A 72089-nucleotide genomic window follows, 5' to 3' on the forward strand; every position below is an offset into this window, starting at 1 on the left:
CTTGCAGTAGTAGGAGAATATTAAAAGCTGGAAATACAGAAGGATTTGGCAACTATAACATCCTTTTTTCTGAGTACATTTTACAAAAGCTGCTATGGCAATGCAACTAATATGTTTCTTTTTATTTAGACAATAACTTCTTTCGTGAGGATAGTAACAGTAGATTGGTGGGCAAGTAACTTGAGACCTGCTAATAATTAATATTCATGCCTAGATCATGTATTAAATATGCATATGTGCTATTATCATTTTGTCCTCCTTTTCTGAAATGTATCAGTATGAGAGAATCCTTTTGTCTGCAGGATTTCCTCCTATTATATTCTGGAGGGAAATTCCTCGAGTGTCCAATGAATAAAGAATAACTGCAGTGAGCCTTGATTATTGGGGGGAGATTGTGGTATTTGTTTCTATATAAACTTGTGTCAGCAGTGAGGTTCACAATCTTCATGCTGCTCCCAGGGACAACAGGTGGGGTGTCCTGTAGGGTGGTTGTTTTGAGATTGATCCCATGATCCTTCCCATTTCCAAATAATGGCATCATTTAGGAGGCTGTGTAAGGCAACAATATCTATGTAAAACTCCATTTTTCTACTAAGGTTTGTGTATCATTTATGGTTTCATGCTCACATCCCATCTCAGTAATGACTGGAGATGTCCAGAAATCAAGGCAGAATTTAGCTTAGGAGGGGTGAGAGTGACCTTTCTATGTCAAGCAAAGACTGACTCCGAGGCTCTGTTTAAACTGCCTTTTTCCTATTTCTTAAGGTATGAATTTCCTAAGCAGATACTTTGCAGGGAGGGAACTGCAAAACAGAGCCCAGGCAGACTGTGATTAGTGAATGAATGTTTTTCAAATGAACAGATAAGCCTGCTGTGGGCCAAGGCTGGGAGTTGGCCTACTGCCTCCACTCCTGCCTCCAGAGGCTGTGAAAGAAAGGCAGTGTGTGAAATTGAAAGGAATCCTAAATAGCTGTTCCTTCTCCATTGGAAGAGAAACATCCTAAGACATGAATCCAAGGACTACAGTAATCAACACAGGGAAGGAAAGGGGAAGGCCAGCCATAAATACCTTCCAATTCCACATGTGGACAGAGATCATACAGATAAGTAAATCTGAACAAGAAATGTTAGAATCTCTGGGACGAAGGCAAATGGGAAATTTGTAAACTTAAGGAATCTTGAAGAAGAATCCACAAGAGGTTCCTGCTGGTTTATGAAACACTGGTGTAGACCAGGTGTGATTACATATATGAAGCAATTGAAATAATAAAACTCAATGGTCATCCCGTGCACTGGGAAATTGACAAATATATGAGAGGACTTTCACGGGAAGAGAGGTGGTCATATTGGAACTCCTTTTGACTTGAGTTTGTTGGGTAGTCTGAATGCAGATTAAGGTTTTGAAAAAAGCCTCTGTCCTTCACCCCTTAATCTGCATGCCTGATCCTTCTTCCAAAGAGATGTGGGTGACCTGGTTAAAGTCTTTTGGCCTCTGAGTAGTATCCAGCAGAGAATGGAGGGGAAGTGTTCATGCAACTGATAATTGAGGTCCTCCAGGAGCATCTATATAAGGGTGTTAAGGTGTATTTGGTTGATATCCTGATTTACGCCAAAAACAAGGCAGAACACGTGAAATTAGTCAGGGCCGTTTTGAAAAAGTCTGTGCTGCTAAACTGTACACCAAGCTCTTGAAATGTGAATTCCATAAAAATAGAATTGACTATCTGGGCTACTGCGTTTCTCATGAGGGGGTAGAGATGGACCCAGAGAAGTTTGACAACTTTTACAGGCAATTTATCCTTGCGTTTGCTCAGGTCACATTCCCTATCACGAACTTATTGAAAACTAAGGAAGGGAGTAAACTGAAACCTGGCCAGCCACTGAAATGGACAGCTGAATCCAAGCCACATTTGAGAAACTTAAGAGACTTTTTTCCACGGAACTGGTATTGAAACACCCAGACCCGGAAAAAGCCGTTTGAGATTCAGGTAGACACTAGTGATGTAGCAGTGGGGGCGATGCTATTGCAGAAAACCCAGCAGGACCAATTACAGCCCTGTGCTTACACACCCAAAAAACTGTCAGAGACCGAACAACAGTGGGCTGCTTGGGAAAAGGAAGCATACCCAGTGAGATGGGCCCTCTTAACCTGGAGACATTTCTTAGAAGGAAGCAAAATCCCTTTCCAGGTTTGGGACAGATCATAAGAACCTGGAAGCTCTGAAAACCCCCAAGAGGTTGTCTCCTAAGCAAGTGGGCCAGGCTCAGCACTTTCATCATTTTAATTTCTCCATTCACTATCTGCCTGGGGGGAAGAACGTCCTAGCAGATGCACTGTCACGAATGCCACAATATAATAGTATGAAGGCAGAAGTGGTTTAACCTCTACTTTTCCCACGGCAATTGGCTGTCCCAGATGTTACAAGAGCACACATTAAAAGAGTTCCTTTTGAGACAGTGCCTGTTTCAAGAGTTCTGCTTTCTTGGGAGATTTATTTATTTATTTATTTATTTATTTATTTATTTATTTATGAGACTTATATACTGCTTTAAGTGCAAGCACTCTCTAAGCGGTGTACACCAGTAAGCAATGTGTGTGTATATATATATATATATATATATATATATATATATATATATATATATATTTACATTGCCCCCAACAATCTGGGTCCTCATTTTACCTACCCCGGAAGGATGGAAGGCTGAGTCAACCTTGAGCCGGTGAGATTTGAACCGCTGACCTGCTGAACACAGTCAGCTAAAGTGGCCTGCAGTACTGCACTCTAACTGCTGCGCCACCTCGGCTCATAATCTAGTAGAGGCAGGTCCTTACAGAAGGAATGGAAGAAGAGAGAGACAACTACATTCACCTCTTTAACTGCTACAAGGTGGGATTTCTCCAGCAGTTCATAGTCTTCAATTCCCATGATTTTTGCTGCTTCTGGGAGAGAGGGAGTGCTGTTTTTGCCCCTTTCCCCAGGTGAGGGGGATTCAATCTTTTAATTCAACTCCCTGGAAAAACATTCTTTAACTTGCAGCAGCACCATTGCAAAATCCTAACCCAGCAGTCCATCCTTACATGCACAACGTCATTGCTCCAACAAGAGAACATTTTCAATGCTAAAACTGCTACAAAAAATAATAATCTTTCTCATTCACTTTCATTTTAACCAGAGACTTGGAGAGAGGAGACAGGAATTGTTCTGTCTTTCCTCCTTTTCTGAATCACCGGCGTCCATTGCCATCCATGGGATTTCTCCCTTCCTTGAAAAACATTCCTCACAAGGATCTTCAAGTTCCCTCCTTTAAACCACTTCCAATTTCTTCCCTCAAAAATTCTTTCCCAATTTTCCCTGTTACTGTCACAAGCAGAGAGACCTTAACTGTCTCTTCCAAATGCTGCTATCTCCATCAAAGGTTCCATCCCAGAAAAAGTAAATTGGCACAACAAAATGGAGATCTGAGTAGTAGTGGGGATGGTAGGCTGCCCTGCATGCCATATAACTTTCTCTTCTCTTCTGGGGTAAAATACTTCTTTTTGGGAGAGTCAAAAAAACCCCATTCATCAAACCTAACACTGTTGGGCAAATTAGGCTGGTGAGACTGTCCTGGTTAAAATCTCCATCCCGGGAGGGAAGCCAAAGGCAGCACGTCTATTTCCTGGTTCCAGCCTCTCATGCCAGAAGTGGGGAGATGAGAACACATCATCAATAGTCCTCCTCATTCCCCACTCTACCCCCTTCCTTTTAAACACCCAACAGCAAGGAACTCACCATGCTGGAGGTTGCACAGAAGTTGCAGACAGAGAAACTTGCTAACTAAAAAAAGTGAAGCAGCTGAAGACACTGCTTGTTAAGAAAGAAGCCGAGGTGGCGCAGCAGTTAGAGTGCAGTACTGCAGGCCACTTTAGCTGACTGTGTTCAGCAGGTCAGCGGTTCAAATCTCACCGGCTCAAGGTTGACTCAGACTTCCATCCTTCCAGGGTAGGTAAAATGAGGACCAGATTGTTGGGGGCAATGTAAATATATATTTATACATTGCTTACTGGTGTACACCGCTTAGAGAGTGCTTGCACTTAAAGCAGTATATAAGTCTCATAAATAAATAAATAAATAAATAATAAAGTGGAGGAGCTTTGGAACATCTTACCCTCTAAAGTAAGATCTGACCCATCCTCCTATCCTTCCACAAGAGCCGAACACCTGGCTGTGCTGGTTGGCCTGGGTCATGCTGGAGGTAGCTTCTGGATTCATGGCAGACTCCACAGCCACCCCCTTATTCTTTGCTCTCCAGCTCTCCATCTTTTTTGGTGATCATATTAATGTATTCTTGCTGTGTTCTTTTTCATTGTTTATTTTATGGTTCTGTTATCTTCTATTCTGTTTACACTCTTTTTATTCCTTCCTTTTCATCACTGTTAAGCTGTTTAGAGCAGTTCCACCATAGCGATATAAGTGGCAAATAAATAATCATAATGTTAATTATTAAATCATTTATTTTACTGTTTGATTATTCTTTTGGATTTTGATTAGTCTTACACTTTTCATATTTTTCCTTTAGTTTTAAATAATCTTAATTGTGAAAGAGATTTAAAAAAGGAAGAATGGAAACCCAATAATAAATGCAATAAATAATTAACAGTTAGGAGCTTAAGAAACCACAAATACACATCTAGGACGTTACCTTTATTTGAAGCCTATATAAGGAATGTGTTTAATGAAAAATTAATGGTCTAATACAAAAATATGGTGAAAATACAAATTTGATTTGAAATCTTCCCCTCTGAACATGGAACACAATCATAACAACAGAACACTCTCCCTTCAGCCCTTTTGTTCCAGTAACCAGGGGAACAAGGGTCATTACACAGAGAAACAGGCAAAACCTAGAGATATAGATAGGAAAGAATCTGGATTAGACAATGAAAATTATCAAAATTGGATTATATGAATGACCTTTGACTTTATTAATGTTTGGTAGGGGGTGCAGAAATTCCTGAAATCATAGAGACAAGAACAACAAGCAAAAGAAATTGCAACTCTGAATAATAACAACTACTCCTAATATAAATAAGGGTCATCTGATGAAATAAAATATGATATGATCTCTTCTTTCTTTCTTTCTTTCTTTCTTTCTTTCTTTCTTTCTTTCTTTCTTTCTTTCTTTCTTCCTTTCTTTCTTCCTTCCTCCCTCCCTCCCTCCCTTCCTTCCTTCCTTCCTTTCTTTCTTTCTCTCTCTCTCTCTCTCTCCCTCTCTCCCTCTCTCTCTTTCCCTTATCTCTGTCTGTCTGTCTATCTATCTATCTATCTATCTATCTATCTATCTATCTATCTATCTATCTATCTATCTATCTACCTATCTACCTATCTACCTATCTATCATATATCTATATATCATGCCCTGCAACATTGTTATATAATATAAATTTTCTCTAGACCATCGTAGAAATTCAGGGCTGTAGTATGTTTGAAAAAGATGATGGGAGACCTATACTAAAAATAATAAAACTTCATGAGGACATTTAAAAAAAAAAAGAAACCACTTTTCTGTCACTTTCCTACTTTTATGATTAGATGTTCTTTAGTGTTTAGATCTGGCCTCAGGATGATAATGTAGCACTTGGGGAAGAAGATGCAGCCCAGTAAACCAGCACTGGAAGCCAAAATGGAGAAAACCTGCACAACTACCATGGACTTTCCTTTGGTACTCAGGTAAGTGGGCAAGAAGGTGACCCAGACACTGCAGAAGACCAGCATGCTGAAGGTGATCAGCTTGGCTTCATTGAAGGCCCCAGGCAGGTTTCTGGCCAGGAAAGCTACAATGAAGCAAATGGCTGCTAGGAAACCCATATAGCTGAGAACAATATAAAACATAGCGACAGACCCTTCATTGCATTGAAGGATGATCTCTCCAGGCTGAGAGTGCAGGTCAGAGTCAGGAAATGGGGGAGAAACTCCCAGCCAGATGGAGCAGATGAAAATTTGGACACCAGAACAAGAAAGGATGATGGAGTTGGCCAAACTTTTCCCCAACCATCTCTTCACTCTATTCCCTGGTTTCGTGACCAGGAAGGCCAGCACCACCATGACTGATTTGGCCAACACAGAAGACACAGCTACTGAGAAGACAATGCTGAACACGGTTTGTTGGAGAAGACAGGTGACTTTGCTTGGTTGTCCAATGAAGAAAAAGGAAGACAAGAAGCAAAGCAGGAGGGAAACCAGGAGGATGAAGGAGAGGTCCCGGTTGTTGGCTTTGACAATGGAAGTTTCTAAGTATTGAAAGAATATAATTAAAACAAAGCCGGTGGTTAGGAACAAGAGTAGGGCAAAAGAGACCAGGATGATGCCAAGGTGTTCATCATAGGACAGAAAGGTTATTCTTTTGGGAATACAATGGACTCGATTCTCATTTGGATATTGATCATCTGGGCACTTGGTGCATTTTTCAGTATCTGAGAAAACAGACAGTAATATTTATTTTATAGCCTTTCCTTTTACATTTTTGAGAGACAAGAATGCCATAGGAAATGGTAAATATGGATGAACTTATTTCTCACCAGCCATGATAAACCAAACCTTGGGAAGTTTAAAACACAACCCCAGCCCCAATGTATATAATTTTAAAAACAATAATAACAGCAAAAAGGGAAAAAAATGAAATACCTAGAGCCACAACCAACTTTCATGATGCAACCCACCACATTCTTATTCTGTACCAACCTCACCTTATCCCAACATTTAGGATGAGAATCAGAAGTTAAGGAGGATGGGGTTGCTGTTGGATATCAAATAGGAGTGTGGTCCATAGGGCATGAGTTGCAACATAAAAGGAAGGCTTCCAAGGACCCATAAGATGGCAAGGTTTTAGAGAACAGACCTGGAGTGTGGCTGTTATATCAGCTTTGGTTAGATAAGCAGATATCATCAAGCAACAGAAGTGCTAGTCCTATACTATATATGGCATTAAAGGTGAACTAATTGCATTTGGAAAGAAAATGGGGAGGCCTGTGCAGCTTCTATAATAGGAGTATAATATGGTAGAATGCAGCAGCAGCCAACAATGTTGTTGCATTCTGGACTATTTATATATTTCAGGTGGTCTTCAAAAGGAACTTCATGTAGAGGACTTTGCAGTAGGAAAGAGTACAGTTGGTACATAAGAGGAATGTGTGTGAAGCCCCCTCTAGCCATGGCTGCCACCTGCTCATTCAACAATAACTGTGACCTTAGGAAGACTCCAACTTGTGATCCACCTCCATCCGGGTAAGTAACATCCCACCCAAAGTCAGGGATAATTTTTCATAGTCTTTTGGGGGCCAAAAAACAAAAAGCCACTTCATCTTGCTAGGTTAGGTTGAAATCAGATCCTCCCCTCAAGATCCATCTAACCTCCAGGTATTTTGCCAGGTCCACTTAAGGCAGTGTTTCTCAACCTTGACAATTTTAAGGCATGTGGACTTCAACCCCCAGAATTCCACAGCCAGCATTGCTGGCTGTGGTATTCTGGGAATTGAAGTCCACATGCCTTAAAATTGTCAAGGTTGAGAAACACTGACTTAAGGGATTGCTGCTCAGCCCTGGGTGGGTTACTGATAATACCACACCATGTGGCAGCAAATGTCCTCACCTTGCAGTTTCATGTAAATTTTAAGAAGAAAAGGAGAGAACCTCCAATAACACTAACTGAAACCTTCTGAGAAAGGAAAAATATTGCCTTCCACTACCACAAGTTGACCCAGAAGGATACCATGTTTGATAGTACCAATCTAGAAGGGCCAGGAAAGTTACACCACACCTATCCAGAGGTCACGTGCAACAGAAACATGTTCTGTCTCACTACTATACCTCAACTATCTGCCTTGGTACTGTACCTGAATAACAAAGAGAAGGACGAGGGGGGACATGATAGCTGTGTTCCAATATCTCAGGGGCTACCACAAAGAAGAGGGAGTCAAACTATTTTCCAAAGTGCCTGAAGGCAGGACAAGAAGCAATGGATGGAAACTAACCAAAGAGAGAAGCAACCTAGAACTAAGGAGAAACTTCCTGACAGTTAGAACAATTAACCAGTGGAAAATCTGCCTCCAGAAGCGGTAAGTGCACCAACACTGGAAGTTTTTAAGAAGAAACTGGACAGCCATTTGTCCAAAATGGTATAGGGTTTCCTGGCTGAGCAGGGGGTTGGACTAGATGACCTCCAAGGTCCCTTCCAACTTTATTATTATTATTATTATAATCATGCTTTCAACAAACTTCCCTAAAAATGTTGAATACTGAATGAAAGTTGTCTAACACAGCTGAATCCACATGCTTGAGAAAAGGACACACTACTGCCCTCTTCAGGATAGTTGGTGATAACACCCATTTCTGGAAAAAGGCATTAATTGCCCACAAATTGAGATTAGCTCCAACCCTTAGGCCTGCTGGAAATCCCTTAAAATGTTGCTCTTTCAATAGGCCTGGGGATCCCCCGGTAACAGGAACTCTTGAGCTGGTTGCATCATGTTTCATTATTTTAACCTTGTTTTGCAAAATATTTTATTGTTGGTTTTATTGTATGCTGCACAGAGTAAGCTTGTATGAGATGGGCAGCAATGTAAATTTAGGAAATAAATGGATAAAATAATTTTATGTAAACGCAAAAGAAGCTTAATTCATGAAATATTTCAAGAAGACAAATTCAGTCTTTAATTTGTTTTGGCAGTCTTTAAATGATTCTAAAAATGGGAAGATGAAACAAAGTACCGTAAATGCCGGCGTATAAGACGACTTCCGCGAGCGCTGAAATCGGCGCCAAAGACAGGGGTCGTCTTATACGCCGAGTCATCTTATACGCCAGAAATACTGGTAGTTTCCGGCGTATAAGGCAACGTTCTAGGAATGCGGCCCGGCTATAAAGACGGGGGTCGTCTTATACGCCGGGTCGCCTAATACGGCGGCATATACAGTATTTCCATTCTAGATTGAATAGCAAACGTAAAGACTGAATGAGCTCCACAGTGGTATAAATGGATATTATGTGCATTATTTTTTTTTTAATTAATCTCTTTTCCCCCTCTTTTCTCTTAGGTCTGATTCCTTTTAATCCTGACACTGTATGTAAGGCTTTTATTCCTTTTGGAACCACTACTATATTCCTTTCTTGTTGGTATTGTAGTTGTTTGTATTTCACTATTTAATAACCAAGAAAATTCGAAAAAGAACTACCGCAATCCTACTAGGTAACAATCCATGGTGGTAGTTATGCTGAATCTAAAACTGTTGAACTAGTCTAAAACTATATTTGTGTTTTACCTCTTAATCCATAACATGGACAATTAAAGCTTTGGAGAGAAAAGAAGCAGATTTTAGTACTTATAATGATAGTTTATATCTCTTCTCTCATACTAATTCTCTCTTGATGGATTTTATTGTGAGCAATCCAGTTGCTTTTCTCTTGTTCCGCAATTTCATTGGCTCTGATTTGGTCTTCCAAATCAAATTTTTATATCATCTTAGTAAAAGTTGACTGTTTGACTGATATAGAGCTGTTCACCGAAACCATTGCTGAAAGGTCAAAGAATTCAGCGTTCTTAAAAAAGGCAAACATGAAAGTACAGTATTAAACTGAAAAGCAGAAGAGAGATTTCCTCTGACAGAACTCACATTGCCCAATCTACCAGGTCCTTCTATCTCTTCCAAGCTCATCCTTCAAGATCCTTTCTTATTTCTCCCATTATGTAAGAAATTGTTTGTGTTGAAAAGAAAGAACCAGAACAAAATAGTCAAGCTTAGATTTGTCTTTTTAAATGCACATTGATCAAAATGCAATGAACGAATCCAGTACAAAATGCAATGAATGAATCCTCTGGTGTCACCCACCTTCCTGAGTGGAGATAGTCCCCTGCAGACAAGGGACACAATCATAGCAGCAAACTGGCTCTCCTTCCCGAGCCCACTTGACAAATCCAGGATGACAACTTTCCACACATTTGGATTGAGGCAGAGACTAAGCAGAAAAACAAAGAATGCCAAAGTATGTATTTTAGGACTCACCATACATGGAAAATTAGGGTAATAATAATAATGATAAAGTTGGAAGGGACCTTGAAGGTCATCTAATCTAACCCCCTACTCAGGCAGGAAACCCTATACCATTTCGGACAAATGGCTGTCCAGTTTCTTCTTAAAAACTTCCAGTATTGGCGCATTCATCACTTCTAGAGGCAGTTTGTTCCACTGCTTAATTGTTCTAACTGTCAGGAAGTTTCTCCTTAGTTCTAGGTTGCTTCTCTCCTTGATTAGTTTCCATCCGTTGCTTCTTGTCCTGCCTTCAGGTGCTTTGGAAAATAGCTTGACTCCCTCTTCTTTCTGGCAGCCCCTGAGATATTGGAACACTGCTATCATGTCCCCCCTTGTCCTTCTCTTTGTTAAACTAGACATACCCAATTCCAGAAACCGTTCCTTATTTGTTTTAGCCTCTAGTCTCCTGATCATCTTTGTTGCTCTTCTCTTTGTACTCTTTCTAGAGTCTCAAAATATTTTTTACATCACGGTGATCAAAACTGGATGCGGTATTCCAAGTGTGGCCTTACTAAGGCATTGTAAAGTGGTATTAATACTTCACGTGATCTTGATTCTATCCCTCTGTTAATGCAGTTTAGCACTATGTTGGCTTTTTTGGCACCTGAAGCACACTGCTGGCTCATATTTAAATGATTGTCCACTAGGACTCTGAGATCCCTCTCACAGTTACTACTATTGAGCAAGGTACCCCCTATATTATACCTGTACATTTGTTTTTTCTTGCCTAAGTGTAGAATCGTACTTTTTTCACCATTGAATTTCATTTTGTTAGATAGCACCCAGTGTTCAAGTCTGTCTAGATCCTCCTGTATCCTAAGCCGTCTTCTGAGTATTGGCTATTCCTGCCAGCTTGGTGTCGTCTGCAAATTTGATGAGTTCCCCATCTATCCCCTCGTCCAGATCATTGATGAAGATATTGAAGAGCACTAGGCCCAGAACAGAGCCCTGGGGCACCCCACTACACACTTCCCTCCATGTAGATGCGGTTCCATTGAGGATCACATGCTGATTATGGCCGGTGAGCCAGCTATGGATCCATCTGGTGGTGATGCTGTCTAACCCACATTTTTCTCTCTTCTCAAGTAGTAGGTTGTGGTCTACTTTGTCAAATGCCTTACTGAAGTCCAAGTAAATTATATCCACAGCATTCCTCTGGTCCACTAATTTTGTCACTTGGTCAAAGAATGCAATAAGATTTGTCTGGCATGAACATGAACACTGCAGTCTCTGGACTTCACTTAGGAAGATATAAAATCTCTAACTAGCTCCAAAGAATTGTCAGACATACAATTAACTGGAAGATTGTACATTAAGCTTTGGCTACTGCCATATCAAATTGTAATAAAGGGTTTTTCTAAATAACGTCTGGAGGGAGATTTAAAGATTTAAACATTAAGCAAAAACCAGTGGATTACTCCGCATGGCTGTATCCTCCATTCTTTATATAGCCATGATTTTAAAAAGTGATGATCTATTCATATTTAGGATAAAATTTATTCTAAAAGATTTATTATTTTTTTCCTATTAGGTTTAATAAAATCAAATGAAACTGTGAGAAAAAAGTAATGTCTGACCAGCAGTATTTGAAAGCGTTTCTTGTGAACTACTCAAATAATTGCAAAGCCACTTGCCTTTGAAAGTAATGCAAAACAATCTCCTATTTAAGATACAAAGAAAGAATTCTTTAAAAATTAGGGCTGTCATCTTTAAAGGAGATGTTATTTGTTCATTGCTGCATTTCTTCAATTTAGATAGCTGCCATCTTAGTTAAATAGAACTAAAATTGATTGGTTACTTTCTCAAACTGTAGTGAGATGACAAGGCTAGTCTAGAAAAAAGAACTAGGGGTGACATGATAGCAGTGTTCCAGTATTTGAGGGGCAGCCACAAAGAAGCCAACTTACCAGTGTATAAGGTATAAGGAGCAAAACGGAAAAGGCCAGCGCATAGCACAATTCAATATATGGCTAAAGGAGTGGTGTAAAGGGGAAGGCTTCGGATATATTAGTCACGATGTCAGTAGCTGGTCCAATCAAAAGATGTACAAAAGAGATGGTTTGCATCCATCAAAAAAAGGGACTGAGTTACTCAGCTATAAATTCACAGATTTTCTGGAGGGAAATTTAAACTAAACAGCGGGGACAGGGAGTTAATTGATACGGAACAACCCTGTCCCCGGAAATTTAAAAACTATAGGGCTATCAGTGCATGTAGCATAGATGTGTGTGTGGACAAGAATACCAACCTTGCTACCGATCAAAATGAAGCCTCTAATAGCGAGTGCCACATAAAGTGCACTAACCAAATAGGTGGTAAGACAATAGGGGAACTCAGGCACCACACAGGTTATGTAGAAAGGAAACACAGGGCCACCCACAAAGGACTCAAATGTTTATACACCAATGCACAGAGTATGAACAGCAAACAGGGTGAACTAGAAATTCAGGTTAATGAGGGCAGATACGATATTGTTGCCATTACGGAAACATGGTGGGATGAAACCCACACATGGAACACACAGCTAGAGGGATTTAAATTATTTAAAAGAAACAGACCAAATAAAAGAGGAGGTGGAGTTGCTCTCTATATAAGAAATAACTACATCTCCACAGAAATAGAGTACAACAATGATAAAAACTGTCTTGAATGCATTTGGGTCAATATAAAAGGGGGGGGGAAATGACATTGCCATAGGTGTATACTACAGACCACCCAACCAAACAGAGGAAATAGATGAACTTTTTGCTAGTCAGCTAACTAAGGTATGTAGGAAGCACACCACAATAGTAATGGGGGACTTTAACTACCCTGACATCAACTGGGAGACAAACTCCGCACCAAGTGGAAGATCAACAGGTTCCTGGCAAACCTAGCAGACAACTTTGTCTCCCAAAAAGTAGAGAAGGGAACTAGGGGATTAGCCATTTTGGATCTAATTCTCACTAACAGAGATGAAATGATAGACGGTGTTGAAGCCATAGGAACCCTGGGAGGAAGTGATCATGCAATATTAGAATTCAACATTATAGAAGCACAACCAATAGAACACAGTCAAACTAGAGTCTTGGACTTCAAGAGAGCTAATTTCAATAAACTTAGAGAGGGCTTGGGAAGGATTCCATGGATGAGAATCCTCAAGGGGAAAACAACTCAAGAAGCTTGGGAAATTTTGAAAAATGAGATAATAAAAGCACAGTCTAGCACAATACCAACAAAGAGGAAAAATAACAGCTCTCAAAAGAAACCAGCATGGCTGCATAAAGAACTCTCTGACAAATTGAAAGATAAAAAGGACAAGTACAGAAAGTGGAAAGAGGGGAACATAACTAAGTCAGAATATCAGCAAATAGCCCGAGCCTGCAAAGATGAAGTGAAGAAAGCCAAGGCTCAAAATGAACTAAGGCTTGCGACCAAAGTCAAAAATAACAAAAAAAGCTTCTTTCAACATGTAAAAAACAAGAAAAAAGTGAAGGAAATGATTGGTCCATTAGTGGGTGGAAGTGGCAAGAAGGTGACAAGCAACAGGGAGAAAGCAGAACTATTTAACTCATTTTTTGCATCTGTCTTTACACAAAGGGAAAAAACAGACCAACCTATCAAAAATAGTGCCATAAAAAACAAAACAGAAACACAAGTTAAGATAGGCAAGAAAATGGTTAGGGAGCACCTGTCCAGCCTAGATGAGTTCAAATCGCCAGGACCAGATGGATTACACCCCAGAGTTCTCAAGGAACTGGCAGATGTGATATCGGAGCCACTGAACTATATTTTTCAAAGATCCTGGAACACAGGGGAACTACCAGAGGACTGGAAAAGAGCTGATGTAGTTCCCATCCTCAAAAAAGGAAAAAAAATGGATCCAGGAAATTACAGACCTATCAGCCTGACCTCAATACCTGGGAAGATCCTGGAAAAGATAATCAAACAACGAATCAACGAACACCTAGAGGCAAACAAAGTCATTACTAAAAGCCAACATGGGTTTGTCAAAAATAGATCATGCCAGACAAATCTTATTGCATTCTTTGACCAAGTGACAAAATTAGTGGATCAGAGGAATGCTGTGGACATAATTTACTTGGACTTCAGTAAGGCATTTGATAAAGTAGATCACAACCTACTACTTGACAAGATAGAAAAATGTGGGGTAGACAGAACCACCACCAGATGGATCCGTAGCTGGCTGACCGGCCGTACTCAGCGAGTGGTCCTCAATGGAACTGCATCTATATGGAGGGAAGTGTGTAGTGGGGTGCCCCAGGGCTCTGTTCTGGGCCCAGTACTCTTCAACATCTTCATCAACGATTTGGATGAAGGGATAGATGGGGAACTCATCAAATTTGCAGCTGACACCAAGCTGGCAGGAATAGCCAACACTCCAGAAGACAGGCTTCAGATACAGAAGGATCTGGACAGACTTGAACACTGGGCACTAACTAACAAAATGAAATTCAATGGTGAAAAAAGCAAGGTTCTACATTTAGGCAAGAAAAACCAAATGCAGAAGTACAGCATAGGTGGCACCATGCTCAATAGTAGTAACTGTGAGAGGGACCTCGGAGTCCTAGTAGACAATCAGTTAAATATGAGCCAGCAGTGTGCGGCAACTGCCAAAAAGGCCAACACAGTACTAGGCTGCATTAACAGAGGGATAGAATCAAGATCACGCGAAGTATTAATACCACTCTTCAATGCCTTGGTAAGGCCACACTTTGAATACTGCATCCAGTTTTGGTCACCACGATGTAAAAAAGATGTTGAGACTCTAGAAAGAGTACAGAGAAGAGCAACAAAGATGATTAGGGGACTGGAGGCTAAAACATATAAGGAACGGTTGCGAGAATTGGGTATGTCTAGTTTAACGAAGAGAAGGACAAGGGGGGACATGATAGCAGTATTCCAATATCTCAGGGCTGCCATAAAGAAGAGGGAATCAAGCTATTTTCCAAAGCACCTGAAGGCAGGACAAGAAGCAACGGGTGGAAACTAATCAAGGAGAGAAGCAACCTAGAACTAAGGAGAAACTTCCTGACAGTGAGAACAATTAATCAGTGGAACAGCTTGCCTCCAGAAGCAGTAAATGCTCCAACACTGGAAGTTTTTAAGAAGAGACTGGACAGCCATTTGTCCGAAATGGTGTAGGGTTTCCTGCCCGAGCAGGGGGTTGGACTAGATGACCTCCAAGGTCCCTTCCAACTTTACTATTATTATTATTATTATTATTATTATTATTATTATTATTATTATTATTATTATTATTATTATTATTATTATTATTATTTTCCAAACCACCAGAAGGCAAAACGAGAAACAATGGATGGAAACTGATTAAGGAGAGAAGAACTTGGAATTAAGGAGAAACTTCTTAACAGCGAGAATAATTGACCAGTGGAACAGCTTGCCTTCAGAAGTTGTGGGTGCTCCATCACTGGAGGCTTTTAAGAAGAGACTAGACAGCCACTTGTCTGGAATGATATAGGGTCTCCTTTTTGAGCAGGGGGTAGACTAGAAGACCTCCAAAATCCCTTCCAGGTCTGTTCTGATTGAGATAGACTTGAGGTAATGAGAAACTGTCCCTAAAAGAGGATCAGACATCTTTTGCTTCAGTGTGTTGGACATCCATCTGAACCCTGTGTCGGAAAGGGATGTTTCTAAGAACCGGCTATTTATCCAGACAAGATGCTTATTGTTTAAGAACTGCAATTAGGTGACACCAACTGGCATTAAAAAGTAGATCCACATTTATTATTAGTTAAATTTGGGGCTCCTTTTTGCCTAGAGACTCTTAATGTAGTTAACAATCATGACAAACACGTGTTTTCAAGGAGTTTTTAGATAAACTGCTCTCTTCCAAGCCAAAGGCCAAATCTAACCAGCATTTCCTTTCAGATTGATCCTCATTACACATTATTTATCAAAAAGGCCTTTCCTTCAGATCAAAGTCAGGTTTCAGAAATTCAGTATTCTGGATGAGGGCAAGGATAACTCTGGCCAGCTGTGGATTGCTTAGTTGATTGTCCCCAGTCAGGAAAAGATAATGCTTATTTCCCACTGGAACCAACAGGACCTCCATTCAGTCTTGTTTGGAATTTATCAGATTCAGTCCAAACGTGAATTTGGGCAGAGAATAGCCTGCTGTTTTGCTCTTTGAGAACAAGGAACAAGTAAACACAATCCCCAGCATTTGAAAGCCTCTCTCACCACTTTTACAGAAATACTAAATTGTAGAAGGAACACAAAAGGGCCATGATCTGGACCCTAAAAAAATAATAACATTCATGTTGACGTGACTAAATGAGCATGAAACTATGTTCCATATTTTAGCATCTAAAGGGCACCATGGCCAATAGTCCTAAAGTAATCAGAGAAAATTGTAAGAATTCTAGTCCCCACACCGAATTCTCAGTAAAGATCATCCACCATGTCGATTAGACTTAGCCCGCTTGAAATGGATCCTAAGACTTTGGAAAACAGAAGAAAATACTGCAATATTTCACCCACGTTGTTGAGCAAATTTAGTCGTGATAGAACATCTTGGTTGATAAAAAGTCTCTGTCTTTCAAAATTCCCCAGTAATTCTTTGATGGTATTCTTCCTTGGGACAACCACCCAGCTTATGATGTTCAGATCTGCTGCTACATCTCCATTTTGGTCCAAGTACAGTTTCATCTTGGAAATATTGCAAAACTCATTCTTCTCCAGAAAGGGATGGAACTAGAATGAAGATATCCAGTTATTTTAAAAGAAGAAGACTTGATTTCTTCATCCATAATGGTCTTTTCATATTTGAATCTTTCTTCTATATTTTTTAAAACTAGTAAATATTCTTCTTAGGGAGAACAAATGTTATCACTATCCTCAAAAGTGAAAAACAAAGTTCAGCAATATTTGTCGATTGTATAGTGACAAAATATATATTGACAAAATACAACTGACCAATTTTTTCACTCATAGGGAACAATGTAGAGCAGTGATGGCGAACCTTTTAGAGACCGAGTGCCCAAACTGCAACCCCAAACCCAGTTATTTATTGCCGGGTGCCAGGTGGGCGTGGGCCACTGGGTGGGCATGGCTTTGGTGGTCATGACAGACTGGGTGGGTGTGGCCAAGGTGGGCATGGTCACCTCGATGTTGCTCATGAGGAGGGATGCCTGTGGGGGGGCGGGCAGGGTTGGGGGAGATCCAGGGAGTCTCTGGTAGGTGGGATGGGGGGTAGGAGGCTCGTCCTGTGGGGTGAGGCGAGGCAGGGCAAGGGTACCATTATCTCAGGGCAAGGCAAGGCAGGGGCCGGGGCGGCTGCTGCCTGACACCACCGGCCCCTGCACACAGAGGCCAGCAAGTGCATGGGGGCCAACAGTGTCCGTCAGCAGCCACAGCCTGCTGGCCCCTCAACCGGTGCACTCTGGGGCTCCGCAGCCCACCACCAGCAATTCAGAGAAGTGCCCACAGAGAGGGCTCTGAGTGCCGCCTCTGGCACACGTGCCATAGGTTCACCACCACTGTTGTAGAGCAAGTCATGAATACATTCAACCAACAAATATTGAGATTATTTATAAACTCTTCAGGACAACATTGTGATTGCCAGAAAGCATGGATTTGTCAAGGAGAAAATTCCCAGGCTAATCTTCTCCCAAGTAACAGGATGGGAAATATGACCAGGTGAGCTAATTTTACTTTATTGTAAGGCTCCCCCACTCATCATTTCTAGGCAGTATGTCTCTCCCCCCCACAACCTCCATATTGCCACGTGGACCTTTCTTAGCACTGGTAGGTTGAGGTGGTTCTCCTCCTTACACTTTGGAATCCTTTTCAAAAGGAATTACATTGGATGGATCTATAATGGTTCCGACTAATGAAACACTTCAAAGAACTTCCAGGCATTTTATCCTTAAAAAGTATTTTTATTTATGTGACAAAATGTCGGCACAGGCATGGTGAATGGAATGCTAAGATCTGAAATCCCCACCCACCCAGCAGTTATTTTGCTAGCATTTCCCTCCCCTTATTTTGCTGTCATGATTTATGTTCTCCAATTAGTTTGAAGGGCAAAGATTCCCTTCCATCTTCTTTCGCGGGTTTTTCCCTCCTCCCTCACTCGCCTCTGAATTAACTCTAAAAGTACCAGACAGTTCAGCATATTTTATCAAAGCAAGAATGTACAATACTAGCAGCATTGGCATCATCCTTGTCAAGACTCCATACCTGCCATGGCTGCAGCCTTGGATCTGCTAACCTATATTTGCCATCCTTCCTCTTCCTGGATCTGGAGGAATATGCAGCATTCAAGACATAGACCAGAGTCTTAATGACAGTGTAAACCTCATGGTCATTTGAGATCCATTTACTATTCTTTTTCTTTTGGGTCTCCAGGGGCGTTTTTTGGGTGCATCTTCTCCTGTCTTTCACAGAAAAGACGTGCTTTGAAAAAGAACAGTGAAAGGACTGATCTGCAAATTGGTGTTGCACAAAAATATTGGGTTCAAAGTTGTCATCTTTATCCTTTTTTTTCTTCTGAAAAGCAAAGGTCCAAATACTATGGACAAATTTGAAAAGAGAGTAGTATTGAATTTCTGAATGCCAAAAGAGTGTCATGATCCAGACTTTCCTTTGAACAGGTCCTGGCAAACTTTCCAATGGTAAATGAAAATAAAGAAGTCTATCCAAAAAAGAAGGATGTTCTATGAAGTGAACAAAGACATTGACTTGTCTCCACTTAGAAAGGGCATCCTTGAGGGGTGCTGTATCTCCAGTTGTTGAGAACTGTTGTGATAGAACAACACAAATTCCATTCCTGACAAGCACAGGAGTCAAAGTCCTGATGAAATTCTCTCCATTTTCTGTATCTGCAGCAAAGAGACCAATCATGGTCCATCTGAAATGGAGGAGCAGTGGGACAATTGCTGGGTACTGGATCCCTTGTTTTGGGTGCATTCGGTGGAAAAAAGGGAATTGACCTTTATCACTCAGTGCCTCAGAAACAAAACCATAACTAATCTGAAAAAGCAATGAAAAAAATTGTGTTATATATGAGAACAGATCAAATCCAAAATATTGTTTTTTTAAAATAAATCCTAATACTGTAGGTTCTCATGAACATATTACAATTATTTATATCTAATTAGTTATTAGGCAGTATTAAAATACAGAATATAAAGCACAGAACATTAACAAGCATCTGTATAAGGTATAAATAAATAAATAAAAAAACAAATGAAAAAGGAAAATGAACAAAGAATGCAAATCATATTTCTGTATCATTCTTACTATTTACCAGAATGATACCCATACACAGATCTCAGCTGAACTATTTTGTTGAAATAAGGGACCATATTGTATGCATTTTTTTGAGTTCTGACTACACAGGATATATGTTTTTTTATTATAAGAATCCCAATACATTGTATATCTAATGTGCAGTCTAAGATATCATTCTCTCTCTTTCTTATACAATATTAAATAATAAATCTGTTACATTTGTTACAATTGATATTCAACTAATAGATTAGTTATGTCTTCTTTTGAACTTCACAAATTCAATTCTATTCATTATAAGAGACTTCATTAAATCTGCCAAAATTAGCCATTGTGTCTAGCTGCTCAAATCTTGCTCGAGTAAACACTACCCAAAGATATTCAGGCATTATTGATTTAAATATATATGACAATTGGGAAGATACATTTATAGCACTCATCCATTTAATTGTGCCAACCATACTGAAGATGGCAATATCTTTTTCTGCTTCGATATTTCAATTTTTTTGTGCAGAAATCCTTTTAGCTTCTTCTCCAGTTGTACAGGAGACAGGGAGACCACAGCTCCTTTAGATAATAATGTCAGTTGTGCAATTCAATAGATCTGTAATTGAAATTTTGTTCAAAACAGATACTATATGGGAAGTTTGTCAGTTGCAATAGTTTAATTTTACAACAATTATATGCCATGATTTTAGAAAAAAACAAATTGTATAAATTCCCAAATCATGTTTGAGAGCAGAAACCTAAGTTGTTTTATCCATTCCCGAGATAATTGTGAGATGTTGTACTTGGGATTGTTCTAGTTGTGATATATATCTTAAATCCCAAACATCAGCTTGATATAAGAGCTTGGGGATAATTTTAACATTAAAATTAGTTTCTTCTCTTCTTTATCTCAGGGGCTGCCATAAAGAAGAGAGAATCAAGCTATTCTCCAAAGCGCCTGAGGGCAGGACAAGAAGCAACGGATGGAAACTAGTCAAGGAGAGAAGCAACCTAGAACTAAAGAGAAACTTCCTGACGGTTAAAACAATTAACCAGTGGAACAACCTGCCTCCAGAAGCAGTGAATGCTCCAGTACTGGAAGTTTTTAAGAAGAGACTGGACAGCTATTTGTCCGAAATGGTGTAGGGTTTCCTGTCTGAGCAGGGGGTTGGACTAGATGACCTCCAAGGTCCCTTCCAACTTTACTAGTACTACTACTACTACTACTACTACTACTACTACTACTACTACTACTACTACTATTATTATAAATACATTAATATATGGAAGCTGAATAAATCTGATTTTTTTTTAAAAAAATAGTAGTAAATTAATTCATGTCCTTTCTTTAAATGAGCTACTTTGATAAGGAAGCCAAGATCCAGTCTAAGACATAAAGTACCTCAGGTAAGGAAATGTGTTAACTTGCTTTTCAATCTCACAATAACCATTTAGACCAGAACTCTTAATTTTGATTTATTAATACAGACAATTATTATGAGGATAGGAGCCAAGTCTTCTTAACAGCCTATACAACCCAACATGCAAATAGGATAATAATATATTGTTGGCATATAACAGGGTGTTACAATGTGCCTTAGACATCTGTATGTCAGAATGTTTCATCAATCCTGGTAAGTTATTAATATCTAGACTTAATAAAAAATTGTCATTGTTAAGGATTGATCCTTCTTCTCATGGCTCCGTTGAGCTCAAACCACAATCTCAAACAGGTAACAAGCTTTGATCAGTACCAACAGTCTGTGTTTCATTGTAAGGGCAATCAATTTACTCCATAATATTTCTATTTATTATATCAAATGCTGCACTAACATTTATAAAGGCAGCAAAAGTTTTTTTTTTTTTTTGGCTCTGTAACTTCTAGTTCCTTTTTATTTTCTTTTTATAGATAAATAGAAGCTACCACTGCCATCTTCCACCCAACTGGATGTAGCAGTTATATTTTATATCTATAAATGAATTGCCAATAAAGGGTCCCACTAACTGGGATATGCTTTGAATAGTTCAGACAGTAGTCAGTACTCTGCAGGGGCCTTATTGATCTTCGAACCTTTTATGATTAATTTGATAATGAACATATGGGGGGGGGGAATTGACATGTTGACTAATATTTTTTTTTTAATAAGGTGGTTAGTTAATTCTCTGGTCCCTATAATTCCATAAGACATATACTGTATGTATTATCAGTTGTAGGTAAGATAAATCTATTGGGATTCTTTTCATGAATCTGAGATTTGTACACCATTGTAAATATCATTCTTTTGGCTGATATCATGTACCAAATATCAGGTTCCCATCACTACTGCAGCATAGTTTTTAGAGAAGACTTTTTGATGGAACACAAAGCCTTTCTTCACCATCACAGGTATATAGAAGAAGCCCCTAAAGCAATGATGATGGTGTCATGAGAGGATATGTCTGTTCTGATCCTTGCTTCCTCTCTACTGAGCATCCCAATCTCCAGCTATGACACTCCCAATGCCCACGGTAAGAATCAGCTCTTGAATTCCATAGATAAGATATCTATTGCTCACAGACACCACCATCACACTCACATTACCACATGGAGAAACACATAAAAACCTGTGAGACTTTGTAAGGGCCTACTAATGTTGACATCTGGGTGGAGATGTCCCTTTTAGCTGCATCAAGAAGAGACAAAAGATTGTCTTTCCTTCCACAACTGTAGTTGGGAACATTGGCTTCTCCAGTAGAGAGTATGTCCAGCAAGGCTTCTGAAGTGCCAAATGTATTAAAATATTTGTCATGGATATTATAACCCAATGTGAGATTGTGGAGGAGTTGGGGATTCCTGTTGACTACTTCAAAGTTGAAAATGAAGCATGGAATTTTTGATGCATCGTAAGATAAAGTACTGTAAAAAAAAGTGCTCATGTTATTACCATCATCAACAATAGAAATACCAAAATATTTTTTTTCAATATAATCCCCTTTGTTTCCATAAGCCTACTGAGTCAATACTGATCCAAAATCAGGCACTAAAGATAGTCACTCATCATAACTTAATATTTATTAGTGTTAAGAATATGGGATGGAAATAGTCCTCCACCAGGGTTAAAAATCACAAATAAACCATTAGTTAGAGCAGTACTAATTTTCATTTGCCCAATAACCAATCAACATAATTCAATCACTAAAGTAGAACCATCACAAAAAGAAGAGGCTGTTTCATAAATGACCCAAAAAAGCAACTCTAAAACAAGTCATTCTTTATTCTTATAAAGATTAGGAATTGATTATCAATGAGCAGTTTGAACTATATGAAAATGGGCTGTTCCAGGTTAATTACAACCATTTCAATCACATCTTTAAACAAAAGTCACTATTCAATTGATTGATTTAGGATTGGATGGAGAGAGGGAAATAATCTAAACTTCTTTCAAGTATTTTCTGTCCCATCTTGGGATTTGAGTCTCTTCCACATAATAAGACATGGAAATTAAATCAATTCAAGAAATTTGATCAATTCTGTAACATAAGAGCAAGCAAAATAAGAAAAGAAAAAAAAGTCAGAATTGCAAATAGAGGGAATGCAACTACTTCATAAATAATGACTTACGATTGAGACTGATGACATGGAGCCACGTTGAAAGGCAACATTATATCTGATAATTTTGATGCAGTGACAACTATACTAATGAGATGGTCTCCTGGCCTGTAATAGCTCCATGGTTTTTTTTCACCTTGGTTCTTGAAAGACAGGAGGCACTTCCTTCTAAGCTTCCCAGAGACTGGTTGGGGCACCAGCAGAAGCAGAAGCAGAAGCAGGAGGGCCATTATTCATGGGGCTGAATCAATTTCTTTCCTGTTGTAAATAAAAATAAAAAAGAGCTAGAAGAATTCAAAGCTCTCATAAGATAGAAATGCAGTGGTTTTCTTGATTCAAAAAGAGAGAAACCAAGATTCATCTGTAAAGGAGAAAGTAGATTGAAGAGCACAGTCCCTGCCTGTCCCAGAACTTGTGTCCACAGAGCATGACCTGAGGCATTTATTATTTTCTGATAAAAGATCCCTTCCTTGTTCTTCCAATCTGAAGTTGACATCAAAAGCACTTACTGGAGAAGTAGCAGAAGAGGTCTCAAACACCCAGATGGTGATAATGACAGTGAGAAGCAATTTGTCCCCTGGGGCATCTGAACTTCTTCCAGGGCTCCATTAAGAACTCCATGCTGAGTGTGGTTGGTCAGCAATTGCAAATCTATCTGGTGGTTGAGCTGTCTAACTCACATTGTTCTATCTTATCAAGAAATAGGCTATGGTCACTCTCCCCCAAAGTTCCTGTAACTTCTACTCCTTTTCATCCCTATTAGTAAGGATTAAGTCCAGTATAGCTGTCCCTCTAGTTCTCTTGTCTACTGTTTGAATGATAAAGTTGACATCATGCTCCCTGAAGAGTTTGTTTCCCAGTTGATGTCAGGGTCTTTAAAGTCCCCTATTACTACAGTGGTGTTTTTTTTCCTGCACACCTCAGCTAAGTTATTAGCAGAGAGTTATTAGCAGACACACGATAGAATCTGATAAATGCTCAGAGGTTTTGGAATCATGTGTGAGTGGACTGGCCTTAATTTCTTTTCTTTTTTTAGCATCTGAAAAAGGGTCAGATCTTTTATTACATATTACACTTTGTAACTTTCTAATTGACATAATTGTTTCCAGAGGTATTAAGAGTTCTAGTGTATTTTGATCTTAATACTATTCACCCAATCAAAAGTATGGATCTTTCTTTTTTTATTTATTTTTATTTTTATATTTTTAACCAACAAAACAAAACAAATCTAAACAAAACATAACACACATACACACACTGTATATACTCCTCCCCCCTTTTTTAACAGCAATTACGTAACAGTAATCTTCTATTATTTACATTTCCCCCCTTATTCTTCTTTAGATTATTTGTCCTTATTGCCACGTTGTTTCTTATTTACATTTTTCTTCCTTCATATTCTGCTTCTTACTAAGAATAATTCATATTATTATTATTATTATTATTATTATTATTATTATTATTATACACATATTTTCACTTTTGACCTTTCCATATTTATTCTCCTCTATTATTTCTAGTCTCCAACCAGTCATACCACTGGCCTTAATTTCAAAAGGGTGGAATGTTATTTAAAATCAACACTTTACACTGTTTAATGTAATTTGAATACGTAATTAATTCTTTTCATTTTATTTTTCTTGTTTATTTATACACTGCACATCTTGACAAGAGATGACTCTACATGGCTTGCAATCAAGAAGAAACAAGATAAAACATTCAATATTGAAATAAAAAATATTAACAATAAAATTGACTTTAATCATTTGCTTTCTGTTGTATTACATACACCAAATAAACTTTATGGCTCATTTGTTTCTCTACCCTATAAATGGACTTGAACCCACCTGAATACACGCAGGTTTTATTTATTTATTTATTTATTTATGAGACTTATATACCGCTTTAAGTGCAAGCACTCTCTAAGCGGTGTACACCAGTAAGCAATGTATATATATATTTACATTGCCCCCAACAATCTGGGTCCTCATTTTACCTACCTCGGAAGGATGGAAGGCTGAGTCAACCTTGAGCCGGTGAGATTTGAACCGCTGACCTGCTGAACACAGTCAGCTAAAGTGGCCTGCAGTACTGCACCCTAACTGCTGCGCCACCTCGGCTCCTTTTAAGTTAGTTGCAAACACTGCTGGGAAAGTCTAATGTAACCCATAAATTTGTCACTTATGGAAGATTATCTAAAATCAAAGTTTCTCATTGTTGAAGTCTCACATGTAATCAATGTCTTTTATTCTTTGATCCCTTGCTTTCTGTTGTATCACATATTACAAATGTCTAATTACTTGGAATCCCAACACAGGAAGTCCCGGGAAGGCAAAGTCTCCAGGTTCCTATGCCTGATTGACAGGTATTCCTAAGCATCATTCTACAACTAACTGATGGTCATTCTCCAAGGACAAAGTAGTAGCTGTACAAGTACTAGAAATCAGGCAGGGGAGGCATATACTGTTCAGCTGGAGTAGTCAGATGACAAGGAATACAGCCACACAAAGGTGAGCATAATAACATTCCTCAATAGGCTCTTCTCTAACCAAAGGGCAATTCATGAATAATTGCAACCAGCTTACCTGTTGACAGAATAGTCTTTGCTGGAGACAACCCTTTGACATTCCACTCCGCTTTTTGTTCGTGCTTCTTGTTCCTGTTTTCTGTCCATGACCCTTTGTCTCTTGGACTGGCTGACTACTTGATTTTGCATTCTGTGAATTTTAGAATGCATTTGGACTTTGCTATCATTCCTTGGACTGTATCCACATTTTTCAGAGAAGAGTTCTCTGCCATACGTTTCAATTACAATCCTGTCTGCTGCTATCTGCTTACAGGGACAGGTGTAAAAGGAACACAGCACAAAGCTATGCAAAGACCAACCTAACTGTGAAGACCAATGAGGTGGTGCAGCAGTTAGAGTGCAGTACTGCAGGCCACTTTAGCTGACTGTGTTCAGCAGGTCAGCGGTTCAAATCTCACCGGCTCACGGTTGACTCAGCCTTCCATCTTTCCGGGGTAGGTAAAATGAGGACCCAGATTGTTGGGGGCAATGTAAATATGTGTAAGTATAGACCTGGTGAGAAATCTGGCAACTCTTCAAGACTCATAACTCCTGCTTGAGGTGTACCCCAGTAAGCAATGTATATATATATATATATATAGGAGTTATGAGTCTTGAAGAGTTGCCAGATTTCTCACCAGGTCTGTTGGCAGAGCAACCCCATCCAGTACCAAAGATGGCATAAAATTAATCCTTTTAACTTAGAGTCCATGTTGGAAAACAGTACAAATTTAATCAAACTTAATCAGTGGAACGATTTACATCCATAAGTTGTAGGTGCTCCAACCCTGAAGGCTTTTAAGAAGAGATTGGACAACAATTTGTCTGAAATGGTGTAGGGCTTCCTGCCTGAGCAGGGGGTTGGACTAGATGACCTCCAAGGTCCCTTCCATTATTCTGGTAATTTAAAATTGGGGTCATCAATTTCTTTCCATATTCCAGATCTCTACTGATAAAACACAAAGTTATGTTGTATTCTCTTCAAATACACTCCATGTAGTAATATTTATTGATTATTCTATCAGTCATATTTAGAGAGGATCATTCTTCAGCATGCATGTAATTTGCAGAGTAGAAAAGACGAGATTCCTGCCCAAAATCTGGATCAAGGAGAACCAATAAGAGTCATCCAGGAGCACATCAGGATTAGCATGCCTCTTGTTCACCTAGTTTTTGTTGCACATGCTCAGCTTTAGATCTGTTGGGTTGCTTCAATTTAATATCAAGGCTTATAAATGTATTATCCCAGTGTTCCTCACATTTCTGTTTAGGCTCTGCCCTTTGTCCACTGCTTGTTGATGCAGATCTTCTTTAAAAGACCATTTAAATTTTGACCGTATCCCCAGATATTATATTAGAGCGGTTCTCTGACCCCTTGTGTGTACTATGGCTGCTTTCAACCTTTGTGGAGTGTATTTACTTAAATATCTGCTGCTCTTTTGTTTTCAAATTATTTTAAGAAAATATGCTGGGCATTGTCATAATGGAGTTGGAGAGGCTTATAACTTTATTTAATTATTTTTAAATTTAGAACTTGCCCATCACTCAATGACTTCACAATGTTTCACACATTCAGACATTTAAAAACAACAATCAGAACTGTAAGAGATTATGAAGAAGATTGCAAAGATAACAAAATCCTGGGTAGGAACCAAAAAGAAATCCACACAATGCAGGAAAGGTCATCGTTCATCTCAAGAATGTCCCAGGTGAGGAGTGAAGTGTTGAAAACCCTTAAAAAAACAGAACTGTGGGGGTCTTCAGGAATTCACAGGGAACCTTGTCCATTTCCTTAGGTGTCACCAACTCAAACTCCTCTCAGTTCACACCACCAGAGCTTGCCCCAGGCACTCTGATCTTTCCTGCCCAGATCAGGGCAAATCTGAGCAATTTTATCCTTCAGATAGCCTGAATAATCTTCTCAGAGACTTGGCAGATGTTCTGAGGGGCTCTCCCTAACCAGTAAGGGAGATGCTTAAATATGGCTGCTGCATGGCTAACAGAAAACACAATGAGGATGGGAAAATATTGCTATTTCATTACCCTTATTACCATGAGGTGATTCCTAATATGGGCTCTTACATGTGTTTGGTCAAATTCTCTTCAGGTTTTCCTCCAATATTCTCCCGTCACCCTTCAGGTATTTCATCTTCTGGAGCTTCACCATAAACCGAAGTACAGCACAGCATTTTCAAAGAATGGAGGTAGGATCCAAGACTGTATCCACCTGCCCATTGCAGTCAGGACTAAGGCCTTACCTGGACCAGCAGATACAATCAAAGCAACATTATTAGGCATCAACCTGACATTCAAATGCAACAGCTTGAACCTGGAGCCACAATGGATCTGGTAGCCAGGAACTGAGCATAAAAGCCAAAGGCCATGCAGTGGGACAACTTTTGAGATGCAGATCAGATGTCACCAAGTATGACCCATCTTCTATCTGTTACAGTCAGAATGCTTCTACCTTTCCTGTCATCTTCCCTCTCTCACTCAAATCCCCAGTTAACTCTTACTGGCCAGGGTATATATAGCAATGTCCTCCTTCTCCAGATGTGAATAGTAATCCCAAGAGAAAAACTGACCCAGGGACATCAGGAACACAGGGACTTCCAACCACATCTACCAAACACTTGGCAATCTTTGAGCAGGAGGGGAGGATTCACACACATTCTCAAAGAAGGGCAGGCCAAAGGGGCACCACCACACCAACTACTTCTACAAACATAGAAGAGGGAATACAAAGTCTCCCTAAACCAGTTTCAGGGAGGATGTGGCAAGAAAACATGTCACACCATGGACCATGCTGTGTGAATTGCCACCATCACAGCTGTAGACCTCACAGCCCTCTGTATGTTTAGTAAAATAAAAAAAAACTTCAAAATATAAACTTTCTCAGTGCTTATACAAATATGGAAGAACAACAGAGAGAGCAACAAGAAAAAAATAAATAAAAACTTCAATCTACTTTATAACTTTCTCCCTATTAAGCAACTGGTATAGTCCACAGGCTGTCTGTCATTTATTTATTTATTTATTTATTTATTTATTTATTTATTTATTTATGAGACTTATATACTGCTTTAAGTGCAAGCACTCTCTAAGCAGTGTACACCAGTAAGCAATGTATATATATATTTACATTGCCCCCAACAATCTGGGTCCTCATTTTACCTACCTCGGAAGGATGGAAGGCTGAGTCAACCTTGAGCTGGTGAGATTTGAACTGCTGACCTGCTGAACATAGTCAGCTAAAGTGGCCTGCAGTATTGCACTCTAACTTCTGCGCCACTTCGGCTCATCCTCAAGTTCTTAATCAAATCTGATCCAAAAACTGATATTTCTAGAAAAGATGAGAAATAAAATTTCACCACAGCCACAAGTAATTTTCAAATCAGCTCCAATTAGGATTCAGATATAGAGATCTCATAGAAAAGAAAATCCCAAGTAAATCCTACTCTGAACATTAGACAGGGTTCAAGGTTATCGATTACTTAATTGGCGTTAAAAGACAGGCAGCACTAGGGTTAAAGGCCACCAAACTAAAATGCCATTGCTTCATTGCTCTGGCTGATATTTTTTCCAGTGGTCACTGAACAGAAGATACCACAGAGAAGGACACCAAAAGTCATTATTTAGAGGTTGAACTATCTTCCTCCACTATCACTTTCTGTCATGACAGGAACGACCAAAACCATTACAGAACAGTGTCCCCAGGGATATATCTGTGGTTTTCTCACTATCATGCTTTTCTCCAGCTACTCCTCTGTAAATGGAACCCCTAAGATGTTTAGGATCCCTAGAGAAGAAGTTGCTTCTCATTGTAATTTTCACAATTCTGTTCTTTGGTACCTCTTCTGCTACTTCTCCAGTGACTGCCTCTGAGGTAAACATCAAGACTGAAGAAACAAGGAAAGGATCTTGCATCAGAAAAAGATAAATGCCTCAGATCATGCTCTGTGAGGCACAAGATAAGGGATAGGTAGAGATTTTGCTCTTGCATGTACCTTTCTCTCCTTTCCAGATGCAGCTCAGTTTGTCTCTATCTGACTCAGGAAAGCCACTAGATATTCCAATTTGTGAGAGTGCTTTGAATTCATCTAACTTTTCTTGTTGTTCTTGTTTAGAAACAGGAAGGAGATTGATTCAAGCCTATGAATTATGGACTTCCTGCTTCTGGTTCTAATGATGCTGGTGTCCCTGCCAGTCTCTGGGAAGCCGAGAATGAAGTGCCTGTTGAGCTTTGAGCACCAGGATGGAAAAAAACAATGGAGCTATTACAGGCCAGGAGATCATCTCATTAGTATGATCACCACTGGAACAAAAATACTGCATACACCAACATTATCTTTCAACATGTCTCCTTCTAGTCAGCCTAGCTAGTAAGTCGTTCTGAGTGATGGAGTTGCATTCTTTTCATTCACCGTTTTAACACTTTCTTTCTTTTCTTATGCCAATATTGCATGACCTGTTTAAACATTTTGATTTCTATTGCTTCTCTCTTTTGTCTTATTTTCTAGAAAAAAAAGAACTCAGACACAAGATGGAGGGGGAGAAAAAAATAGTCCAGAATATATATCTTTCACACTTAAATTCAATTTGGTTTAAATGGGTTGCAGTTGCGTCTGCCCAGCCCATTTCATTTTTTTAAATAATTACTCACTTTCAATGTCTGATCCTTATAGGAATAGAGACTGATGTCACTTATGAAATATCCTCTTCCCATTATGACGGTTCTACTTTAATGATTGAATTATTTTGAATCCTGGTTTATATTGGAAGAAAGATTCCTTGCCTACTTTAGAAGAATGGATATTTAAAGTATCTAGTTTTGCAGAAATAGCAAAAAATTCTGCTTATTTAAAGGATCATACACAAGAAAGATATATTATTGTATGGGGAAGGTGGATAGATTATATTCAGAAAAAGTATGAAATTAAAAAGTTTCATTTATTTTATGAATGAATATTAAATATTATAGAGAATTGTTTTATAGGTTATGGAGTTAAAGGTTAATTATGATAATTTTTTTCTCTTTTCTTTTTTTCTTTTTCTTTTTAATTATTATAAATTTTGTTATTATTAACCCTGTATTCTGCTCTGGGAAGTGAAGGGAGGGGGGTTGGGGGTGGGAGGGAGGGTAAGGGGGGTTTTCTTACTTTAAAATTTTATTGTATTTTTTATAAATGTTTGTATGTTAAAAATAAAAAAAATTCAATTAAAAAAATGATTGAATTATTTTGAATCCTGGTTACTAGGCAGATGAAAATTAGTACTGCTATAAATAGTGGTTTCTTTGTGATTCTTAAACTAAGTAGAAAACTATCTCCATTCCATGTCCCCAAAACCCATTCAAATGAAATGGTGTTGGGTTACTACCATTTGCCTCTGGTATCAATGCTACTGACATCAGATGTTCTTGCTTTGACAACAGATGGAAATGTATCCATCTTTTCTCTATCGCTTTTAGAGTTCATTGATGCTGGGAGGGGGAATGTGGATGAGAGTCCAGCTAGTCATAACAATAATAACTCAGCCGTGGGATCCCAAGGTTATTAGGTCCAGAGTTGATAGAAATTTGGTGGGCAGGAGAGATGGGGAGAAAGCCCACGCTTCAAGTTAATTGGGAAATGTGATTTATGACTGTTAATTGGAGAAAGGAATTGAGCTTTGCTACTTTGTGCCAGGGGAAGGGAATTCAGTTTTTGGCTTTAACTATGTAGTGCCAATACTTTGTTTCTCGAATAAAAAATTATTTAAGGAAAACAATGCCTTGAAGTTCTTTTGAAGAGATTCATCTGTCAGAACCATGACATCTGGTTTTCGTTCAGTATTGGCTTAAGACTCAGAAGGCTTGTGGAGACAAAGGGGATTAAATTGAAAAAGTATTTTGTTATTGCTGTTGATGATGCTGATATTAATATGAACATTTTTATCTTAGTTTACCTTTTGATAAGTTAAGAATACTACGCTACATTTTTAATATTCAAATGGTCAGCAAAACTCTCTGGGTTATGCAAAATCTCACACTTGGCTATAACATCCATGACAACTATTTGAACACACTTGGGACTTCAGATGCCTTGCTGGACATGCTGTCTACTGGAGAAGCCAATGTTCCCAACTACAGCTGTGGAAGGAAAGGCAACATTTTGATTCTTATTGATGCAGCTCCTGAAGATATCTCCACTGAGATGTCAACATTAGGAGGCACCTACAAAGTCCCTCAGGTTTGTTTGTATGTTTTTCTGTAGGTAAATTGAGTGTGATAGTAGGTTGGTATGTGATAGATCCAACCATATCTTCTCTTCAGAACTGAAGAACTGCTTATCACCATGATATTGTAGGTGTGATGGTTAGGGATTGGGATCCACAGTGTGGAGGAGGAAAGAATTACATTACATTACACCATCATCATCATCATCACAGTGCTGGGCTGCATTAACAGAGGGATAGACTCAAGATCACAGGAAGTATTAATACCACTTTACAATGCCATGGTAAGGCCACACTTGGAATACTGCATCCAGTTTTGGTCAGCACAATGTAAAAAAGATGCTGAGACTCTAGAAAGAGTACAGAGAAGAGCAACAAAGATGGTTAGGGGACTGGAGGCTAAAACATATAAGGAATGGTTGCTGGAATTGGGTATGTCTAGTTTAACGAAGAGAAGGACGAGGGGGGACATGATAGCAGTGTTCCAATATCTCAAGGGCTGCCACAAAGAAGAGGGAGTCAAGCTATTCTCCAAGGCACCTGAAGGCAGGACAAGAAGCAATGGATGGAAACTGATCAAGGAGAGAAGCAACTTAGAACTAAGGAGAAACTTCCCAACAGTTAGAACAATTAACCAATGGAACAACCTGCCTCCAGAAGTGGTGAATGTTCCAACACTGGAAGTTTTTAAGAAGAGACTGGACAGCCATTTGTCAGAAATGGTGTAGGGTCCCTTCCAACTTTATTAATATTATTATTTTAAAAAATCATCATCATCATCATGGTCTTCTGCTTCTGTATAAAAGGAAGGTGAAACAGAGGTGGGAAGCTCATCTTTTGTACATAATCTTAACAAAAATAACAGTGTTTTTAATGATCAATTAATCACAGATTTGTGAAAAGAATTGTACTTCTTTTTCAGTCTTACCTATATCTGAAAAAATGTTTTGACTTATCCACTTGGAGGGACCACTATAATTAATTAATCACTTTATTTAAAAATTACAAGGATATTAGCTAACATGTCAACTATGTTTTGCCTTAAAACATTCATAATGAAATTCATCATAAAAGGCTTAAAGAGCAATACAGCCGCTGGGGAGGACTTTCTGCCAGCTGAATTATTCAAAAAATATCCACAGTGGTGGTGTCCTCTATTGGCAAGTTCATTTATACATATCAGTAATTATTACCATATCCAGTTGGGTTGAAGATGGCTGTAGTAGTTTCTATATATTAAAAATGGAATAGAAAGGACCCTAGCAATTACAGGTCCATTAGTCTAGTAGGTATTGTGGCTAAAATATATGCTTGGATCCTCTTAAGTAGAGTTGAGAGAGGGTAGATGAACAAATAATTTCTTGCTGAAGAACAAGCAAGCTGTTGACAGAGTTTTGCCTGACCAAGATCACTTACTGTGTCATCCTCAAAGGAACTAAATCCACAATGGAGGGAAGCATGTAGTACCTCAAGTGTAGTACCTCAAGATTCTGTATTAGGCTCAGTGCCCATCAATTGGTGTTACATTAAATCTATGGAAACTGACAAATTTCCCCAAATTCTGTCTTTTGGAAGAGACAAAATTTCAATTAATTAATTAATTAATCCAATTCTTGAATTGTACAAGTGACAAATTATATTGGAAGCTGTGGTCTTCCTATCTCTTGTGCAACTGGAAAACAAGCTAAAAAGATTGTTGGACAAAGACATCAGATATTGAAGCAGGAAAAGATACAGCCATCCTCACTAAGGATGGCACATTAAAATGGATGGGCCACTACAAGTTGGTATACACTTCAACACAGAAATTTCTAAACACTTAAGATGGTATTTACTCAAACAGGATTTGAGCAACTTGAATGGAAGATTTAACCAAGACCCCCATAATGAACACAGACTTGTATTTACTGAGCTCCAGAGAGAGACAAAACACATCTATTATTTGAATGTTAATTATATAAGAAAGATTAAATGAACAACATATTGGGATCCCTATATTAAAACAATGTATTTCCCTTTATGGATTACTGCCTTGTCGTGGCGAAGGGGCTTGCATAACTCAATGAAGCTATAAGCTATGCTGTGCAGGGCCACCCAAGACGCACAGGTTATAGCAGAGAGTTCTGACAAAATGTGATCCACTGGAGAAGGAAATGGCAAACCACTCCAGTATCTTTGCCATGAAAACCCCATGGACAGTATTAAAAGGAAAAAAGATATGACGCTGGAAGATGAGCCCCTCAGGTCGGAAGGTGTCCAATATGCTACTGGGGAAGAGCAGAGGGCTAGTACTAGTAGCACCAGAAAGAATGACGCGACTGGGCCAAAGCCGAAAGGACGCTCAGCTGTGGATATATCTGGTGGTGAAAGGAAAGTCCGATGCTGTAAAGATCTTTTCTCCATAGGAACCTGGAATGTAAGATCCATGAATCAAGGCAAGCTAGACTAGTCAAAAAAGAGATGACAAGACTGAACATCGACATCTTAGGAATCAGCGAACTAAAATGGACAGGGATGGGTGAATTTAACTCAGATGACCATCAGGTATACTACTGTGGGCAAGAATCCCTCAGAAGAAATGGAGTAGCCTTCATAGTCAATAAAAGAATACAAAAAGCAATATTGGGATACAATCCCCAAAATGACAGAATGATCTCAATTCGAATCCAAGGCAAACCATTCAATATCACAGTAGTCCAAATCTATGCCCCAACCACTGGTGCTGAAGAGGATGAAATTGACCAGTTCTATGAAGCCCTAGAGGACCTTATAGAATTAACACCAAAAAATGATGTCCTTATCATCATGGGGGATTGGAATGCTAAGGTAGGAAGCCAAAAGATAACCGGAATAACAGGCAAGTTTGGCCTTGGAGTACAAAATGAAGCAGGGCACAGGCTAATAGAATTTTGTCAAGAGAATACAATGGTCATAACAAACACTCTTTTCCAACAACCCAAGAGACGGCTCTACACATGGACATCACCAGACGGTCAACATAGAAATCAGATTGACTATGTGCTCTGTAGCCAAAGATGGAGAAGCTCTATACAGTCAGTAAAAACAAGACCAGGAGCTAAATATGAACTAAATCATATTCCTGATGAATATACAGTAGAGGTGACAAATAGATTTAAGGAACTGGTTCTGATAGACAGAGTGCCTGAAGAACTATGGATGGAAGTTCGCAACATTGTTCAAGAGGTAGCAACTAAAACCATCCCAAAGAAAAAGAAATGCAAGAAAGCAAAATGGCTGTCTGAGGAAGCTTTGCAAATAGCTGAGGAAAGAAGGGAAGTGAAAGGCAAAGGAGAAAGAGAAAGATACACCCAATTGAATGCAGAATTCCAGAGAGTAGCTAGAAGAGATAAGAATGCCTTCTTAAATGAACAGTGCAAAGAAATAGAAGAAAACAACAGAATAGGGAGGACCAGAGATCTCTTCAAGAAAATTGGAGATATGAAGGGAACATTTCATGCAAAGATGGGCATGATAAAGGACCAAATGGCAGAGACCTAACAGAGGCAGAAGAGATTAAGAAGAGATGGCAAAACTACACAGAAGAACTATACAAGAATGAGCTTAACATCCCAGATAACCACAATGAGATGATCATTGACCTCGAACCAGACATCCTAGAATGTGAAGTGAAATGGGCCTTAGAAAATCTGAGCAACAACAAAGCTAGTGGAGGTGACAGTATTCCAGCTGAGCTATTCAAAATCTTAAAAGACGATGCAGTAAAAGTGCTACACTCAATTTGCCAGCAAATTTGGAAAACTCAACAGTGGCCACAGGATTGGAAAAGGTCAGTTTACATTCCAATTCCAAAGAAAGGCAATGCCAAAGAATGTTCAAACTATCGCACCATTGCACTCATTTCACATGCTAGTAAAGTTATGCTTAAAATCCTACAAGCTAGACTCCAGCAGTATGTGGATCGAGAACTACCAGAAGTACAGGCAGGATTTCTAAGAGGCAGAGGAACTAGAGATCAAATTGCCAACATACGCTGGATCATGGAGAAAGCTAGGGAGTTCCAGAAAAACATCTACTTCTGCTTCATTGACTATGCAAAAGCCTTTGATTGTGTGGATCACAACAAATTGTGGCAAGTTCTTAAAGAGATGGGAGTACCAGACCATCTCATTTGTCTCCTGAGAAACCTATATGCGGGTCAAGAAGCAACAGTGAGAACCGAACACGGAACCACTGATTGGTTCAAAATTGGAAAAGGAGTCCGGCAAGGCTGTATACTGTCACCCTGCCTATTTAACTTATATGCAGAGCACATCATGAGAAAGGCAGGGCTAGATGAATCAAAAGTTGGAATTAAGATTGCCGGGAGAAATATCAACAACCTAAGATATGCAGATGATACCACTCTAATGGCAGAAAGTGAAGAGGAACTAAAGAGCCTCTTGATGCGGGTGAAGAAGGAGAGTGCAAAAGTTGGCTTGAAACTCAACATTAAGAAAACCAAAATCATGGCATCCGGCCCTCTCAATTCCTGGCAAATAGATGGGGAAGAAATGGAGGTAGTGACAGATTTTATTTTTCTGGGCTCCAAGATCACCTCAGATGGGGACTGCAGCCAAGAAATTAAAAGACGCTTGCTCCTGGGGAGGAAAGCTATGGCAAATCTAGACAGCATACTAAAAAGCAGAGACATCACCCTGCCAACAAAAGTGCGTATAGTCCAGGCCATGGTTTTCCCAGTTGCAATTATGGCTGTGAAAGTTGGACCATAAGAAAGGCTGAGCGCAAAAGAATTGAGGCCTTTGAACTATGGTGCTGGAGAAGACTCCTGCGAGTCCCTTGGACTGCAAGGCGTTCAAACCGGTCAATCCTAGAAGAGATCAACCCCGACTGCTCTTTAGAAGGCCAGATCCTGAAGTTGAAACTCAATTACTTTGGCCACCTAATGAGAAGGAAGGATTCACTGGAGAAGAGCCTAATGCTGGGAAAGATTGAGGGCAATAGAAGAAAGGGGACGACAGAGAATGAGATGGCTGGATGGAGTCACTGAAGCAGTAGGTGAATTTAAATGGACTCCAGAAGATGGTAGAGGACAGGAAGACCTGGAGGAACGTTGTCCATGGGGTCGCGATGGGTCGGACACGACTTCGCAGTTAACAACAACAACAACAACAATTTTCTGAGTGGTCAAAATTCAAAAAGTATATACAATGTGTTTGTTTAATTTAAACAAAACATTTCAGTTGAGATCTGCGTATGCAGGTTGATTGCCATAAATTGTAGGGATGATACAGAAATATGATTTGCATTCTTTATTCTTATTCTTTTTAACTTATTTTCTTTCATGCTATTAGAATACAATATAATAACAGATTTGGAAGGGACTTTTGAGGTCTTCTAGTCCAATCCCCTGCTCAGGCAGGAAACCCTATACCATTTCAGATAAATGGTTAACCAATCTCTTCATAAAAACGTCCACTGGTTAATTGTTCTAACTGGCAGGAAATTTCTTCTTAGTTCTAGGTTACTTCTCTCCTTGATTAGTTTCCATCGATTGCTTCTTGTCCTGCCCTCAGGACAGTTTTATATGTTTTTATTAATGTTACCTTTTTATTCTGTATCTTCATATTGCTTAATGTCTAATCAGCAATAAACTATTAAAATATATTTATGAGAATTAAATTGGATTTCCTTAAAGCTAATATTTTAGAATTAAACTGACTCCAAATATAAATATTTGCTGTTGCTTTTTCAGACCAGTTTTGAATTATTTTCAGAGTTTCTGCATGATAAAAGTCAATTGCCCTTTTACCACCGGCTTTGCCCAAAAAAGGGATTTCTCTACTCAGGAATTATCCAAGTGCTCCTCCATTTCAGATGGAATTTGATTGGTCTCTTTGCTTCCGACACAGAAAATGGGGAGAGTTTCATGAGGACTTTTACTCCTTTGCTTGTCAAGAATGGAATTTGTGTTGTTATATCCCAACGATTCTCAAGGACTGGACATCCAGCACCCCTCAGGGGCACCATTTTTAGGTGGAGACAAGTGAATGTCTTTGTTCATTACATAGAATATGGTGTTGTTTTGGAGAGACTCCTTCCATTCCATTCTATACTTAAGCATTTGCCAGGACCCATTGAAGGGAAAGTCTGGATCACAACACTCATTGGACTATTTCCATTGGGAAAGCACAGACTTCTCAAATATGTGCACAGTATCTGGACTCTTGATTTTGTGAGAAAAAACAAGCCAGCAAAGGATGCCTTTGTACCCAATTTCTTTCTGGATCCACCATTTGGAGCCCAGTCATTTCTCTGTTCTTTTTCAAAGCACACCTATTCTGTCAAAGGCCGGAAAAGATGCACTGAGAAATCACCACTGGAGACCCAAAAGAAAAAGAACATGATCCAAATCATGAATTTCCACCATTTTTATAGTGCCATTAAGACTCTGGTCCATGCTTTGGATGCTGCATATTCCTCTAGATCCAGGAATAGAAGGAAGTATGGCATAGTGAGGTTGGAGGCTCCAAGGCTGCAGCCCTGGCAGGTATGGGATCCTGACAAGGATCCATCCAACTTAGTTTCTTTTGAGAATAAATCCAAAGGAACCTCTTCATTGTTGACTTTCTTCAAGGTTAAGAGCAGCTCCTTTGATCTCATCCTTGGCTTCATTATTGTTTCCTGAAGTTGATCCAGTTTTTGTGTAGTATCTTCTCCAAATATGGTGCCTATAAATTGCACTTGTACTTGAATTGGTGTCTTGCCATCCACAAAGTTCACTCCTTGAGACTATGAATACATTTGCCTTCTTTCCATGAGCATCGTGTTGCTGACTCACATTCAGTTTACAATCAACTACTGTTTTAAGATCATTTTCACAAACACTCTTATCAAGTCTGGTGTCTGTCTTCCTTTTCCTTGTGCATCATCAATGACAGCACCACCAAATTAATTACTTGTCTGTCATCAAATCATTAAAATACTACCTCTGTTACTGAGTTATTATAATCATTGACCAGTATAGATATATAATACTATGAGAAAAAACAAACAAACTCTTAAAAGATCTACATTGTATCTGGCATCCATTTGTTCTTATACAAGATTATATAGCATATCAAGTCCTAGTTGCTAAAGTCCTAATTGCTAAAAATGAGATTTTTCTACTGCATTTTATTAATGCATGTTTTCTATAGGAAATTATGTTTTTTTCTGAAAGTTTGGTATTATTGAAGATGATTCAATTTTAATTATCCATTTAATTATTGTACCATCCTGCCCTCATTTAATTAGGTTCCTAATCATCAAATCAGAAATTTGTTTGTTAATGCTTTACCAGAATCAATTTATATTATCAGCATTCCCTCAATCTATTAAAATGTTTAGTCAGAGAAGAGAAGGGGAGTCAAAACTGAATAACGGGCAGAGAAAAAAATCAGAAAAATCCTCCCTAACTAAGGCTGTAAAAAGAGTTGGTGAGACATTTGTACTTTCAGACATGCAATGTCATCTCATCCAGCAAGATGAGCAACCTATAAATTTGACAGATACATATAAATTTGATAAATAAATAAATGAGGGCTCCTTGGTGCTCTCTGAGCTTGCTTGTTTTCCTGCAGACGTTTTCTTATCCTAACTAGGTAACATCATCAGAGCTAGTAAGGAGCGCTGTTTGCTGTCCGTTTATAAACTAGCATTGGTGATGTTAACCTAGTTAGGGTAATGAAACATCTGCAAGAAAACAAGCAAGCTCAGAGAGCACCAAGGACCCCTCATTTCAACCCTGAGCTACAAATATTCTCCTTCATAAATAAATAAATATTATCTTAATGTGGCCTTAACATAAAAAAAAAGAATTAGTTCATCTAATCATGTTTCCCATTTTGAAAATCCATGCTTTTGGAATCCACCTGTTGCTTTCAAGAAGCTTAGGAATATTCTCTTTGTCCAATGTATTTGTGACCTTTTGTATAATGTTCCCCTTAACTGTCAAATAGTTTGAATTATACTTTTTTCAATATGTGACATTGTCAATATGTTTGGCACATTTTGCTGAACTTTTCTTTTTCACTTTTGAAGGTAGGGGTAAAATTTGCGCTCCCAGCTAAGAACATTTGCAAGTTAGACCACCATAGAAGAAAAATTCAAATAAGAACAAGGAATAAGTTACCAAGAACAATGCTTTTAAAATTCCTACATGTTCCTATTATAGCTCCATCCCTTTCTGGAGAAGAATGAGTTTTTCAATCATTCTACATTCAAACTGTACTGGGATCAAAATGGAGATTTAGCAGGTGATATAAAAATCATTAACTGGCTGGTTTCTCCCAAGATGGTTCTCATCAAAAACAACCTAGGATATTTTGAAAGAGAGAGATTTATCATCAGCCAAGATCATCTGTTACAGCTACAGTTGCTCAACAAGGTGGGAGAACTATTGATGTCTTCTCTCTAATTTCAAATAGGCTCTGCCCCATTTCATTGAGCTGCATGAGCATGATAGGAGAGCACCTCAAGTGCTAGGGATTGTGATTTGCTTGCTCCTTGTCCTCAAATAGCAAAGAAAGTGGTAATTCTGTTGACCAATGCCTGAATTCAGGTTTGGATTGAATTGAATGAAATTGAATCAAGACTGAATGGAGGTCCTGTTGGTCCCAGTGGGGAAAAAAATCTTTGGAATCAGAATTTACTTTGCAATACTTGGGGCCAACATGGCAAGATGTTTTAAGCAATCCAGACTTGGCCTAAGTTATTCATTCCAATCTTTCACCCCACTGTGATAGTGCAATAGGCTTTCTGCTCTTATGAAGGCTTTCTCTTACGTGGAATCATACTGATTCACATAATAATGTGCCCTAAAAACTGAAGCCCTAAAACATGACTTTGACTCAAGAGAAAAGCCCTGGCAGATATGTGAAGGAAAGAAGAACAATTTGAAGCAAAACACTGCTTAGATTTGGACTTTGGCTTGTAAGACAGCACAATATCTGAAAATACCTTGAATGCAATTTTTCATCTTGATTGTTACCTGCCTCAAGTCTGCTGAAAAAAAAGAGATTCCAAATTTAAGTAATAACAAATATGGGTTTGTTCCTCCACGCCAGTTGTTGTTACTTAATTGTCGTTCTTCAACAGAAAGGAGTTTTCTTGGATACCTAGTTGAGCTTTAGAAATGTCTCTTTCTGACATAGGACTCATACCTATATCCCATGTGCTGGAGAAATAGATGCCAGAGTTACCCTTTTGAAGGATACATTCTCATGACCTCAACTCCCTCTCCCTTCACTACAGTTCCAGAAACTGAGCAGTCAATTTTACTGTTATTTCAATAGCATGTCATCATATCAGGGTGCTTACGCTAACATATTTTCTTTGGAATTCCTTTTTTCCCCCAGCTTAGACTCTTCCTCAGTCCAAATGTGTGGAAAAATGCCATCCTGGATTTGTCAAGCAGAAGAGAGAAGGAGAACCAGTTTGTTGCTACGATTGTGTTCCTTGTCCAGCAGGGACCATTTCCACTCAAGAAGGTGAGTGACACCAAAGAAAAATGCAGGTCTTGTGGAAGTAGATTCATCCAGAGAATTTTCATAAAGGGCAAATTATAAGACAGCTTAAAGCTTAGCTGTTTTCTCATTTATTTTCAAGTTGCACAATTTGTAATCTAAAGGGAAGAATACCAAAAAGATCTTGAAGGAATATCTGGACAAAGATAGGAGGGTGTGGCAGATGGGCCAGGTTTTTACTATGGCCAGAAAAAATGCCATATGTTTTTTTTTTTTCAATGTGGTCTTCCATATTTACCTCTCTAAGAATATCTGAGTTTTTTGAAACTTGAAGAATTGTCTTAGGCCCATCTCCTAGAATGATTGTTGCAATGCATTCTACATGGGCTTTGTTGGAATATTCATGAGCAGGAAGAGTCATGTGGTAACTCAGTCAGCCAATGTGAAGAAAGTGCAATAGGGAGTTTGTTATATCTATCACAGTGGTCCAGACCAGACATAGCTTGTGCAGTAAGCATTTTGAGTCGTTTTATTGCTGCACCTACAAAGTTACATTGGATGGGTGTAAAAAGGGTTCTCAGATATTTAAAGGGAACCATAAATTTGGATCTTCAAATACAGATTACTGAGGAATTGAAATTAAAGTGTTATGTCGATAGTGACTATACAAATGACATAAACACAAGGAAATCAAATTCTGGGATTATAATATTGTTTGGAGGGACTCTGATTGGATGGAAGTCCAGAAAACAAACAATTGTTGCTATTTCAACAGTGGAAGCAGAATTTATTGCTTTATCTGAATTGTGTTCTGAAGTAACATGGTATGTACAGTTGTTGCAAGATATAAATATTAATGTAAAAGAATCTGTAAAGGTATTTGAAGACAATGCTGCCTGTATAAAAATGGGAACTGGTGACAGGGTGAAGAACAGAAGTAAACATGTAGACATTAAGTATTGTAATGTCAGGGAAGCTGTAAAAGGAAAATTGATTAGTTTACATCATTGTTCTTCTGAGGATAATTTGGCAGACATGATGACTAAACCATTGGGTAGTGTTCACTATGGAGAATGTATTAAGTCAATAGGTCTGATGTCTCTTCCTGTCATGAAGGGAGGAGTGTTGGCTGACTGAGTCATGTGGTAACTCAGTCAGCCAATGTGAAGAAAGTGTTACTGAGTCTGTGCAAAAGGTATTGAGTTAGGAGCTGAATTTTCAGTCTCAGGTTTGTCTCTGTATCTCTCTGTAAGAAGTCTTCATTGAGCTATGTTGCTGTAAAGAAGAATGTATGGTATTGTAAATATTTTGATATGAATATAAAAAAGTTATTTGAATCAGCTAAATGCAGTCAACTTTGAGAGCTTCTGATTTATTTTTCACCAACAGAGAAATTAAAATTCTCTAACAGGCTTCCCCCTGAGGATCACTGAGAAGGTGTTGCTGGTCCACAATGAGGTGATGTGTACAATTATGTGTGCAACTCATTACACAAAAATTACTGCTGCTGCCAGTAGCCATTCCAGATTATTTGTAGGACTAACTTTTTCTACCAGCCAAGTAAATTTTACAAAAGAACTATCCTCTGGTTTCCCATACATTAACAAATAACATCTTACATGATATAGAAAGTTTGCCTAGAAAGATAAACTGATTCATTTTTTACCTCTGATAATGTATTTTCCTATGAAGGTTCTGCACATTATAGGGGAAATCATTAATGACCTATAAATTCCCCCAATTAGGTAGACCTTAGCAATAGGGATTAAAACACACACACACACACACAGAAAGAGAGAGAGAGAGAGAGAGAGAGAGAGAGAGAGAGAGAGAGAGAGAGAGAGACTATTAGACCACTCTTATTTTTGGAGGGTTTGGGGGGGGGTCAGCTGTAACAAATGCTTCTTTGAAAATGCTCATGGGGTCAGCTGTTATCCCAAAAAGTATTTCTTTAAAAGTGACAGAACAGAATATCAAAGAATTGATGCTTTTTGGTTTTTTCAGATACAGAAAAGTGCACCAAATGTCCAGATGATAAATATCCAAACGAGGACCGGATCCACTGTATCCCCAAAGTTATAACCTTCCTGTCTTATGAAGAATGTCTGGGTATTATCCTGATCTCTTTTACCCTGTTCTTGTTCCTAACCACAGGCCTTGTTTTAACCCTTTTCATCAAATACCGAGACACTCCCATTGTCAAAGCCAACAACCAGGACCTCTCTTACATCCTCCTGGTCTCCCTCCTGCTTTGCTTCTTGTCTTCTTTTCTCTTCATTGGTCAACCAAGTAAAGCCACCTGCCTTCTCCAACAAACAATTTTCAGCATCATTTTCTCAGTTGCAATTTCTTCTCTTTTGGCCAAAACGATCATAGTAGTGCTGGTTTTCCTGGCCACAAAACCAGGAAACCGAGTGAAGAGGTGGTTGGGGAAGAGCTTGGCCAACTCCATCATCCTTTTTTGTTCTGCTGTCCAAATTATCATCTGCTCCATCTGGCTGGGAGTTTATCCCCCATTCCCTGACTCTGACCTCCACTCCCAGACTGGAGCGATCATCCTGCAATGCAATGAAAACTCTATTGTCTTGTTCTACATCACCCTTAGTTATATGGGCTTCTTAGCTACCATCTGCTTCATGGTGGCTTTCCTAGCCAGGAATCTACCTGGATCCTTCAATGAAGCCAAGCTGATCACCTTCAGTATGCTGTTCTTCTGCAGTGTCTGGGTGAGTTTTGTGCCCACTTACCTGAGCACCAAAGGAAAATACATGGTAGTTGTTCAGATCTTCTCCATCTTGGCCTCCAGTGCTGGTCTTCTGGGCTGTATCTTCATCCCCAAGTGCTACATAATCATTCTGAGGCCAGACCTAAATAAAAAGGAGCAGCTTACGACCAGAAGAAATGTAGAAATGTGAGACAGGGGAATGTCAACTCTCAACATGTTCCACCAACAGGCCCAACCTAGAAAATGGTCCAAGCTGTTCTCCAGGGATGACTAGGCCAACATTTTTGCTTCAAATTGTTAAACAGCAAGCAGAAGTTAAGATTGTGAGGAAAGCAAGTTCTATGAGTAGTGAGAGAGGATTAAAAAGCTGGGAATACAGAAGAATTGCATGTGGCAACTATGACACTTTTGTTTCTCAGTACATTTTACCAAAACTGCTATGGCAAATGCAATGGATAGTGTTTCTTTTTATTTAGACAATAACTCTTTCTTGAGGATAGTAAGGAAAAACAACTCGAGGCTTGCTAATTATGAATATTCATGCTACATCATGTATTAAGCATGCATATGTACCATTATCATTTTGTCCTCTTTTCCTGAAATGTATCAATATGAGTGCATCCTTTTGTCTGCAGGATTTCCTCCCACTATTTTCTAGGAAAATTCCTTCAGTCTACATTGAATAAACAGTCTGCAGTGAGCCTTGATTATTGGATTTTTGGGGTCCTGTATTTTTTTTCTACAGAAACTGGTGCCAGCCATGAGATTCACAATCTAAACCCTGGTGGATTCTGTGTGATTCCATACATTCAGATTTGAGACCTGGTCTTGCTTACAAACGACAAGGATGAAATGTCAGTTTTCTCCAATCGTTTGGTGCACCTGAGCTCATTGGAAGTCAAGGAAGAAGCATAATAAAGATGGTGTGAGGGAGGGGGGGGTCTTCCTATAATCTCACAATCCCTTCTTTCGTGCGTGTGTATGTATATGTGTGTGAGATTTACAGTCTTCATGTTGTTCATAGGGACAACACGCAGGAAGTTCTATAATGTGGGTGCTTTTAAACTGATCCCGTGTCTCTGCTCATTTCCAAATAATGGCACCATTTAGGAGGCTGTGTAAAGCAACCATCTGTGTTTAAAAATCAGTTTTAGCTCTCAGCCTTCACTCTTTTTCACACATTCACCGAGTTTGGCAAATAGCAAGAAAATCTGAATCATCCTCTACTACAAGGATCCCCAACCCCCGGTCCATGGACTGGCACTGGACTGCGGCATGCCAGTAACTGGCCCATGCAAACAAGCAAAGCTGCATTTGCTGGATGCAGGCAACATGCAAAAACACGCCTCCTTCAATTCACAGAAAAACCTTTCTCCATGGAACTGGTCCCTGGTGTCCAAAAGTTGGGGGTCACTGCTCTACTAAACCTACAGGAATATCTTTGAACTTGCAAATGAAGCATCAGCATTTGCAAATCCTTGCCACTAAAAAGGAAGTAACAAATTATTAGTTAGTAAAGGAAGCTTTGTCTTTGCAGTGAATGGGCTAAACCCTTTTTAATATTAAAAAAATGCATTTCAGACATCACTGTCTGCAAACTTCTAGGAAGGAAGGGTCTTAGAATCATATAATCATAAGTCTGGAAAGGACCTTGGAAGTCTTCTATTCCAACCCCCTGCCCAAGAAAAAGTCCTTAAATCGTTATGAAAAAATGGCTGTCCAACCTTCTCTTGAAAACCTCTAGTGATGGTGCATTCACAACAAATTTGCAGACGACACCAAACTGGCAGGAATGGCCAACATTCCAGAAGACAGGCTTAAGATACAGAAGGATCTGGACAGACTTGAACACTGGGCACTATCTAACAAAATGAAATTCAATGATGAAAAAAGCAAGGTTCTACATTTAGGCAAGAAAAACCAAATGCACAAGTACAGCATAGGTGGCACCATGCTCAATAGTAGTACCTGTGAGAGGGACCTCAGAGTCCTAGTAGACAATCACCTAAATATGAGCCAGCAGTGTGCTGCAGCTGCCAAAAAGGCCAACACAGTGCTAGGCTGCATTAACAGAGGGATAGAATCAATATCACATGAAGTATTAATACCACTTTACAAGGCCTTGGTAAGGCCACACTTGGAATACCGCATCCAGTTTTGGTCACCACGATATAAAAAAGATGTTGAGACTCTAGAAAGAGTACAGAGAAGAGCAACAAAGATGATTAGGGGACTGGAGGCTAAAACATATAAGGAACGGTTGCTAGAATTGGGTATGTCTAGTTTAACGAAGAGAAGAACAAGGGGGGACATGATAGATATTTCAATATCTCAGGGGCTGCCATAAAGAAGAGGGAATCAAGCTATTTTCCAAAGCACCTGAAGGCAGGACAAGAAGTAACAGGTGGAAACTAATCAAGGAGAGAAGCAACCTAGAACTACGGAGAAACTTCCTGACAGTGAGAACAATTAATCAGTGGAACAACCTGCCTCCAGAAGTAGTGAATGTCCCAACAGTGGAAGTTTTTAAGAAGAGACTGGACAGCCATTTGCCCGAAATGGTGTAGGGTTTCCTGCCTGAGCAGGGGGTTGGACTAGATGACCTCCAAGGTCCCTTCCAACTTTACTATTATTATTATTATTACTCTGAGAGCAAAACTGTTCCATTGGTTTACTGTTCTCCCTGTCAGGAAATTCCCACTTATTTCCAGGTTAGATCTCCCTTTGATGAACTTCTACACACAGTTTCTTGTCCTGCCTTCAGGTGCTATCAAGAATAAGTTGACCCCCTCTTCTCTGTGACAGCCCTTCAGATATTGGAAGATGGCTATCGTGACTCCCCTGAGCCTTCTCTTCATTTGGGTAAACATATCTAGTTCCCTTAGCCATTCATCATTTGATTTACCTCCAGACCCTTTTGTTGTTCTTCTCTGAACTCCTTCTAGAGCATCAGCATCTCTTTTGCATCTTAGAACATAGAATAGAATAATAGAGTTGGAAGGGACCTTGGAGATCTTCTAGCCCAACCCCCTGCTAGAGCAGGAGATGGTATGCAATTTCAGATAAATGGTTGTCCATTCTCTTTTTGAAAGTGATGGAGCACATAGAATTTCAGAAGTCAAGCTATTCAATTGGTAAATTGCTCTCACCATTAGGAAATTTCTCCTTTGTTCTAGGTTGCTTCTCTCCTTGGTTAGTTTCCATCCATTGTTTCTTGTCTTGCCTTCAGGTGCTTTGGAAAATAGTTTGACCCCCTCATCTTTGTAGGAGCCCCTCAAATAGTGGAACACTGCTATCATATATATCCTAGTCCTTCTTTTCATTAGACTAGACATACTTAATTATTGTAATCATTCTTACTGTGTTTTAGCCTCCAGACCCCTTGTCATTCTTCTCTGCACTCTTTCCAATATCTTTTTTTGAATTGTGGCGACCAGAACTGGATGCAGTATTCCAAGTGTGGTCTTATAAAGCTTTGTAAAGTGGTTCTAGAAGTTCACATGATTTTGATTGTATTCCCTAAGGATGGGCTGCAGCCCGAGTCCAAAAGCTTGGAAAAACTAAACCTCTGGTCATGGTGACTGACCCAGATTGGATCCTGCAGCATTATCCTGGGACACAATATATTCACCTTCATTTCTCCTTCCTCTTTACTCCCTACCTCCTTATATGATTGTTTATCTAGTGTTTTTTGCTTGGAATTAGGTTCTAAAGGTGATGAACATTGGCCACCCTCCCCCTTCAATTTTAATTTAAAGCCCTTCTGATAAGATGAGCCAGTTATTTTCCAAATATATTCTTCCCAGTTCTTGTGAGATTCAATCCATTCATTGCCAGGAGCCCTTCATGTAGGTAATGCAGACCATGGACTAGGAAACTGAAATTTTCTTGACGACATCAGTTTTTAAGCCAGTGGCTCATTTCTAAAATCCTTTGCTCCCTCATTGGATGTTGGCCTTTTTTGGGAAGTATACAGTGAGGGGAAAAAAATATTTGATCCCCTGCTGATTTTTTACATTTGCCTGCAGACAAAGAAATGATCGGTCTATAATTTTAATGGTAGGTTTATTTTAATAGTGAGAGACAGAATAAAAAAATCCAGAAAAATGTATTTCAAAAAAGTTATAAATTGATTTGCATTTTAATGAGTGAAATAAGTATTTGACCCCTTCGCAAAACATGACTTAGTCCTTGGTGGCAAAACCCTTGTTGACAATTACAGAGGTCAGACGTTTCTTGTAGTTGGCAGCAGGTTTGAACACATCTCAGGAGGGATTTTGTCCCACTGCTCTTTGCAGATCCTCTCCAAGTCATTGAAATTTCAAAGTTGATGTTTGACAGCTTGAACCTTCATCTCTCTCCACTGATTTTCTATGGGATTAAGATCTGGAGACTGGCTAGGCCACTCCAGGACCTTAATGTGCTTCTTCTTGAGCCACTCCTTTGTTGCTGAAATACCCATCCATGACCCATTTTCAATGCCCTGGCTGAGGGAAGAAGGTTCTCACCCAAGATTTGATGGTACATGACCCCGTCCATTGTCCCTTTGATGTGGTGAAATTGTCTTGTCCCCTTCGCAGAAAAATACCCCCAAAGCATAATGTTTCCACCTCCAAGCTTAACGGTGGGGATAGTTTTTCTTGGGGTTATAGACAGCATTCCTCCTCCTCCAAACATTGTGAGTTGAGTTGATGCCAAAGAGCTTAATGTTGGTCTCATCTTTTTGATAGTTCGCTAAAAAATTTAAAATTTCTAAAAATTAAATATTTTCTCTGTTGTGAAGTGTCAGTTTACAATAGCTTACAAAAGTTCTTGGCCCTTTATTCTCTGCCTTGAAAATTCATCATTATCTTCCCTATTTTTGAAGTGTCATGTTTTTTTTTTCCTGTGATTCCTTTCCCCTCTTAGATCATTAAAAATTTCTTAAAGAATTAAAATAAACATTGTTTTCAATTTGGTTAAACTGAAAAAAGAAATTGAAAAATTGAAAAAAAAAACATTTAAATTTGAAAAAGAAATTGAAAAATTGAAAAAAAAAGTAATTTAAAACATTGAAAAAAGAATATAAAAATTGGAAAAAGAAATTTAAAATTTAAAAATTTGATTTCTTTTAAATTTAGAGATTTTAAAAATATGAAAATTTGCAAAAGTTTTTGGCACCTCTATGAAGTGATATGCACTTCTTTTTGCTGGAAATCTCTGTGTCAACGCTGCTAATATTGAATATTCTTGCTTTGACAAAATATGCAGAACTGTCTGGTATTTTTATAGTTAATTCAGATGATAGAGAAAAGGGAGGGGAAATAAGAAAAGCCCGGGAAAAGGAACGGAAGTGAATCTCTGCCGTCTGGGCTAATTGGAAGATGTGACTTCTGACTGCAAGATAAGGGAGGGGTTTAGCAAGAAAAGTTAGATGCCAGCAAGAGGAATTCAGTTTCTGGCATAAACCTCCATGATGTGCCATCAATTTGTAACACTGTTAATAAAGGCTTTAGGATAAACATGCCTGGAAGTTCTTTGAAGTGTTTCATTAGTCAGAACCATGACACTCTGGCTGTTTTCTAGGAGGTGTTTTGCTCTTAACACTCCACTCTCTGCCTTGAAAGTTTATTCCTTTCCTCCCTGTCCAGAAGTGCTTTGTACTTATCCTTTTCCTACCTGCCTTCTTGCCTTTCAGTTGCCTGGCCAATGCCAGTGTTCTCAGGTACAATGTGCTGATATGTCTATAGCAGACATGTCAAACACAAGGTCCAGGGCCCGGATGCGGCCTGCAAAGTGGTTTCATGTGGCCTGCAAAGCCATCCTGGAAACAGTGAGGGAACAACCTTTGCTGCCTTGGGCCTGGCCCAGGAGCCGGCCGGGAGCCAATGTATAATTTTATGGTAGCCATCTTGGCATTTGCCCCAGTGGACCATGCCTTGGCACTTGCCCCGGTCCCACCCCCTTCTGCCAGAGACCCTCAGATCTGTCTCACTCCTGCCCAGGCCCTCACAGGCACCCTTGACGTGAATGATGTAGAACTGACCACGTCCACCCAGTAGGCCACACCCACCCAGTAGGTGACACCCACTCTGGCCACACCCACCTGCCCCCCCCAGGGCAACCACAATGCTGATGCGGCCCTCAGTGAAATTGAGTTTGACACCCCTGGTCTATAGTGTGAGTTTCCTGCCTCTTCATCAGCTCTCATCTAAAAATGTATATTTCTAGAACAGATAGTAAATAAAAACGTCACCTCAGGTAGAAGGAATTTAAAAATCAGTTATAAATTAAGTTTAACATATGGAGATCTCATAGAAAAGAAAATTCTAAAGAGGACCCACTCTTAATATTAGGCAGGATTCCTGAAATGGAAATTGGGAAATTTCAGTTTGAGGGGCATCAACAAGAGAGGAACGGGCAGAGGATAACTTGCATAACTTACAATTGTAAAGATCAACACAAGGAGGAATTTAAGGAATCCTTACCTGTATTGGCTTCGGAAGTTAGACCTACAAAGTCTTTGGAGCAATCTTCAGAAATGGAAATTGGGAAATTTCAGCTTGAGGGTGCAACATATAAATGCAAAGAAAAAGTAACATATAAATGTAAAGAGAAAGACCAACAGAAGAAGGAGGTTGAGGAAGTTTCACAGGTACTGATTCCTGAGCTTGGGGGTCAACCAGGACTTACAAACTCTTTGGAGCGATCTTCAAGGGCAGAATTCCATGCATTCTTTTCGATGCTTGCGGGCAAGAGAGACCGACATGGATTGTGCTTATAGTAGATGCAACTGGCTATTAGACAGAAAATTATGGATATTGAATGAGAACTTTAGACAAGAAGTTTACTATTGAGATTGCGGGAGAAGTAAAACTTATATCGTTTTTGGAAAATGTCTTAAACATGTGTTTTGGGATAATAATATATTTCAGCTTTAAGTTTTAAATTTTTAATGATAATATTGTTTAAACTTGTGTTTTGAAGGGATTATAATTTGTTTATTTCAGTGAGGGGATTCTAATAAATTTGTGTTTCGAAGGGAGTATAACTTGTTTAAGTTTCAAGTAATGCTTAAATTTGGTTTTTAAATATTATTATTAATATTTCTAAGAGAAAATAATTTGTTTAATTAAATGTCTAGATTTGTTAAGGAAAGAAAGTAATGCTTAAATCTGTGTTTTTGGAGGAAGTCTATATAGAATGATGATTGTATTTAGACTTGTTTAGGATTCAAAAGTGTTTCAAGTTTTTAAATATTATTATTAATATTTTTAAGAGAAAATAATTTGTTTAGATTTTTTTAGGATTTTTAAGGTTTTTTTTTTTTTTGGATAGGTGAGAAGATTATGAAGATTGAAGGAAATATGTATTTATTTTAAGTTTTCTAAGAGTATTTAGTTTTAATGGTATAATAAAGGTTGATATGTTTATTTTTTTGTATTAGGATAAAGGAAGAGGGAGAAATTAGATTTTATATTATAGGCATAGATATTCAAAGAAAGTAATGTTTAAATTTGCGTTTTTGGAGGGAGTTTATATAGAATGATGATTGTATTTAAATTTGTTTAGGTTTTAAAAGTGTTTTAAGTTTTTTTTTTTCTTAATTAAGCCTGTACTTAGCTCTGGGAAGTCCAGGGGAGGGTTTGGGAGGTTGGGGAGGAGGGGGGTGAGGTAGGGTTGGGGGGGGTATGGGAAGGGGATTTGTTTTTGTAAAAATTTTAAAAATTTTCAATTAAAAAAAAAAATATTAGGCAGGATTCAATGGTGATTCCTTGGTGTTAAGAAGACAGGGAGCACTAGAGTTAAGTGTCAAAAATCTACACTGGAACAAAGCTCCGTAGCTCTGGGTGATCTTCCCCAGCAGTTTCTGGAGACAATGTACCACAATGGAAGATTTCAGAAGTCAGTTCCCTGGATATTGAAGTATCTTCCTCCAGCATCACTTTCTGGACATGTCCTGACAGGAAGGATGACAACCATGGTAGGACAGTGTCCCCAGGGATATATCTGTGACATGCTTTGCTCCAGCTGCCCCCTCTATACATGGACACCTGGAAGAGGTTCAGAAGCCCCAGAGCACAAATTATCACTCATAGTAATTATCACAATCCCAGACTTTGAGACATCTACTGCAACTTCTCCAGTGACTGTCTTTGATGTAAACATCAGACAGAAGCAACATAGAATGGATCTTGCATCAAAGAGAAAGATAAAACCATGTTGAATGGTTTGCACAACATTTAGGACACAGGCAAGGACTGTGCTGCTAAAGACAAAATCTCTCCTTTCCAGATGAAGCTTGGCTTGTCTCTATTTGGAAGAGGAAAGCCACTGGCTATTCCATTTTGTGAGAGTGCACTGAATTCATCTAACTCATCTTTGAAAACAGGGGATTGATTTAGCCCCATGAATTATGGACCCCCTGCTTCTGCTGCTGCTGCTGATGTCCCAGCCAGCCTCTGGAAAGCTTAGAATGAAGTGCCCACTGAATTTGGAGCACCTGGATGGAAAAAGACCATGGAGTTACTATAGGCCAGGAGACCATCTCATTAGTGCAGTCACCAGTGCATTGACTATGGGACATGAAATTTTGAGTTTCAGCTTGGCTCCTTACAGTGAGTCTTACTTGTAAGTCTTTCAGTGTGATGGAGTTGTATTCCCCCCATCTGCATTTCTAATACTTTCATTCTTTTCTTTTTATTCCATTTACTCCTATTTTGCATGAACTGACTAATTTCTTGAATCAGATTTCGATGGGCACCCTCTTCTCTATATTTTTGAAATATAACAGAATAACTGAGTTGGAAGGGACTCTGTTACAACCCCTGCCAACAAGTGGCTGTTCAGTCTCTTCTTAAAAACCTCCAGTGATAGAGCAGTCACAACTTCTAATGCAGCCTAACACTGTGCCGGCTTTTTTGGCAGCTGCAGCACAGATCCCTTTCACAGTTACTACTATTGAATAGGTACCACCTATTCTATAAGTGGTGTATTTGATTCCCCCCCCTAAATGTAGAACCTTACTTTTCTCACCATTGAATCTCATTTTGTTAGGTAGGGCCCAGTGTTCAAGCCTGTTAAGATCATTTTGTATCTTGATCCTATATTCTGGATTGTTGGCTGTTCCTGCCATCTTGGTGTCATTTGAAACTTTGATGAGTCCTCCTTCTATGCCCTCATCTAAATGTGATGTTGTTAAAGTGTACTGGGCCTAAGACAGAGCCTTGGGGTACCCCACTACTCACTTCCCTCCAAATAGTTGCAGTTCTATTGAGGATGACATGTTGAGTGTGGTTGGTCAGCCAGTTATGAATCCATCTGGTGGTGATGCTGCATAACCCATATTTTCTATCTTATCAAATAGTAGGTTGTGGTCTTCTTTATCAAATGCTTACTGAGGTCTAAGTAAATTATGTCCACAGCATTTCACAACACTTTGAGGAACAACACAAATGCAAAGACAGGACATAAAAATTACCTGGAAGAGATCCATGTTATTTTCTTCTCTGCAACAAATTAAAGAATTTGTGACTTAAAGAAGCAATTGTTGTAGTTTCTCTTGACCAGCTCATTTCCATATTTTTATAACCATTCATTGATATTCAATTCAATGGCTGATTCTTATAGGAATAGAAGATGATTTAAATTTAGAATGGCATTTTTCGGTCACTTATGAAATATCCACTTTCTTCTGATACTGCTACAAATAATTAACTATTTGTGATTCTTAACATTGGTGGAGGAGTATCTCCTTTCCAATTTCTCAATATTCACAAATAATTTAATGTTGATGGGTCATTTGTCTCTTGTTTTGGATGAGTATTTGCTTCAGACTCGATAGTCATGTGTTGACAAAAGGGATGAAATTGAAAAAAAAAATGATGATTGATATTGATTGGAGCACTTTTTTTTTTACAATAGACTATCTTATGGTAACAGGGAAAAAGAAAGCATTATTTTCACCACTCAAGTGGTCAGCCAGAAACTCCAGCTCCTGAATAATCTCACACTTGGATACAACATCCATGATAACTATTTGAACACACTTGGTACTTCAGATGCCTTGCTGGACATGCTCTCTACTGGAAAAGCCAATGTTCCTAACTACAGCTGTGGAAGGAAGGACAACCTTTTGGCTGTTCTTGATGCAGCTGACAGGGAGATCTCCCTCCAGATGTCAACATTAGTAGGCACCTATAAAGTCCCACAGGTGTGTTGGTTTTTGTACCTGGTAAAGTCAGTTGGGTGGTAATGGGTGCATGATAGATCCGGCCACATCTTTCTCTGGAATTCAAGAGCTGTTTTTTATTATGGCCATTGTAGGTATCATGGCTGGGTATTGAGATAAAATTATGATGGGAGCATGGTTTAAAGCAGACATATCTTCTCATGACACCATCCCCATTGCTTTGAGGGCAACCTACACAACCCACATGTCACCTCCCAGGAGGCTTTCACAAGCCAAGAAGCACCTGGGTCTAAAACACAGGTGCTTGTGTGCATACTCCCTAGGATCCTGTCTACTTCCTCAGGAGCAACAGAGTCAAACTATTCCCAGATAACAGGGCAAGAACCTCATCATCCAAAAAGCTCATTTAGAGTAAGGACATGAGTAAGTCTACTGTTTAAATTAAAAATTCATAGTTATTCAGCTTCGTTTACCTCAATTATTAGAGGTTATAAGGCCCAGGTTAACCCCATGTTCTTATACTGAGCTGATGTTTGGGGCTTCAAACAAACTCAATGACAACATTTGAAAAGTATCTTGGGAGTCAGTCCCAAGGACCTCAGTTGCTCCCATGGGAGATGAATTTGGAATTTACACAATTTTCTAAAATCAAGGTATATAATTATTGTTATAACATTAAATCTATGGAAACCCAAAATTGTGTCTATTAAAACAGATAGAATTTCAATTAAAACCTCTTGGATTATGCAACTGACAAATAATATGAAGAGCTGTGGTCTCCCTGTCTCTTGTACAACTGGAGAAGAAGATGAAAAAATTGCTACCCAAAGAATCTTGGATATAGAAGAAGAGAAAGATGCAGCAAATCTTTAAACATTAAATATAATATTGCCCGTTATTAGAACAATATACTTAAGTTAACATCTCCATATTTGAGTCTATTTGTGGTAAATTGTAGGGGTGATGGAGAAATATGATTTACATTATTATTATTCTAATTTACTTAATTTATTTCTTGTATTCCATTTTATATACAGCCTTGTTAATATTCTGGGTTTAATATTTTAAACAATAACTAATGAACAAACTATTCAAATATGTTCATCAAAACAAACTTCAGCATTTTTCATTGCTTTTTCAGATCAGGGATAAAATTGCTTCAGAGATTCTGAGTGATAAAAGAGAATTCCCTTTTTTCCACCGGATGCTCCCCAAGGAAGGGTTTCAGTACCCAGCAATTGTCCAACTGCTCCTCCATTTCAGATGGACCTTCATTGGTCTTCTTGCTCCAGAAACAGAAAAGGGAGAGAATTTCCTAAGGACTTTTCCTCCTTTGCTTGTCAGGAATGGAATTTGTGTTGTTATATCACAACAAATTCCAATGACTCTTCATCAAGCACCCCTGGGGGGTTCCAGCTCTATGTGGAAAAAAGTCAATGTTTTTGTTCACTTCACAGAATATATTATCGTTTCAAGCACATTTCGTACTTTCCATTTAACACTTAAAGATTTGTCAGGACCCATTGAAGGGAAAGTCTGGATCACCACCACTTTGGGGAAATATATAATATCTCATCAAGGATATCTCAGATACATCCATAGTATTTGTAGCTTTGATTTTCTGCAACATTTAAGCCCAAAATATGGTCCTTTTGAACCCTATTTCTCTCTAGATCCAAAGTTAGTAAAGCAATCTTTTCACTGTAGTTTTTCAAAGCATGTCTTTTCTGCCAAAACCCGGAAAAGATGCAGCCAAAAAACTCCAGTAGAAACCCAAAAGAAAAGGGGAAGCATCCAGATTGCAAATAGTGACTCTGTTTATATCCTCTTTATGACTCTGGTCCATGCCTTGAAGGCTGCGTATTCATCCAGATCATGGAGGAGAAGGAAGATCCAAGAGACATTGGAAGCTCCAAGGCTGCAGCCATGGCAGGTATGGGGTCCCAATAGGGATCCAGAAAAAATAAATTATTTTAGAGAAGGAATCCACAGGAACAGGAAGGGAGCCATGTCATCCTCCTTGTGGTACAAAAGGCCAACAAATTTGCTCAATCTAATTGCTTGGGGAATAATTTACCAAGAAGTTTGTATCAGATATATTTTGATATTAAACATTACTAATTTTAAAAGGGTGTTTGCATTTTTAAAGATATTTCTGTATGTATGGTTTGTGATTAGCACTGTAGAATTTTACTCTTATAAATTTGAAGGCAACTCCAAGGACAGCTGATGGCCTGAGCCTCACCTGAATTCTCTTTTCCTGGTGTGAGTATCCAATCAATCACAGCTATACAAGGAAGGTGATTTCAGCTGTTTTATTCCTGAAGAAATAGAGAGTCTCACGTTGGGACAGAGGTTCAAATGAAGGCCCCTGAATAAAAGTTGGCTTAGCTTTTATTCAAAAAGTTTCTTTTTGATAGCAAAACTCTCCCAATCCTGTTACTGTCAGGAGTTTTCTGCTACATGTCTGTAGTTTCTTGTCAATTTTCCAAGGAAGCTGGCAAATGGAGAGGAAACTTAGACAATCCACTGGGTAATTTAATGAATTCTAACTTTCGATGGCTTGTTTCTATACCATTCAATAGTAGATAAGGAAAAGATAGATAAGGGAACTAGAGCAGGGGTGTCAAACTGCCAGTCCGCGGGCCGTACGCATCACATGGAAGCCGCACCCACCCCATTGCCGGCAATGGCAAAACTGGCCCGATATGTTGCACGATGTCATGTGACATTGTGAGTTTGACATGCCTGAACTAGAGGGTCAGCCATACTGGACTTAATTTTCCACTAACAGAGATGTAATAATAGAAAGGGCTGAAGTTACAAGAATCCTGGGAGAGGGGAGTGACCATGCAATATTGCAATTAAACATAATGCAAGCACAAGGAACACAAAAAAAGTGAAATTAGAGTCTTGGATTTTAAGAGACCTGATTTCAATGGAAATCAGGATGGAAATCCTGTAGGGCAAAACAATCCATGAAGCTTGGAAAACTTTGAAAAATGAGATTGTAAAAGGCTAGTTTAGCACGATACCAACGAAGAAGAAAAATAAAAGATCTCAAAAGAAACGATCATGGCTGTGCAAAGAACTCTCTGATAAACTGAAAGACAAAAAGGATAAATATAAAAAGTGGAAAGAAGGGCACATACAAAACTAAGACAGAATATCAGCAAGTAGCCTGAATCTGCAAAGATGAAGTTAGGAAAGCTAAACCTCAAAATGAAGCAAAGCTTGCAACAAATATCAAAAGTAACAACAGCAACAACAACCAAAGAAACCTGCTTCTATCCACATGTAAAAAGAAGAAAAAAATCAAGGAAACAAGTGATTCATCAATGGGAGAAAATGGCAACAAGGTGATGAGAAGCAAGGAGAAAGCGGAACTGCTTAACTCATTTTTTTGCATCTCTCTTAGCATAAAAGGGAAAAAAACCAGTCCCCCAAAATAATAAAAAATAAAATGCAGATTAGGAATGCAAGTCAAACTAATCAAGAAAATGGTAAGACAATCTAGATGAGTTCAAATTGCCAGAACCAGATGGTTTAGGTTTGTGTCATGTATGTGTTTCACTTTGAGAGCGGGCAACTAAATCTCATTTTTGATGTGTGCCATTGTGCCCACAGTATAAAAATAAGAATAAAGGTTATCTTATCTTCTCTTCTCTTCTCTTCTCTTCTCTTCTCTTCTCTTCTCTTCTCTTCTCTTCTCTTCTCTTCTCATCTCATCTCATATCATCTCATCTTATCTTATCTTATCTACAACCCAGGATGCTGAACAAGTTGGCAAATGTAATCTCAGAACCACTGAACTATATCTTTGAAAGATAATAATAATAATAATAATAATAATAATAATAATAATAATAATAATAATAACAATAACAATAACAATAACAACAACAATAATAATAATACTTATTATTATTATTATTCCCAAAACAACTGGAGCACCACTTGAACACCATTGGCATTGACAAATTCGCTATTGCAAAAGGCGGCCTTACTAGGAACCTCCTCCATCCTGCAACGATATCTGTAATACCATCAAATATCCACATCTGCCTATCCCAGGTCCTGGGTAAGGACTCGATAGGGAGACAAAATGCCAAATCCAATCTGAACATCTGGCTGACTGTGCGATGATCAATAATAATAATAATAAAGTTGGAAGGGACCTTGGAGGTCATCTAGTCCAATCCCCTGCTCGGGCAGGAACCGTACACCATTTCAGAGAAATGGCTGTCCAGTCTCTTCTTAAAAACTTCCAGTGTTGGAGCATTCACAGATTCTGGAGGCAGGTTGTTCCACTGGTCAGTTGTTCTAACTATCAGGAAGTTTCTCCTTAGTTCCAGGTTGCTTCTCTCCTTGATTAGTTTCCACTCATTGCTTCTTTTCCTGCCTTCAGGTGCTTTGGAGAATAGCTTGACTCCCTCTTCTTTGTGGCAGCCCCTGAGATATTGGAACACTGATATTGGAGCAGTGGGGAACTGCCAGATGATTAGGAAAGGGCTAATGTAGTTCCCATCTTCAAAAAAATGGGGGGGGGAATATTATGGCTTCTGGTGGGCCATGGTAGTTTTGAGATTTAAAGGAAGCTTTCCTATATTTCCTTCTTACATGTCCCTCTCTTCTGCACTTAAAATAATCTGGGCAGTTCTTATTAAAACATTCCTCCATCTTCGCATTGGAAACACCTTGGCTGTCAATCTGGAGTCTGGTAACCAGGGTGCCTTCGATCGTTTCGTAGGCTAGCAAACATTTTTAATTCCTCCCTCCTTTCTGTCCTTCTCTTTCTTTCCCTCTTTGTCTTCCTCCTTTCTTTCTCTTTCTTCCTCCTTCAATTTTTCTCTTTGATCAAATACCAAGTTGGCAACTCCCATAAGTCTGGGATCTCCAAAGTAGACCAGTTAGATATAATCTGGTGGAAATTGCCCCTTATTGTCACTGCCGGACTGGTCTACAAAGGCAGAGGCCAGGATTTGTTGATCTTTGGGGCTGTTCATCTCTAAATGGGAAGAGACAATCCTTGCTTCCAGGAGGTGAACCCAGAAGGCATCTGGTATTTCCAGTTCCCTTTTTGCATTGTATGCTGGAACTCGGACCAGTTTAATGGCTTGTACCCAATTTCTTGCAAAGCCTCCAACAAATTCCCTTTGGCCCAATTATATTTGTCCCAGTGGGTTGCAATGTGATAATCCCAGTCAGGACAACTCAATGGCCAGGTGACTCTCACTGGGGCAACATATCGGGTGGTTATTATGACTGGCTGGCTGTCAATGTCCTCGGTCTTTTCGAACATTCTTCATGAGGAAGATATGCAGCATCATATCACCCCATGATGGAGCGTGGATTCCATTTAGGGTCCGTTTCTTTCTCCAGCTGGGAGAGAAGTGACATGCTGCTGTTTGGAAAAAGTAACAACCACAAGGTGTGTTCCTTGAATCAGCTGGCAAAAAAGGGTTGTGACTAGTGGCTTTTTATATGCTTTTTGTCCTTTGTTCCAAGGTGTTTGGGTGTAAGTGTGAAGATGGACTCTTTCCATGTTTTCAGAACTGGGTGAAGTCTTTTTCACCTTTGTTATAAGTTTTCTTTTTGTCGTGTAAAGTGTTGTAGCTGATCCTTGAGGGCAAAGAGTGCACATGGGTGTGTTTCATTTTCTAATTCAGTCCTAGGCTAGGTGATCAGTCTGTCTCTTATGTGGTCAGCTCAGCCCTTTCGGAGATCACTTCACTATTTAGTATTTTCTGTATGGTTTTTCTGAATGGGCAACCTTGTATCTTCTGAATGAAACATAATTTCCCTAGGTTTAAACCAGTGATCGTTTTAGCAAAGAAAAAGACGGGATGCTTCCTGCTCAATTCTTACAAGGATTCTTCAGAATGGGAAGGCAAGAGGGAATATTTGGTTTCTGGGGAGGAGTTTCCCTTTTCCAATTCAATACATATTTTGTCAACATATGACTGACAAATTTTGCTGAACCATTTTTGTTCACTTATGAACTTGGTGCTAACTAAGATTCATACATGAAAATATCAGGTGGTGTCAGAAACAAAGATTTCTGCTTTTAAAATCCCTGGATGTTTCCATTCTAGTTTCATCCCTTTCTGGACAAGAATGAATTCTACAATCTTTCCCATTGGAAGCTCTACCTGGACCAAAATGGAGAAGTTACTGCAGATATGGACATCCAGTGCTTTGTGGTTTTCTCCAGTAGTCATTTGATGAAAAGGAAATTGGGAAGTATTGAAAGACAGAGACTTATTATAAACCCAAGGGGTCTTTCATTGCTAAAGATGCTCAACAGGGTAGGTAAATGTTTGTGGTGTTCTCTCTTTTTTTCTAAAAATTAGGATCCATTTCAAATGGGTTAATTCTAGTCAAGCTGAGGGATGATCTTCAGTGGGAGTTGAATATAGGGAGGAGAAAACATGCAGTTTTCCTAGACTGCTTGAAGCAGGAAGGGCTTCAGTAGTATTCACAAAGGTGTCCCTTAGATGCTATGATTTGGAATACTCTTTTAAACTGATTCAGCCATGTTCAACATCAGATGCTATGTGTTTATTCTTTAGGAAGCAGACCATGGTTCTTTTTGTATCTTTTCTATAATTTAGAATCTCCTTCAAACTGGTGAGAAACCCTCAAGTGTTGGCAGAGTCTTTTAACCAGTGTCTGCATTAAGTTTGGATTAAATGGGATGAATATAATCATAACTGGTTGGAGGTCCTGCGGGTCTGTGTGGGAAAAAAGATGCAGATCTGAAAGACAGAGTTTCTTCTTTTGAGGACAGCAAAGTTCACATTCTGGACAGAGAGGACCACTTCTTTGAAAGATGGGTCAAAGAGTCCAACTATGTTAAAATTGAACGGCCTCTCTCAACAGAGGCGGAGGGATACAACAACACCTATCTGTCCACCACGCAATCCTTTCAGCACTCCCAAAAAGATTACACATCCATTTGCACTTTTATTCAGGTGACTCCGGGGTATAGATAAACCCCCATGTGGCCTCAACCACTCTCAGAGAGTTAATGACCAGATGACTGCAAAGAACAGAAATCCCCACCATTCAATCAGGACTGAAAAAGCTTCTTGGATGAGAAGCAAAACATTTTCAAGGAAAAAAATAATAAGAAGTCCGTTTGCCTTTTGGAAAAACACCTTTGGGATAAAATATGCCTGATTTGCCCTATTTGAGGGACATGTTCTCATGACCTCACCTCCATCTCATCTCACTCCAGTTCTAGAAACTAGGCAGTTTTAGTCTTAGTTCACCAGCATGGAAGCCAAATCAAATAAAGAAATAAATGTATAAAGAAAAAAAATCTCCTTTAAGGTTAACATCTCTAATTGCTAAGGATTTTTTTCCTTTATAATTTAACTGAAGGATAGTTCTGAACAACTATCAAAGGGCATTGGCTTTGCAATGTTTTACATACTCCAGAAGAAACTATTCCAGATTCAACTAGTCAGAAATTTCTTTTTTCATCTGATATTTGTTGTATTTTAATACATCCAACAGAATAAAAAAATATTATAATAATATTTTTCTAAAATTTAATATAAGTTCATCCTAGTTTATAATCATGGGTATATATGACGAATGGAAGAATGCATGTTAATGCGGCCATAAAGAGGAACCCATCAGTTGTTATTTAATTCTAAAATCTTTTCTCAGTTTCTTCCTTCCACAGTTTATTAGGTAGAAAAGTCCTTTATTGCCATGAGATATGCCAGAAGTAAAAGGCAGGAATTATATGAATCTTTTGGTGGTTGTATCTCCTGCAATCACTTGGAACTAGTTAGAGAATTCATATTTCTTCTTCATATCTCTTAATATTTTCTTTGGCATTGTTTTTCTCCCTAGCCTTTGCCTCAGTCCAAATGTGTGGAAAGTTGTCATCCTGGATTTGTCAAGCAGAAGCGAGAAGGAGAGCCAGTTTGCTGCTATGACTGTGTTCCGTGTCCAGAGGGGACCATCTCCACTCAGGAAGGTGGGTGACACAAAAGAAAAGAGTAGATTTAAAATGTTCTATAGATGGCATCTCCCACCCATAAGATTAGCTAAAATATGTTCCAATGTCTCCTCTGAATGTTGGAAATGTAATCTGACAATTGGAACATACTATCATATGTGGTGGGAGTGCACGTGAGCTCGTGATTTTTGGAATAGGATCAAAGAATGGTTGGAAGAAATATTAGAGCGAGCAGTAGAGCCAAAACCAGAACTTTTCCTATTAGGTATAACCACGCAAAAGTACGACAAAGGCGTACTTTATTTAATGTTACACATTCTAACGGCTTCCAGACTGGTTTTTGCTCAAAATTGGAGGAATAAAGGAATTCCAACAGAAGAAGAGATCCTGTATAAAATCCTTTCATGTGCTGAGATGGACAGGCTTACAATGATTATGAAAGACAAGACAGAACTCGAATACTTTGAAATCTGGGACAAATTTTACCATTGGTATGAATTAAGGAGAACGGCTCGAATCTCAAGTTAATGATAGGATTGAAATATATACATAACTGTACATATAATTGTATATTTAATTGTATTACATAGAAGGATGAGGCTTATATAGAGGTTAAGGATGATGTATTAAGTTTTTATACTACGAAGAACAAACTTAAGAGCCGAGGTGGTGCAGCAGTTAGAGTGCAGTACTGCAGGCCACTTTAGCTGACTGTGTTCAGCAGGTTAGCAGTTCAAATCTCACTGGCTCAAGGTTGACTCAGCCTTCCATCCTTCCGAGGTAGGTAAAATGAGGACCCAGATTGTTGGGGGCAATGTAAATATATATATATACATTACTTACTGGTGTACACCGCTTAGGGAGTGCTTGCACTTAAAGCGGTATATAAGTCTCATAAATAAACTGTTAGGAATACTTACTCTGGAATGTCACGCTTGTCCATTTTTGTTTTAATTGTATTACAAATAAAAAACTTTAATAAAAAAAGAGTAGATTTATGAGATTCCTTTAGAACGTTTTTATAAAAGTGAATGTTAAAGCATGTGTTAAAGGTCAAATGTTTTTGTTTATTTTAAAACTGCACAATTTCTTTCATAAAAGGAGGAATAGCCAAAAGACCTTGAAGAAGGGGCTGGATAGAGATGGGAGTATATGGCATTTTGGGCAAGTTTTACTACAGCCAAAGAACATATTGCTTCTGCTTCTTATTTTGAATTTCTCTTTACGCCTTTATCTTTTTATGAATATCCGAATTTTTTGAGGAACTGTCTTAGATCCATTCAGTGTTGCAGTATCTGAGGGGCTGCCAAAGGCAGAGGGGGGCAGGTTGTTCATGAAAGCATGAGAAACAATGGTTGGAAACTGACCAAAGAGAGAAGCAATCTGGAACTAAGGACAAATTTTCTGACAGTGAGGACAATCAACCAGTGGAACAGCTTACCCCCAGAAATCGGGGGTGCTCCATCACTGGAAATTTTTAAGAAGAGACTGGACATCAAGTTGTCTGAGATGGTATAGATTCTCCTGCTCGAGCAGAGGGCTGGACTAGAAGATCACCAAGGTCCCTTCCAGATCTATTCTATTCTATTCTATTCTATTCTATTCTATTCTATTCTGTTCTGTTCTGTTCTGTTCTGTTCTGTTCTGTTCTGTTCAGACATCTTTGCAATTTATTCTATGTAGATCTCCTCTTAAGCATCACCAGAAGGAATTGCTGGTCCACAATGAGATGATTATAGTTATGGGTGCACCTCCTTACATGAATGTTACCACTGATGAGAGTAGCCATTCCAGATAATTTGCAGAACTAGTTTTTGCTATTTTCCTATTTTAAAAAAAGTAAATATTCTTATCTTGTTTCTCTAGAGAAGTTAAGAGATGCATCTTAGAAAATGCACTGGTATCAATTGTTTTCCAAAGAAGTTATTTCTTGAAAAGTGAAAGGATAGAATATTAAAATAATGTTTCTCTTGGGGTTTTGCAGATACAGAAAAATGCACCAAATGTCCAGATGATAAATCTCCAAGTAAGGATCGTATCCAATGTATCCCCAAAGTTATATCTTTTCTGTCTTACAAAGAAAATCTAGGCATCATCCTGATCTCTTTTGCCCTACTTTTCTTCCTAGGCACAATGTTTGTGTTAATCATATTCATTAAATACCGGGAAACTCCCATTGTCAAAGCTAACAACAGAGACCTCTCCTACATTCTTTTAATCTCCCTCCTGCTTTGCTTCTTGTCTTCTTTTCTCTTCATTGGCCAACCAAGAAAAGCCACCTGCCTTCTCCGACAAACAATGTTCAGCATCATCTTCTCCATTGCCATTTCTTCTCTCTTGGCCAAAACAATCACAGTGGTGCTGGCTTTCCTAGCCACAAAGCCAGGAAACCGAGCAAAGAGATGGTTGGGAAAGAGCTTGGCCAATTCTATCATCCTTTCTTGTTCTGCTGTCCAAATTGTCATCTGCTCCATCTGGCTGGGACTGTCTCTCCCATTCCCTGACTTTGATTTCCAATCTCAGCCTGGAGTGATCATCCTGCAATGCAATGAAGGCTCTGTTATGTTCTACATCACCCTTAGCTACATGGGGTTCTTAGCTGCCATTTGCTTCACAGTGGCCTTCCTAGGCAGGAATCTTCCTGGGGCCTTCAATGAAGCCAAGCTGATCACCTTCAGCATGATGGTCTTCTGCAGTGTCTGGGTGAGTTTTGTGCCCACCTATTTGAGCACCAAAGGGAAATACACGGTGGCTGTTCAGGTCTTCTCCATCTTGGCCTCCTGTGCTGGTCTTCTGGGTTGCATCTACATCCCCAAGTGTTACATAATCATTCTGAGGCCAGATCTGAATAAAAAAGAACAGCTTACAACCAGAAGAAATGTAGGAATGTAGGGACAGGGGAATGTAAACTCTCAACATTTTCCAAGAGGACAATCTTAGAAAATGGCCCAAGCTCTTCTCCATGGAGACTAGGCAAATTTTTTTTTGCTTCAAATCAGCAAATGGCAACTGGCAGACTGGATTGTGAAGAAAGTTAGTCCTTGGAGGACTGGGGGAGTATTAACAAGGTGGAAATACAGAAGGATTGCATGTGGCAACCATGACACTCTTTTTTTTCAGTACATTTTACCAAAACTGCTATGGAAAATGCAACTGGTATGTTTCTTTCTATTTAGACAATAACACTTTCTTGAGGATAGTAACAGTAGATCAGTGGGAAAATAACCTGAGGCTTCTCATTATGAACATTCATGCTTATATCATGTATTAAATATGCACTGTTAATATTTTGACCTCCTTTCATGAAATGTATCAATATGAGTGAATCCTTTTGTCTATAGGGTTTCCTCCCACTATTTTCTGTAGGGTTTCCTCCCACTATTTTCTGGAGGGAAATTCCTCCAGTGTCCACTGAATAAAGAATCACTGCAGTGTGTCAACTCTGCAACAAACCTGGCTGCAGCCATTTCCTTTATTCTAGCTTGCCACAGGATCAGGAGGGAGGTGGAGGATTTCTACTAGTCAAAATATTTTACTGTCCCATGGGAACCAAGATCATTTCTGTCAGTTAGATAGGGGCTGGAGCATTTAATTAGAAAACCTACAAAACTATTCTATTGGGGAACATAGCTGATTGCATAGTTCTGGGGTGGGAAGTTCAACTTTGTAATATTGTTGCTTCTGAAGGGAATTTCAGAGTTTGTTTCACTTTTGACCATGTCAATACTTTGCAAGTAATAAAGATGTTCTTCAAGGAAGTTTACAAGCCTTGGAGTTCTGCTTTGTTCGTCTCTCTGTATTGGAACCATGACACAATGAGCCATGATTATTGGGAGAGTTTTTGGGGGGTCCTGTATTCCTTTCTACAGAAACTTGTCTCAGCAGTAAGATTCACAATCCTTGTGCTGTTCCCAAGGACAACAGGTGGGATGTCCTGTAGGGTGGGTGCTTTGAGATTGATCCCTTGCCCCTTCCCACATCCAAATAATGGCACCATTTATGAGGCCATGTAAGGCAACAATCTGTGTGTAAAACTACATTTTTCTAGTAAGGTTTGTGGACCATTTATGGTCTCATGCTCACATCCCACCTGAGTAATGACTGGAGGTGTCCAGAAGCAAGGTGGAATTTGGCTTAGGAGGGGTGAGAGTGACCCTGAGGTTCTGTTCAAACTGTCTTTTTTTCCTATTTCTTAATGTATGCATTTCTTAAGCAGATACTTTGCAGGGAGAAAATTGCAAAGCAGAGCTCAGGCAGACTGTGATTGGTGAATGAACATTTCTTAAATGAACAGTTAAGCCTGCTGTGTACCAAGGCTGGGGGGTGGCCAACTGCTTTCACTCCTGCCTCAAGAGGCAATGAAAGAAAGGGAGTGTGTGAAATTGAAAAGAATCGTAAATAGCTATTCCTCCTCCATTGGAAGAAAAACATACTGAGATGTGAATCCAAGGACTACAATAAACAATGCAAGGATGGAAAGTGAAGGCCAGCCAGAAATACCCTCCAATTCAACACATGGACAGAGATCATACAGATAAGTAAATCTGAACAAGAAATGTCAGAATCTCTGGGAGGAAGGCAAATGGGAAATTTGCAAACTTAAGGAATCTTGCAGGAGGATCCACAAGAGGTTTTTGCTGGTTTATAAAACACTGGTGTGGACCAGGTATAGTTAAATATATGAAGTAATGGAAATAATAGAATAGAGTGGAGTGGAGTGGAGTGGAGTGGAGTGGAATGGAGTGGAGTGGAGTGGAGTGGAATGGAATAGAATAGAATAGAATAGAATAGAATAGAATAGAATAGAATAGAATAGAATAGAATAGAATAGAATAGAATAGAATAGAATAGAATAGAATAGAATAGAATAGCTGGAAGGACCTTGGATGTCTTCTAGTCAAGGCCCCCACTCAAGCAGGAGAACCTATACCATCTCAGACAAGTGACTGTCCAGTCTCTTCTTAAAAATCTCCAGTGATGGAGCGCCCACAATTTCTGAAGGCAAGTTGTTCCACTGGTAGCACTGGAAAGCATGCATATGTGAGTAGATAAATAGGTACCAGTTTAGTAGGAAGGCAACAACGTTCCATGCCTCTCAACATATAGTCTTGCTGACTACATGACCATGGAAAGAGTCTTCTGACAATGCTGATTCTCTCAGCTAAGAAACAGAGATGGGCACTGCCCCCTAACCAATAAGAACCAGGTCACCCTAAATATGGATGCTTTATGACTATCAGCAGACACAATGAGAGTGGAAAAATGTTGCTGTTTCACTATTCTTTTCACCCTGAGGTAATCTCTAATATGGGCTCTTATATGTGGTTGGTCAGCTTCTCTTAGAGTTTTCCTCCAAAGTTCTCCAAACATCCTTCAGGTGTTTCAGCCCCTGGAGCCCACCTTCTCTGGAAGCTACCTAGAGGCCAAGACTCTTTGCATCATCCTGTCAAAACCCAGTATTGGGGAGGGGGGGAATTTCTTTATCCTTTCTTCCTGTGGGTTCTGCCATACTCCTAAGAGGCAGGGGGAAAGTAATGGGTGTTACAATGTATTCTCTTTCTTTCACTATAACCACAATAATGTATCCTTTCCACTTCTCTCTAAATGCTTGCTCTTTGAACTATCTCCCTTGATGCCAGCCTGGGGTGAGAAAGGAATGGCTTATCTCTTGCTACAGAAGGAAAAGCACAAAGACCTAACAGTCTAAATGGTGCCTTATCATCCCCATTCCCACAGCGGATTCACACCTGGAGATTGGCCCGTTTGAACTGACTGGATGGACTATTGGGGTGGGGTTTGCTAGTTGCTCTTTTAACCTATTGATTTGTGCGGGAACCCCTCAGATCCTGCCTTCTATGCCTGCTGTCAACTTCTCCTAATAAAAGTTCATTTTGGAATGAAGTCGTTCCAAGAGTTCTGCTTTCTTGGGAAGAGGGTCTGAGCTAGGTCCTTACACATCCAAGTGTAGGGCAAAGGTGGGAGCTGAAGCCCAAACAGGAAGGAAAGCTGATGGTCCATTCCCTGATCTTCCTTCCTTTTCTTCAAGAAACAACTCAAAGCAGAAGGTATAAATGGAAAAATAGAGAATAGAATAATAAGATTGGAAGGGATCTTGAAGGTATTCTACTCAAACCCGTTCCATCGGGAGGCCCTGTACCATTTCAAATAAATGATTGTCCAGTCTTTTGTTTTCTTGAAAGCCTCCAATGATGGAGCACACACAATGTCTGAAGATAAACTGTTCCATTGGTTGATTGCTCCATCTGCCACTTTAATCATAGCTTGAGCTCTATTTGGAATAAAGCTTATCTGAGGATTCAGATGGTTTATGCAAGATGTCTCTTTGTATCCATTCCCTGTTCTCTCCCGCCCTCTTCCTTCAAGTAACAACTCTAAGCAGAAGGGAGAAATGGAAAGATCCCTCCATCTGTCCCTTTATTCACCGCTGGAGCTCTGTTTGGAATAAAGCTTGTTTGAGTATTGAGGTGATTTATTCAAGACATCTCTCTGGGTTGATTTTCCATCAAGGGTTTTTCTCAGTGCCAACATCGATTCAGAATGCCTTGAGATATGGCATCGGGTGGCCAAGTAATTCAGACAGGTTTCACTAGTTTCAAGACCATGGGTTTAACTGAAAAAGAATCTGTTGCTTGAAATCTCCATTTTTTAAAAACTCCAGGACAGTATTTTTTTCTCGATTAAGCTCTTCACCCAGTTCACTCTCTGTATTCACCTTTCTCAGTGAGGTAAACCTTCTTCCAGTTTCTTATATTGAGAAACCAGTTACGTCAACATAGAACCATAGGAAAATAGATAGATAGATAGATAGATAGATAGATAGATAGATAGATAGATAGATAGATAGATAGATAGATAGATAGATAGATAAATTTCCATTTCCCTGAAGCCTTGTAGCCAGTCAGGTCAGGTTTCAACTCAACCTGACACAGAAATCTGTTTGTCAACCCCCATGCCCTCCGATATCAATGGTTCAGGAAAGGGAATTTATCAAATACAGGTCTGACCATCAAAGGCATGACTGAATTGTGAATCTGAAACTCATTTTGGGAGAAGGGTGCAATTGAAGCAGGTTCTGCAACATTTAGCAGCTTCTGTTGCTGAACCTTCACATGTCTAAAAGAGTCAAAATGAGTCCTCATGGAAGACATTGTTCCTGGTTGCCAGATAGCCAGCTGCAGGGCCTCCCTACATCAAAACAAATAAATTGAGCCGAGGTGGCGCAGCAGTCCTCATTGAACCGCTGACTGTATTCAGCAGGTCAGCGGTTCAAATCTCACCCGCTCAAGGTTGACTCAGCCTTCCATCCTTCCGGGGTAGGTAAAATGAGGACTCAGATTGTTGGGGCAATGTAAATATATATATATATATATATATATATATATATATATATATATATATATATATATATACATTGCTTACTGGTGTACACCGCTTAGAGAGTGCTTGCACTTAAAGCGGTATATAAGTCTCATAAATAAATAAATTGAACTAAACAAGAAAGGAAAAGACACCTGCAAGTATAGAAAGGAAAAGGCACCACCAAATGTAGGAATAGGCAACAAAATCTCTATTCCACCAGTGGACACAAATCAGTATCTTTGTTTACTCTGTGGAAATTAATTCCTTCATAATGGGAATAATCATTATGCAGAAGATAATTGAAACCTGCACACAAAAGCCACAGTTGGGAAGGTCTGGATGAGTTTAGCTTTGTGGGATTTTACTTTGCATTAACAGCATATGTCATGAATTTTTCCATCCATCTATGGTTTTCTTTCGTTCTTTGATCCAGATGGGCAGAAATACCAAATATGGTGATTTTTGATCTATTTAGTATTATACCATAGTCTTTATGCACAAAATGTTCCCATTGATTGCAACTATGGCATGTCCGTGTAAGGCTGAACAAGATGCCCAGAGAAAGTAGACCTGGAAGCTCTGCCCAAAGAGAAGATTGAAGGGATTCTGTCTCTTGATAGCTACATCACTTGTTGCTCCATCTGGACTCTGGCCAGGGCCATAAATGCTACGTATTCATCCAGATCCAAGAAGAAAGTGGAGGATGACAAAACTTGGTTGGTTGTTCACCAATTACAGTTGTGGCACATATTCCCTCTGCATAACCCTGTGGAGTCCCTCTTTCCTATTTTTTAAAATAGCCAACATGATCGTCAACGTCTGATAATGGATATGGCACAAGAAGAAGAAGAATAAAATATCTATGAAGATTCATTTCTATCTCTTCTGTGTAATTTTAGCTTTTTCTGTTGCTTCTCTCTTTCTTTCTAATTATTCCATTCTAATTGTTTTATATTACTGTTTATTACAGTAGGAGAGGATCCACTCAGTGCTGCGAAGACCTCTACTACTTTTTGCCATCCAAGAGATCAATCAGCATTTCCAGATCTTTCCTTATATCCAGCTGGATTACAATCTCCACAATAGTTATTTATATCCCAAAATAACTTGGGACGCCATGCCAGGCTTCCTCTTAGCTGGGGAGGCCAATATTCCTAACTATAGCTGTAGAAGGCAGAAGGACCTTTTCATTGTCCTTGAAGGGAGATTAACCTCTTGTCTGAGAATGCCACCATGTTAGCCACCTACCACATTCCACAGGTATGTCCATAACGTTTTGTAGGGGTCAGTAGGAAAAGGTGCAACAACTGAGCAGAATGAACAGATAGGCATTCCCAGTGCTTATTACAGTATTATATACTACTAATATCATCCTTTCATCCCTTTTCAGGTCAGGTGTGCTTTGAAAGAACAAAATCTGGTATCATTCAGGCCTTTTACTCTTCTATTCTACTAATCTGCAGATAAAGCGTTTCCATTTTCTTCTATGAAACATCAGTTCTCCTGGGAAGGCTGGACAAGATGGCCACAGAGGAGGAGGAGAGGAGGAGATTAAAAAGATCTTGTCCGAAAAAAACATTTAATTACCCTCATGTTGTGAATTGAGACATAGGCTTTAAGTGGTGCCTATTCAACTAGGACTAAGAAGACGACGAGGAAGGCTGAGAATTTTTAGGATGCTCGGAAGATATACCTATGATACAGCCAAGAAGGACAATACAACAAACCATACATATTTCTGCTATATTTGAGAATAAATGTGATGATTTCTGGATAACTTCTTTTTCTTAATAGGTACTCCTTGCAAGCTTCTATTTTAAGAAAATATATTTAGATAAGGCCAGTGCCCATACTCATGACAAAATGGCCATGTAGATATCTCTGTAGTGTCCACAAGTAGAAAACATATGAACTAGGCCAACTTCTGACTGGGTGTTTATGTCTAATCTCATTCCTCTTCCTTAAAACCATTCACCAGATAGTCAGTTAGAAAACAGATTCTCCAGGTCTATTGGAATTATTTTCTGGTAATATTATCAAACTGTAATTTAGCTCTTTTCTTGATGAACTTCTACATAATAATTTAGTTAAACAGTTGGATAATCCAGACTATGCTCTTCCTTATATAGCTGGAAGGTGTCTTTCTATTCTCCCCATACTGATGATACTGAAATCCTGGGTCTGATGCTGCAAAGGACCCAAATTGTAGATAAATTATGATACAATTAAAATAATGGTATTTTAAAGCCCCACCCTGCATTTTTTTCTGGCATATCAACAATATTCTAATTGCACAAGTCTCATGTTTAAAATATATTTGTGGGGCATATCAGGGCTAAGGTAAGCTAAGGGCATAGGGTAGATATGCTATCTCAACTACTCAAAAGAGCTAAGCAATCATCTTGTGACAAGAATGGAGGACGCTGTTGTATGACTACCCTTTAATTTTTTCAAGCAAAATCATTGGCTCACTCCTGCATGGAGAACAGCTTGGACCATTTCCTAGATTTGTCCTGTTAAAAAGTTTTGAGAGTTAAATTTCCTCTCCTCGCATTTCTACATTTCTTCTTCTCGTAAGTTGTTCCTTTGTGTTCAGGTCTGGCCTCAGAATGATCATGTAGCATTTGGGGATGAAGATGCAGCTGAGCAGACCAGCGCTAGAGGCCAAAATG

General features: G+C 39.1%; 2 protein-coding genes across 2 annotated transcripts; one reads left to right on the forward strand and one right to left on the reverse strand.

Annotated features, from left to right (window-relative positions):
- Nucleotides 1-5609: 5609 nt before the first annotated feature.
- Nucleotides 5610-25573, reverse strand: LOC120318600 (vomeronasal type-2 receptor 116-like; the record flags this gene model as incomplete). Its single annotated transcript, XM_039366415.1, has 5 exons — nucleotides 25485-25573; nucleotides 21915-22206; nucleotides 18273-19064; nucleotides 9867-9993; nucleotides 5610-6457 (listed from the first exon to the last, which is right to left on the reverse strand). Coding segments are annotated over exons 1-5 (2148 nt in total), but the record flags the coding sequence as incomplete, so codon positions are not given.
- Nucleotides 25574-27165: 1592 nt separating this feature from the next.
- On the forward strand, nucleotides 27166-44081 carry LOC120318601 (vomeronasal type-2 receptor 26-like). The gene is made up of 3 exons (XM_039366416.1): nucleotides 27166-27174; nucleotides 27573-27669; nucleotides 43171-44081. Exons 1-3 carry the CDS (start codon nucleotides 27166-27168, stop codon nucleotides 44079-44081), a joined length of 1017 nt encoding a protein of 338 aa, XP_039222350.1.
- Nucleotides 44082-72089: the final 28008 nt, after the last annotated feature.

This window comes from Crotalus tigris, unplaced genomic scaffold, assembly GCF_016545835.1.
Source record: "Crotalus tigris isolate CLP2741 ecotype Arizona unplaced genomic scaffold, ASM1654583v1 scf7180000020297.256355, whole genome shotgun sequence".
NCBI classification, from domain to species: Eukaryota; Metazoa; Chordata; class Lepidosauria; order Squamata; family Viperidae; genus Crotalus; species Crotalus tigris.

Coding starts and splice junctions, on each gene's coding strand:
- LOC120318601 (XM_039366416.1), top strand. Junction 27,670..43,170: donor AGCATTTTCAAAGAATGGAG/GTAGGATCCAAG, acceptor TGGTTTTTTCAG/ATACAGAAAAGTGCACCAAA.